Source organism: Arachis hypogaea, chromosome 7, assembly GCF_003086295.3.
Source record: "Arachis hypogaea cultivar Tifrunner chromosome 7, arahy.Tifrunner.gnm2.J5K5, whole genome shotgun sequence".
NCBI classification, from domain to species: domain Eukaryota; kingdom Viridiplantae; phylum Streptophyta; class Magnoliopsida; order Fabales; family Fabaceae; genus Arachis; species Arachis hypogaea.
In genome coordinates, this window is record NC_092042.1 from 68218472 (window position 1) to 68290560 (window position 72089).

Here is a 72089-nt window from a genome sequence, read left to right on the forward strand (position 1 = left end):
ATATGTTGATCTTTCAAGAGTAGATATCAGTGTGGTTCTCCCTAATCACCTTAATTATATTCATATTTCATCAATACTTGACTCTTCACTTAACAATATTGGTTACCTAAGTAAATAAATTCATATTTAACTAACATAATTGACTCTTGACTTTCTATATTGGCCAAGAGGCCATGCAAGTTTGATTTGTGATCATCATCATTATATCTCAGTCTATATATATATTTGCCTAATTCCATTTTACCTGCACACTTCCATATCCCTTTTTTGTATCTCTACCAAAGATCGGTGATATGGATAATTTAAAGGCATATCTTTCCTTTGTTTTCCTTTGGGTTTTCTTCTTGTCTTCTCATGTTCTAGCTCATCATGAATTGCCCCAAGGTGAGTCTACTCTCATAAAAATATGATTATGCACGTAACTAGTAGTTATCCAAACAATTTTAACATTACAACTGATACCCCTGCTTATGAATAAAGTCTTTGGTTCATGGCGGTGTTGTAAATCAAAATTGGATTTTTAAGTTTTATTCTTCATGATCTTTAATTTTGATATTATATAATAAAAAGTTGCTCTTATCATGGCATATGTTATAAAAGTACGTTGTATATATTATATATTTCACCATTTGATTATAACATGATTTTGCATTATATTTTCTTGATTCATTAAAAGAGAGAAAAACAGAGTATAATTTGAAAGTTCAAAAGATAAAAGATTCAATAAATGACTGGGTTTATCCTTCTATTGGTTACAATCCTACTACAACGACAACAACCCCGCCCCCAGAAGCCGCCATTGATGGCTGGTCTAAATATATCGGTAAAGCACCTTTCTACTTTTTTTTTTCCCTGATTAGTCAGATAATCATGCATATAATAAAATGCTAAAGTGTAACTATTTTCACAAAAATAATTTAATGGTTTCGTAATTATTGTTCAAGCTCTCTATTAAGAATCCAACTCCAATTCAATATTATTGAAATGAAGGATTACATAAACATACAGAGATTATATTTTCTTTTTGTCTATTTATTAACGTATAACTTAACAAGAATTATAGATCTACACTAAAATTAACATTAGTATAAAATATATTGAAATACAAAATATACATTAAGAATAAATTAAATTATAGATATATTTATACACAAATATATAATAATTAATTTAGTAAATATTTTTTGATGTGTAAATATGTAACATTTTTAAAGAACTATATATTTATAGAGCCCCCCTTTTCTTCTTCCCAAAGAAATATGTTATTAGGTAATATAAGAGAGACTTAAAATTATTTTATTTAATTTAATATTTATAATTTTATAAATATAATATTTATAATTAATAAATATTACATGTAAAATTATGCTTAATTATCCTAATAATAATTAAAAATATAAAATTATTTTTAACTAATTTTTTATTGTCTTTCTAAGATTTTTTTGTTATTAACGAAAGAAAATTATCATCACAAAATTATTCTTATAAAGCTAATAAAAAATAGTTTATACATTAAAATTAGCTACTAAAATTAGTTATTATTTATTTATATATAAATATATGTATTATTTAATTTATTTTTGTGTATTTTATATTTTAGTATAAAGTGATAAATAAATCCTTGAAAATTACTATAAAAAATTCTTGAAGATTTTTATTTTAGACATATTAATTCCTAAAAAATTATTAATAAAAATTTTTAAGATAATAGATATGGATATACTACTTCTAAATTAACTCTTGTAATTAGGATATAAGGTCTTAATTTAAACTAACTTATCTAAGTTTGTTATCGTGAAAATTTTTATTGATATTTTTTAGGAATTAATATGTTCAAAATATAAATTTTTAAGAATTATTTATCATTTCACTCTATATTTTAATATATATTTTAAACGATGATGTTATGTGCATACTAAAATTGGTCAAAATATAAAATATATATTGAAATATAATACACATTAAAATTAAATTAAATCATATGTGTATTATTTATACACAAATATATTAGTAATTAATTTTAGTGACTGATTTTAATGTATAAATAACATTTTTGTATTTTAAATTAGTGGCTATTTTGTTATAAGCTTAGCATGGTTGAAAGCTAACTATATGGTAGTAACTAATAAGCCTTCAAAATATACAGAAATGGAGAAGAATGATGAGGATGCAAGTGTAGTACTCTGGCATCGCAAAATGATGAAGCCTTCAAAAACAGAAACCAAATCTTTCAAAGTTTCCCGTGCCGAACCTCCTATTATTGATCCACGCGGTGCCAAAGAAGGTTCTTATTATGGCCATGTCCTTAGAGCAGAACCTCCTGAAGATGATGGCGAAGGAGTACATAGTTCCAAAGCCGGTGGTTATTACGGCAATCTCTTCCGAGCAGAACCTCCTGATGAAGATGACGGCGAAGAAGACTTGAAGCTAGGTCATGTCCATGGCTCTTCAGCTGAACCTCTTGTTGTTGATCCACGCGGTGCCAAAGAAGGTAATTATGGCAATCTCTTTGGAGCAGAACCTCCTGATGATGAGGATCAACGTGATGCTAAAGAAAGAAGAGTAAAAGGCAAATCTGTTGTTTATTCGCGTGGCCATGATGATGATGAGGGAGAAGTCACTTATGCCTATTCTACTGCCCGAGCAGATTCTCCACCCGATGAAGATCCAAGAGATAGCAAAGTAGGTTATGGTGTGCTCAATATGAATGACAAGGTTGATAAGGAGACAATAAAGAACTAATAATGCAAACTAAAAACACTGCTATATGTTATATGTCCTAAATTAAATAACACCATCTGCCATGATGGTTTTATGGATATAATTTGTTCCCGTGTGCCAAGTCTTATTTTCTTGTTAAGTTATATAATATATTACTTCCTTCTCTAGTTTGGTCATATTGTAAGTTCGTTATTATCACTTCCCTTTGTAATTGAAAATTATGAAATAAAAGAATATTTGATATGTTAATTCAATTTTATGTTTTTGCTCATTGATATATAAGAGTAATATAATGACGTTCTCTTTTCAATTTTCTAGTATGTGTGATCACAAAATATATAATAGGTAGGTAAGTTCTCTGGTGGCATAGGTATTGGTGATTAAGTATGATTATAATTTGACTGGTTAATAATATTTTTATATGAGGGTAAGGAAAAGTATAGATAATTAATAACATTTTTGAATAATGTGTGAACAATGTGAATTAATAGAATTAAAAAAAAGTAAATTATTTTTAAATTTAATTAATAATATTAAATTAAAATGTAGTGTATTAATAACATTAAATTAAAATATAATATATTTTTATTTAATTAATGGTTATTATATTATTTAAAATGGTCATTGTTTACTTAGTATTTTTCGATAAGGTAATTATTACTGGAAGCGTTAATTATTTGGTTGAGTGAGTGTGAACATTATTGTGATGTTAATAAAATAAAATTGTCTATCAAAAAATAATATTTGTGATGTGTCATTGGACTTACTTATCAAAAGAGAATTTTGTATTATCATTTCATTTTTATTGTTGTTATTATTATTATTATTATTATTATTATTATTATTATTATTATTATTATTATTATTATTATTATTATTATTATTATTTAGTAATCAAAGTAAATAATTATTATGTTAAAAAATAATCCAATCATTCATATTCAACTCACTTATTTATATTATTCTTTTTTTAAAATAATTCAAATATTTTGCATTAAGTTAAATATGTTTCTAGAATTATTTATTTGATTTTAAGTTTTATAAATTTAATTTAATATTGTATTGATTAAACTATCACTAATTCTTTCCTATGCTAAAACTATGAGATTAAAATGGATGTATTTTATTGTATATATATGAAAAAAAATTAACTCTTAATCGTATATCATTATATCTTTTTTTTTTGTGTGAGGTATTCTTAATTGCTTAATTCTTACTATAATATATATGTCATATTATATATAAGAATGTGATATACATCATAGTACTTCAATTAATAATAATTCATTTAAATTATAAAATCTAAAAAACATATGTATGATATAAAATAGGTGAATTTATGTATGTTAACTTTAATATAAAAATAAATTTGTCTAATAAAATAAAGTATTAAAAATTAATTTAATAATTAAATTAATTTAAAGATGAAAGTGTTTTAAAAAATAAAGACGAAAAGATGAAAGTGTTTTAAAAAATAAAGACGAAAAACATAATATAAATAGAAAAATAAAAAATAAAAAAATAAACAAAAGTATAGATTGTGCATATTTTAAACTAAAATGAATGAAAGCCAAAAGATATGAAAATTTAGAATAATAATTAATATTAGTTTTGAAAATCAAACTAATAAAATTAGAAGTTTAATGATTTAAAGATTTAATTGAGATTCAACTGGATTTGAACCGGATATAATAAAATAGTATATTTATATATAAAACATATAATAAAAATTATATTCAACAATTTACTGTTTAAAATTTAAAAGAGAAGAATTATCAATTCAATTGTAACTTTAATTATTTATTGTTAAAAAAATTTAAAATAAAATAAAAAATATTTTTAATTAAAAATAAAAATTATATTAAAAATATATTTTATGTATATTATTGGTGATTATTAATTATTTTGGAAATGAAAATTATAAAATTAAATAAAAAAATTTGAAAGAAGAAAAGACATAGAAGAAAGATGATTTAATATAAGAATTGATGTATTATCATCGTCTAATCTACTTAATATACAACTGGGTTTTTCCTCAACTACTAAAGGTGACGTGTCGATCTCTCATGCCTCCATTTTCCCTCCAAAACGAATAAAATTTTTTTTCTATTCTAAATTATTTTATTGTAATTATATTATAATTAATACTAAATGAATAATATATAATTATACTAATTTAGCAACATATCTTCATTATAATTATATCAAATCAATATTTATGCACTATTAAACTATTTATCAATTATCAATTAAAAATACTTTTAATAATTTTAATGATAATAATAATATCAATAATAGTAATAATAATAATAAAAAATCTTTGTTACCCGATTCACGTATATCAAATAATTTTTTTAAATTATTTTATAAAAAATATCTTTAATATAATTATATTGTAATTAATATTTAATAAATAATATTAATTATACTAATTTAGAAACATATCTTCATTATAATTGTATCAAATCAAAATTTAATGCACTATTAAACTACTTATCAATTATCAATTAAAAATATTTTTATTCATTTTAATGATACTAATAATATCAGTAATAGTAATACTAATAATAAAAAATCTTTGTTACCCGTGATATGATGAAATTAATATATAATTATACTAATTTAGGAACATATATTCATTATAATTGTATTAAATCAATATTTAATGCATTATTAAAAAATTACCTTAATAATAGGTAATTTACATATTTATTTTTGTTTTACTAAAGTCTATATATAATGTTTTCCTGTGGTATATGAATCTAAATTTGAGAGTCAATTCATAATTTTATATTTAGTATTTTTTCTTTTTTACTACTTCATAGAATAAGAATGTATTCTTCGTTTTTTATTGAAGTTGATCCTTTTAAGGTACAATTTATAATTTTTTATAATATTTTTCATATACTCATTCTATTATATTATTCTTTTAATAATTTTTTATTTGTTGTTACTCTAAGTTATTCTTATCGTCTAATATTCCAGTTCGATTGTCTTTTGCCACAATCATTTACAATGCATCACATCCATGAAATACCTCATCGAGTTGTCTTCACTGAAACTGGGTTTTTTCCCGACTAATAAAAGTGAGGTGTCACTTTCTCGTGAACCCATTTTCCCTCCAAAATGAATGCATTTAATGAATAATGCATAATTATACTAATTTAGGAAAATATCTTTATTTTAATTATATAAAATCAATATTTAATTTATTATTAAACTACTTATCAATTATTAATTAGAAATATTTTTTATTATTTTAATGAATAATACATAATTATACTCATTTAAGAAAATATCTTTATTATAATTATATAAAATTAATATTTAATGCATCGTTAAACTAATTATTAATCAAAAATATTTTTAAATATTTTAATTATATTCATATCCTTCTAATTCTTATTCATTATCCAATGATTTTATTAGTGGCAAGTTGTTAACCCATTTATATTGATAATAATAATAATTTTATTAGGATAAATATCAAATTCTATTCCTAATATAAAAATATAAAATTTGATTCCTTTCATTTTTATTTTACCACTATAAAAGACCATGTATGCTAGAAGAAAATATCATTCGTTTATCAATTACTCTTTCATTTGATAGCTTTTACAACAATTCTTTTTCTTCCTATGAGGCATCGTTGCAAGAAGACAACTATCGTGGATACAAACTACACACTCTCCAACTTTTGTGCTTATCATTCGGAGCTCTATAAGATATGTTATCTATGAAGTATTTATAGATCATGTATGTATAAATAAAAATTATTTTGTATTTAAATTTAAGTCATTTACCTTTTTGTGATATATTGTAGTGTGAAATTACTTTCAATATGTGTTATGTAATGATATTATGTTCTAATTTAAGCTTTTACTTTAGAACTGTATTATGATTTTATCTCATCATTTTTCTTAGATATCAAGTTGACGTATTTTTATTTATTATTATTATTATTGAAACGAATGTGATATGAAATGTACCAAAAAACTCTCACATTTAATTTATTTTATTGTAGTCTTCTATCTATTCTATTTATTTTTATTTTCTTCTTATTCATTTTATTTTCTTTTCAAATGTTATGTAATCTATCATAATTTATACCAATCTACTTCTATTTATATACTAAAATTGTGTTTTTCTCAAACTAATGAAAGTGAGGTGTCACTTTCTTGTGAACCCATTTTTCTTCCAAAATGATTGCACTATTTCTCTCTTTTAATTTTATTTTTAAAAATTATCTTTAATTGATATAATTATATTATAATTAGTATATAATGAATGATACATAATTATACTAATTTAAGATAATCTCTTTATTATAATTATACTAATCTCTTTTAAATTTATTTCAGAAAATTATCTTAATTATAATTATATAACAATATTATACTTAGCATTTAATGAATAATTCATAATTATATTAATTTAAAAAATATCTCTATTATAATTATATAAAATCAATAATTAATGCATTATTAACCTAATTATCAATCAAAAATATTTTTAACTATTTTAATTATATTGATTTTAATTATATTAATATAATTCTATTTTTTATTCATTATCCTAAAATTTTATTAGTGACAAGTTATTATTTTAATGGTGACCTATATAATAATAATAATAATAATAATAATAATAATAATAATAATAATAATAATAATAATAATAATAATAATAATAATAATAATATAGAAAATTATATTTTAGAAAAATATAAATTGATTATTAATAATTAGTTATTAATAATAATGATAATTATATGATTAATTTTTAGTAATCATTAAATATATTTAATATAAATAACCAAGTTTAATTAATTAACAAATGAAAGAAAATATTATTCGACGATTGTAGAAGTAACAATATATATATATATATATATTAATAACTAATTTAATATTAATAACGATAATTATTGTTATTATTCAATAATAATAATAATAATAATAATAATAATAATAATCTTTTCTTTTATTAAAATACTCATCTAATTGAATTAATATAAATATTTAATGAAAATAAAGAATAGATTTTTTGGTAAATTTGTTAGTTGCTCAACCGATTCATCTTATTTATTGTGATTGAGATTGATATATAATCATAAAAAATTTTTTTCCTCCATTAATTTTAGTAAAGAAATCCATGACGTAAAATAAAATAAAATAAAGTCAGTATCTACTTTTTTCTCAATATTTTTTATATTTACGGTAAATATTAAATGTAAAAAAGAAAAAAATAATATTAATTATTATCACTTTTATTTGTTTACATTCATAATTAAATTTAATATAATTATAGTAAGTCTCTATAATTATAACAATTTATATCTGTTACATATATAGCAATTATATTATATATAATTATATATCTCCTCTTTTATATATACTTATTAGCAAGTATTTCTATTTATATAATCTACTTAATATATTAAAATTGGATCTTTTTCAACTAATGAGTGAGGTGTGAATTCCTCATGAATTCATTTTCCCTCCAAAATGAATGCATTTAATGAATAATGCATAATTATATAAAATTCATATTTAATACATTATTAAACTACTTATCAATTATCAATCAAAAATATTTTTAATGATAATAATAATAATAATAATAATAATAATAATAATAATAATAATATACTTCTACTTAATATACTAAAATTATATTTTTCTCTAATAATTGAAGTGATGTGTCAATTTTTCATAAATTCATTTTTCTTCTAAAATGAAAGCACTATTCTCTGTTCTAAATTTATTTTACAAAAATATCTTTATTATATTTATATTACAATTAACATTTAATGAATAATGTATGATTATACTAATTTAGGAAAATATATTTATTATAATTATATAAAATTAATATTTAATACATTATCAACTAATGAAAGCAAGGTATCAATTCTTTATAAATTTATTTTTTCTCCAAAATGAAAGTACTATTCTCTCTTTTAAATTTATTTTAGAAAAAATAAAATTCCATGCTGAATATAGGTGGCAAGTAAAAAAAAATAAGCAAGTTCATGGAATCAAATCATATTTCTATAACATATATAAGAATGTATATTTTTATTATATAAAAATTGAATTTCTGTACTTCATGATGGGCGTGACATACTTCCTAGCGTGTTTCTTAATTTATTTTTTATAACTCATTGAATACAATTTATTATAGCAAATTAATTATATCAACTAATTGATTTGATTATGTATTTAAATATCACACTATTTATTATAATTTATATCAATCAAATAATTGTAATTTATTATATCAATTATTTTAATTCATAAATTTATAAGGTACATAATAACATAGATGATTTATTACTTATAATGATTAAATACAATAAATACATATTAATTTAGTTAAAAAAATCATTGTCTCCTATGTTTTCCTATTTATTTTTTCTAATTCATTAAATCCAATCAATTATAATAAATTAATTATATCAACTAATTAATTCAATCAATTATTTTTTAATTTATTTTTTGAATTCAATAAATCAAATAAAATTAATTATACTAATTATTTGTATTGACTAATTAATTTGATTAATTCTTACAAATATTTTTGTTTAACTTATTTTATTTATTTAAATATAACTAATTTATTATTTAATTTTATTAGGATAAATATCAAATTCTATTTCTAATATAAAAATACAAAATTTCATTCATTTCATTTTTATTTTACCACTATAAAAAATCATATATGTTAGAAGAAAACATCATTCATTTACCAATTACTCTTTTATTGGGTAGCTTTTACAACAATTCTTTTTCTTCCTATGAGACGTCGTCACAAGAAGGTAACTATCATGGATACAAATCAGCACACACTCTTCAACTCCCGTGCTCATCATTTAGAGCAATATATGATATGTTATCCATTAAGCATTTATAGACTATGGTGTTATCATGTTTGCATAAATAAATAAAAAATTCGTAATTAAGTTTAAGTCATTTACCTATTTGTGTGGCATATTGTAGTGTGAAATTACTTTTAATTTGTGTTGTACAATGATATTATGGTTTAATTTAAGCTTTTATTTTAGAATTGTGTTATGATTTTATCTCATCATTTTTCTTAGATATTAAGTTAATGTATTTTTATTTATTATTATTGAAGCAGATGTAATATAAAATTTGTAAAAAAAAAAATTTTCATTCAATTTATTTTATTATAGTCTTCTATTCTTCTATTTTTTTATTTTTTATTCATTTTATTTTCTTTTTAAATATCATATAATTTATTATAATTTATACCAATTAATTAATTATAATTTATTATATCAGTTAGTTTAATTCATTAATGTATAATATACATGATAAAATAGATCATTTGTTATTTATACGTTTATTTTTTTTAAATCTAAATCTGAATAATTATATTTTCATTTTTTGTTATGAACAAAATATTATTAATAAAAATTATAAAAATCAAATTAAAATTAGAATATTAAATGCTGAATTTGAAACACAAAATCATTAAAATAGAATTTAAAATCAGAATCATAAACAAAATTTCAAACACAAAATATCAAAAATTCAAAATAAAATTAAAAAAATCATAAATCAAAATAAAATTAAAAAAAACTCTAAATAAAAATAGAATTAAAAAAACCTAAAATCAAAATAGAATTACAAAATCATAAAAATAGAATTAAAATTAGAACAATAAACACAGAATTTAAAACACAAAATCATCAAAATAGAATTTAAAATCAGAATCATAAACAAAATTTTAAATACAGAATCATTAAAATAGAATTAAAAAAACTCCTAAATCAAAATAGATTAAAAAATTCTAAATCAAAACAGAATTAAAAAAATTCTAAATCGAATCCGTCTAGTGTGTTGTTGCTGTGCGTGGAGGACTATGGTGGTTGTTACTGCGTGGAGGACTATGGTGGTTGTTACTGCGTGAAGGACGACGGTAGCTGCTGGTGCATGGCGATGTGGTGGAAGACAGAGAGAGAAGCGCTTCAAAGATGGGACGGAGATCAGAAGAAAGTGTCACGCTGCCGCGGGACGCTAGTCAGGGTGCTATGGGACGGTGTCGACGGCAGAGAAGAAGGAGGAGCTACGTCGCTGTGAGAGACTGAGAGAGAGAGGGAATTCAGCGCTGGAAGAGTGGGAGTGGAGTGTTTCGGCGTTGTGAAGAGTGAGACTGAAGAGTAGATCCTTTGGAGGCTGTTTGTGACACCGGCGTTGGCAGAAGGGGTTGTCGCCGGAGGTGATTTGCAGGAGAGAGATGTATAAAGAGAGAGAGAGTGGTCTTTCAAAATGAGGGGAGAGGACGCGCGATTCAAATTTATGGTAAAATTACCGTCCGACGATAATGCATTACACGTGACCAAAACGCAGCATTTCATTAATTGAATTTTACTGGCAGATAAATTTGCCAATGAGAATAATAATCGTGTCAATTAATATTTTTTTCCTCTAAATATTATCATTTAATTTACCGTTAAAAAATCGAATTTCACGATAACTTTTTAATCCAATAAATTTATTATGAAATTTATCAATAAATTTAATACTAATGTCCGACACTAAATCTAATAGTATTCAATATTTTTCTAATACTATTTTAGCATTGAAAAATGAAATCAGGCCAATTAAACCTCTCATTCTATTTCTACCATTGAGTTATTTGTACATCAATAACAATGAAAAATAAAATTAGACCAATGAAATTAGAGTAATGCACTTAAAGTTCAAAGAATTGTTACATTGAGGTCAATAATCACTAATCACATTAATATTAGGAACAGTTCAAACTTAATATAAATACAATGCGTCATCCACCTCCATCACGTGTACGCTGTCTCCCATTCTTCTTATACTAATAAATAAATAAAATGAGTTCTTGGGATGCATAATGCGTCAAGTTAAAAACAAAACCAACAAGTTTAAGATTATCATTTACTCACCGGAAGACAATAAATGCTTTTCAAAGCAAAAATACTTACATCAAGAGTAAAATAACAAAGAAGCCTAAAACGCTTGATTCCTTAAAGATATGAGTACAAGAGCAGACATGTATATTAACAGAATGCTTATTTCCTAAAACGCTAACACGAGTAATACATAACAAAGAAGCCTAAAAAAGATGTTAGACAGAGACAACACAATATTGTTAGGTCAAGCAACTATAACAAGAGAACAACATTAACCACCAAAGATTAAAAGATAAAGCTAGATATTTGTATCTAGAAGTCCTACTAGAAGCTCTCTAACAAATGGCATAAATCTTAATAAGCCTTTCAATTAAGCAACTAACAAATAGCAGCCAGTACATCATTTGTTCATAAAACCATTAAACCTTATCTTAAAGGGTCAGATTCAAGGATATCCTCCAATTATTTACTGCACCTACTCAAGCCAAATGTGAAACAAAAAAATAAAAAAGAGGAGGAGGATTAATTCCCAAGTTAATTTCAGTAAACCATAGTAAACATACCTCAAGAGTATTCTTAAAATAGTGCTTTTAAAATGTTTAAACGTTATACACATGAAGTGGCCTTTGAAAAATAAATATGAAAGAGAGTTTTAATACTGTCCTCCAGGTCACTCTTAAGTTATCTTTCTTAATTGAAAATTTATTTGGGTGACCATATTTCTATTCTGTGTTAGTGTTCTTTAATATATAGAAAAAAAATGTGATTGGTGTGACTATGTTTTTTACATATTATTATTTGAATTATTATATTGTCATTAGAAATTATCAACGAATATTGTGACGGTGCTAAGAATGAAAGTTCTCGTTTTAGATCTCCTTCTATGGGTAGTTTTTCTTTAGATAACAGAAATCATATTCATGTTGGTAATCTTACATGAGGTGTTGACCATTTAGCATTTGAGAACTTGTTTCGTGAACAAGAAAAAGTTTTGGAGGCCAAGGTAATCTATAACAAGAAAAGTGGAAGATCAAGAGGCTCTGGATTTGTGACTTACACAGCCCTGAAGATGTCAACAGTGCTATTGAGTCTTTAAATGGTGCGGCAAGTGTAACACTCTACCACACAGAGCTTTATGCTTAAATTGTAAAATAGAAGTGGTGTGGTATTACGACTTCTAAAATAAAATATATAATAATAATAATAATAATAATAATAATAATAATAATAATAATAATAATAATAAGGAGATATATATTAGGAGCCTTGAAAAATGGTAAAACAAAATCGCAAAATAAAAAACGCAACGCTCAGAAAATGAGATTACTTGCGTGTAAAGAAAACTAGAGATCATAGGTATAAATAAACAGAAAATGAGAATAGAGGGCCAAAAGTACAAATAACAAGCTCCTAACTCAACTTGCGAAGCTAAGGCTGGCCATAGAATATATATATATATATATATATATATATATATATATATATATATATTCAGAAGTCCAGACGCCTAGCGGGGTGCCTCTTGACCTGCATATGAAAAACAACAACATAGTATGGGGTGAGAACCGGAGGTTCTCAGCATGATAAAGGTACCACGCACATAAGATATAAGGTCCTAGGAATGCCAGAGGCAATCTTAGAACGCCGACACTCGAATTATAAAGCTTGAAGCACTAAACAGAAGCCATAGAAAGGGTAGTTATCTAGGAAAATCTAAACTCAGCTTAAACTCAATCTTAACATTAAACATGTCTACCTTTCCTCCGTTCCTCCATCTCTGGTGAGTATGCAAAGACAGTCAAACAAACAATTACAAGCACAGGTACGAGACAAGTAATGCAAGTAGCAAATATAGCAAATAACATAATATATTTAGTTAGGCATTTCCAAGTAACGCATAGCAAACAAACAAACAAAATGCACATGATGTATGCCTATCCTATGACTGATGAGACTCATCTGTCGGTTATCAAGCCAATCCGACAAGTCTGGTTTGCTAAACCATGGACTGTCCCTCGATGCGCATCCCATGAGTCTATGCATAGCTTTTTCTCATATTTATAAATTGCTCAATAGGGGTCTACCTTCCCGAGAATTTAGAGTGCCCGATTACATGTTACGTCGTAGGGTCAATAGAGTATCGAGTCTCGACTTAGAATACATGGTGGCAAGCCACGGTACTTTACCCAAGGAAACTCGTATCTCAGATAATTGAGTGCATAAGCCAAATAATATTCATAATCATCTATAAACATTTCATATTCATGTCATATATATAATAGCACCACACTTGCACTTCACCTATTCACCTTTCATTCATATCTAATTAATTTTCAACCTTACTTCAACTCCAAGTTACCTTTATTTTCTAGCTTCAACTTATTACTAGGCTACTAATAAGTTCTAGGTCAAAAGGAATGATAATTGAGGTTTAGAAGTTTGAGATTTAACTTTAAAACACCAGAACTTATTTTTACTGAAAACAGGGCTCGCGTACGCATGGAACTGACTCTCCATTGCTCGTGTACGCATCCTCTTCCTCGCATACTCGAGATGCCCAACCCATAGGGATTGGTCGCGTCCGTGCAGGTGGTCGTGTATGCAACCCCTCAATTCATCGTTCGCGTACACACGCACTTAGCTCGCGTACGCGAGATGCTCAATCCGTAAGGATTGGTTGCGTCGCGTGCAGGTGGTCGCGTACGCACGCACATTTGCTCGCGTACGCATGCACCACCCTGCGTACGCGAAACGTCCAACCTAAATGGAATGGCCGCGTCACGTGTGGTGGTCGTGTACGCGAGTTATGCAGAATCCAGAAAAATGTTTAAGTTGCAGAATTTAAGTTTTTAATACCAAACTTTGACCCGCATAACTTTTTCGTTTTAAATCATTTTTTTCGTTCTTCGAACAGCGTAAACTTCACGAACCCAATTTTTTTATGAAACAAGTTTGAAACCACTTAGGGGTTCAGAAGCCAAGTTATGACTCGGCAAAGTTCGACAAATAATCAGTTTTATACAAAACCTCAAAACCTTATCTTTCTTAAAAACTCAACTTCAATCCAACTTACCATACCCGTAAATCATTAACACAACACATCTTCCTCAACATCACAACAACCACCATGTCTTACCATACATCAATTCAACAATTTCATGCATCAATCAATTAAATACATCAACAAAATTATAATTCACCTATCCTAGACATGTCCATTCATATCATTAAGTCAATATTCATCAACTCATCAATTTACATCCTAATATTATCATCAGTAGCAGTCACCGAGTCAAATACACAACTCATATCACAAATCATCACAAGGATACTAAGCATTAAACATTCATTTACGTTCAAACTTATCCTATGGTCGACTAGCCTAAGTTTTCACAAAATAGTATATATTAGATACGTGAAACGTAAATCATACCTTGGTTGCTTTTCACGTATTTCCCGAGACAACCTACTAGTGCACCGAACACAGCCCCAAGATGTCCAAAATCACCAAGGCACAAGTACCTAACCTCCACCAAGTTCCAAAGCTCACAATTCAAGGTCCAACATATACATATATATACACCTAATTTCACATATATCACATATACATACCCAATACACAAATTCAAGGAATTGATTAAAGTTCTAGTATTCTCACCTTACCCAAGCATCATATGAGAAAGAGTGAATATTTTTCTCAAGCTAATCGGATCCTAATACATCAAAGAGGCAAAAACTCAACACCACTTACATAATTTTTGAGAAATTGGGGGAAGGAGAGGCTGAGACTGATAGAGTAGCTTACTTATGAAATTATTTTAATGGATTGGTAAAGCTCGACGCGGTAGTCGTATGGCCATAAACAGTGCGACAATCGGAGCTCGGAGTGAGAAGATATAGCAATTTGAGTGTTTGAATGAGGGTTTGAAAGTTTACATGTTCTTCCCCTTCATGCTGAGCTTCTCAGCGTGTTGCATGCCAAATGGGGAGGAGAGTGAGCTTCAACTCATTTAATTGATGGATTGGTTGGGCCCACAGACCCAGTTTAGGTCCCGGTTCAGTCCGTTCGACTCAATTATGGGCCAAATTCTTTGAAATTAGTGTCAAAATTTTCGTTTTTATAAGTTCTATCTTGATTTAATATAAAATTTACATTTCTAATTTTCCTTATTAAAATTTAATTTATTGACTAATTATTTACTAATTTAACGGAGTTTACATCCTACCCACCTAATTAAGAATTTTGCCCTCAAAATTCAGATTTAGTTACCTGAAAATAGGTGTGGGTAGTCCTTCTGCATATCTGATTCGAGCTTCCAAGTATGTTCTTCAATACCAGCCCAACTCCAAGCTACTTTCACTAAAAAAAAACCTCCTTTCTGCGCAAACGTTTGATGCTGGTGTCATCGATTCTAACTGGGATTACTGGAAGCGTCAAATCTTCCCTTACTTGGACTGATTCCGGCTCTAGAACATGGCTTGCATCAGGAGTATATCTATGAAGCTGCGACATGTGAAACCATCATGAATAGCTCGACGATCATATTGCCAAGGACGTCTTAACAGTAAGTGACACGCGTCCATCAGAATAACGTTACACCACACTTATCTTTGTATTTACTTCCCATAGAAAATTGGACTAAACATCGCTTTGTGACTTTAACTTCATTCTCCTTTTTTAACCAATGCAACTTGTAAGGATGATGATGTAACTCAGTTGGAAGCTTCAATTTGTCTACCATATAATTTGAGACAACATTTTCACAATTTTCACTATCTATGATGATCTTGCAAACTTTCTTTTCAACAGTACATCTTGTATGGAAGATGTTGTGGCACCACCAACTCTCGTCTTTTATTACCCTTGCAGTATTCAAGCTTCGACAATCTACTAAAACTTCTCCACAATCAGCTGGAACTTCTTCAATAGCATAGTCAACCTCACCTTCCTCCTCTTGCTCCTAAATTGGCTCTTCATTAACCTCTTTCTCGACAAGAGTGATAACCCTTTTGTTTGGACAATCAGTAGCAATATGCCCAAAACCTTGACATTTGAAGCATTTCTTACCTGATAATCCATACTCCTTGTTGCTTCTATAAGATTCTGTTTTCATTTCTTGTTGAACATCAAGGATGATTTCTTTATCCTTTGGTGATCGAGTGTTATTCTTTTGTGTTTTTTGCTTTTCAATCTTTAATGATAGCCTAATGACATCATCCATGGTCCAATATGGTTGCAGCTGAACGACATCAGAAATTTTTGTGTTTAGTCCTCCAAGATAACGAGTAATTGTTTATTATTCAGGCTCTTGAATGTCACACTTCATAAGCAACTCTTCGAAGTCCATTGTATATTCTTCTATAGATAATGACTTTTGCCTCAAATTATGAAATTTGATGAAGGTATCTTGCCTGTAATGTTCAATAAGGAACTTGCGCTTGAGCTCATGATGCATTTTATCCCATGTCTTGATCTTTCTTCTTCCTTCTCTTTCTCACTGACACTTGAGATTCTCCCACCATACTGACGCATGCTTCTTCAACTTGATTGCTACAAGTTTCACACACTTATCATCTGGAATGTCTTTTAACCCGAACACTCTTTCCACTGTGCAAAGCCAGTCGATGAAATCATCAGGTTGGAGTCTCCCTTCAAACTCAGGAATATCAATTTTGATTCCTAAGTCTTTAGCTTTTGTGTTGTTATGTCGTGCTCTTCGTATGGACAAATCTTCAGACGAAGAAAAATAATGAAATGGATTTCCATTATCATCTTCGCTAGAAGAACTGACATTATTCTGCTTACCACGATTATTTTAAGCAGCTTCATATTTTGCAAGTTGCTCTTGCAACTCCTTAACTTGACAGCGCAACTCCTCCATTTTAATCTCTTGAGTAGTTTTACGCTTTGGAGCCATCTCTTATTACTATACAATGAGGTTGATGCTTGGGTATCGATGTTATGATGATGATGCACAATGATGATGAGAATGCACCAATGATGATAATGATGAGAATGAACGAAGATAACCACCAAAAGAAAAGTCACCAAAAGAAGAGAAAAGAACGATATTACCTAAAACTTCGCAGCAAACAATCCGTACTAACAACGACTCGTACCAACAACGAGAGAACCGCACTAAAGACCACACCCACGAACCAAAAATATTTTACTAGAGCAAGTCAAGGACCAACCTTGCTCTGATAGCAAATTGACGCCGGGACATGGGATCACCAATCTTGGCGAGATTAACAATTCCATTATAGTGAAAATAGTCAAGAATCCTCCTTGGTTGGCTAAGCCAAAGATATACCTCTTACTCTCAAAGAGTCTAGAAAAAAATAAACACACAACTTATTTAAACATATAACTCAATCAATTCAACACATAAACAAAAGAGGTACATATACATATTTATACTAGTAGAGAATATAGAATCTTCATAATTCAGACTATGTGGGACTAACTCATAATATAATAATAATATATATTAAATTAGATTATTTTAGCTAATAACACAAATATAAAGATACATGCTCCTACATTACCGATGAAAAGGTTTATGATATATGATAGATGTTCCAAATCACGGTTGATTTCAACGATCGAAGAATATGGTTCCCTTCAATAATTTAGAGGTTGGTGAACATTAAAAGGTTATGGATCGGACGTGCAAAGGAATAATGTGGAATTTGTTATGCTTACGCAACTTAAAAGAAAGTTTAAAGTTTAAACTATTGCGTACAGGTGCATCCACGCTATCTCGTCTATATTGTCTATTGCTTTCCTAGGTTCCTTGAATTGTAGCTCATCCCAAGCGCGCCAAGCCAGGCTCGGAGGATTTATTCCTTTATTTATTTCAATTATTTATTTTTAAATAATCTTTGAGATACATTCGTTTATTTCAATTATTTTAAAAAGAAATGAAATATTGCATCAAATCATGCAAAGTAATAATAAGCTAAGAAAAGTAGAAAACTGAAGCTTCGATTTTAGAAAGATAAGATTTAAAGAGATCATCATATATATATATTATTTGTTCAAGAAAAAGTATCATGCATGCATGCATGTTTTGATTTTTAGAAAGATGATATTACGTTGCTTAACTTTTATTTTTTTACCTTCCCTGTTTTTATTATAATTTAGAAAAGGTTATTCCCTTTTGTTATATATATATATATATATATATATATATATATATATATATATATATATATATATATATAATTCTAGTATGACTATATATGTCACAATAATTATAAAAGTTATAGTATTTTAAAAAGTATTGTTAAAATTTAAGTAATATTTTTTATTATTAAATAATATTTTTTAAAAAACATTACATAAAAAATATTATTAAAATATAAAAAATATAAATTTAATTTTTAATAATATTTATATAATTACGTAGCTATTATAACATAGCCATATTAAAATTTTTTGTAGAGATCAGAGAGTATTTATATATTATTCTGAAAAGCAAAAAGTAAATAAATAGCTGAGTATTGTGTATTAGTTAGTTAAAAAAACAAATTAAAGTAGCAATTGATATGTAAATCACTTAACTTACAATATAATATTGTCCATAATGATAAACAAATCAAGGAAAGAAGAGGAAAGAAGTGAGTAGGTATTTATTTCAAGAAGGGAAGATGCTCAAAATTATCTTCATATGAAAATTCAGTCTCAAATATTGAGATATGTTATCTGTAGCGGGCTTAATCCAAAAAAAATATCCAATTATTTTTACAAATAATTAGCAGTCGAGGTTTTTTTTCATCTTAATTCAACTAAATCACTATTTAAACGAGATTTAATTATTTTATTAATTCTTATATTTTTATTAATTTTTTAATTAAATTTTTATATTTTTAATTAAATTTTTAAATCATTTATCTTTTTTAATTAGATTCTCAACGTGACAAAAATATTAACCGAATATTCCATCACAAATTAAATATATCTTTTTTTTAATTTTTATTTGTCTCTTGCGTTTTTATTTTTATAAAGATAAAATTAATTTTCTCATTCTTTCTCTTCACGCTTAGACGAAAACATTTTTTCACGTTTTCTTTCGTCTCTTCATTGTATAGTTTATTCATATATATTTTACCAAATTAACCCAATAACCAAAAAATAAAGAGTAAATATTCTATCCGATCCGTAATTTTTTTTTTGGTGAGACATAGCGCACTTTAATCATTTTTAAACCTCAACCAAAGCCCATCTATTAAGGAAAATGGACAAATCGACTCCTACTACCGGATAATAAACGGTTGCCTGCTAACATGTCAGGTAACAGTGTTAAGTGTCACCTCCAAAAGGTTACACGGACTAAAAACTCCCTCTCTGTCTCTTCTTCTCATTCCTTCTTCCTTTCTTTATCAATGGCAAATTCCACTGCCACTCCTTACACAACTACTAAACCTCATTCCCCATTCACCTTAAGAATCTACTATCCAAACCCTTCCAACCCCTTACACAACCTCCTCTTTACATTTTCTTCTTCTTCAATATACTTTCTTTCAACACACACAGAAACGATCTCAACCTATAATTTTTTTTCTTTTTTTCTTCTCATGTGAGGTGCTTCACCGCTGCCTGATGCCATCGCTCTTTGTCATATTTGCCACCATTTCTTTCTCTCTCCATCGCCGATAGCTCTCTGCTCTCCACCACCTACAGAGCTCTGCTGCCACCTGAAGCTTTTCGCATTCTGCCGTCTGCATCCTCTTGTCCGCCACCACTTTTTCCATAATATTCTCTCCCACCAACAAAACCCTAACACTATCAAGGTCAAGTGCGTGATCATCCTAATTGATTTAATCTTTCACAATTTTTTTTATTTTTTCTTTAGTTTCATCCAGTTGGTTGATGCTATTTGAAGTTATGGTTTGGCTTACAAAGTCAAGGGCTAGTGAAGGAAAGAGTGGGAGAGCAACGTGAAACAGTGATTGTGTAATGGATTGGAAGAGTTTTGGATAGTAAGGGTTAAAAAGGTTTTGGATAGTAAATCCTTGAGATGAATGGGGAATGAGGTTTAGTGGTTATTATGTAAGGGATGGCAGTGAAATTCGCCATTGATAAAGGAAGGAAAGAGGAAGAAGAATAATAGATAAAGACAGGGTTTTTAGTCCCTACAACTTTTTAGAGGTGACACTTGGAACTATTACCTGACATGTCAGTGGACAACCGATTGTCATCCGGTAACAAGAGTCTATTTGTCTATTTTTCTTAATGGGTGAGAATTTGGTTGAGATTTAAGATAGATTAAAATACGCCATGTCTCACAAAAAAAAAGTCAGGAGTCAAATAGAGTATTTACTTAAAAACAAATAACTAAAAATCCAATGTTACAACTCTCATATGTTTAATGCAATCGAACTCAGCTCATGGGCATTTTATAAAAGAGGTAAAGCTCATCTTTTTAATTTATTTTTGCAAGTGTTACCATCATAGAATGAATTGAAGCAGTGAGATCGCAGTTGAAAAGACATAGCCAAATCCCACCAATTCACCATTAGATGGAGTCACCAATGTCACACACTCAACTAAATTGTCTATCCCAAAACTTTCATCATCACCACCATCAGCAGCAAGAACATGATAAGATTTTCAGAAGACAAAGACAATAACAACACTGTAGGAGAGAGCAATGTGAAACTTGTGAGTGTCAAGAAAGAGAGGCTAATTCTCTGCCACGTGGCTTGGAAACTTATGAAAAAAGTGGTGGCACGTGTCGTAGAAATCATGGAGGTGGAGAGGGTCGACGTGGTAGGGATTGGTGAAAATGTAAATTAAGAAGATGAGTGATCAAAGAGAAGATTTTTGTTGGTGGTTGATTTTGTTGTTGATGTAATTTTGAGCCATGTGAATTTTATGGTGAAATTTTTGGAGGTGGAACACTCAATAGTCATTAACTTGAATCAATGAGTGTTCATAAAGCATGAGAAGTGAACAAATGAGAAAAAAATGAGAGAGAAGCAAGGAAAGTTAGAATCAGATTGAGTATGGGAGATTTGTAAAGAGTAAACAATAGGTATAAGGTGCGTTCTGTGGTACCCATTATGTTACCATGGCTATGGTGACTACAAGCAACCTACCAATTAAATGTGAACATCTGACTCCTTTTTTTTTTCAATTTAAAAGCGTATTACTAAAAGTGTTGTTTAAAGAGAAAGTGTTACCCTTAATCGTTAACTTGGCTCTGATACCAAATTTTTTACTTTTAACTTTGAATAAAAATAATTTGTAAATTCTAAAGTATTGACCATTTCTACTATTTCTCTAGTCTTTGATGTATATTTATAATTTTGATTTATAACTTTTTAATCTTGTTTTAGTTTATAATATTCTTTTTTGCATGGATTACTGTATATAAAATTTTTTATCTGTTTGTCTTTTTCTTTAATATAATTTCTCAAATCCTCAATAACTTCTTTTATTTCTATACTTTCTCTTGTTTCTAAATATCTGTTTAATTTTTCAATTTCATTCTCCATTTTTTCTTTCAGCAGCTTTAATTCTTTTAAGTCATAATATGATTTTTCATGCATTTATAAATTTTTTAAGCTTAATTTCAACTTGTTTATATTTATTTTTATTTCTATCCTTTTTATTATAAGATCATTAATGTCAATCTGAAGATTATTTAATTCCCTTTTATACTTCTTTATTTTACTTTTTAATTTTCTCGTTCTATTTTTTTTTATTTTATTTTCTGGTTTTTCAATCTTTTTATGCTTCATTATTTAAAATTTCCGCAAACTCTATCATCGATTCATCACTGTTTTCTAGAGATTCTATTAATTTTTCTAGCTCTTCAACTTCTTTTTTCAACTTGTCATAGATTATTTTTAGGGCTTCAAATGCTCTTTGATTTATTTCAGAAAACTGTAAATAATTTAAACGATTTTCTCTTTCAAAGAGCTCTTGTTTCTTGTCTTGATAAGTTACATATATTTCTTCTTTATTTATTGTCATAGTTTAGTGTTTAGGGTCTCATTTAATTTTTTGACCTTTTTTGTTAGTTCTTTTATTTCAGAACTTTCTTCTTTAATTTTTAACTTAGATAAACTTAAAGGGCTATTAATTTTAGATTCTCTTATTTGAAAATTCGATGAAACTAATTTTCCTGATGGTTCTTTTAGTAATAAGATTGGGTTTTCAATAGCTTTATATTTTGGTATGTCTGTTTTTACAATTTTCTGAAATAATTCATCAACATAAATCCTTTCTCTGTTTTTAAATATTATACTATGATGGCTATTTGTTAAAGCGTAATTTATTGCATATGTAATTGAGAATGGTTCATCATCTTGTTCCATTAGATTCTTTCTGTGAAATTTATAAGCTAAACTTATAGATCTTCCAAGATTTTCAGTTGATAAAGGTATAGCATATCCAAGATGGGCATTGAATTTAACATTTACGTTTGCCAAGTTTCCATGAACAATTCCAATTATTTGATCTATTGGGTCATCAGTAATTCTTTTATCACAGATTGCTTAAGCTTATTGGTGAATTAATTCCTTTCATATATGTAGATTTGATCAAGACTTGTATAGTACTAATATGAATCTATCCAATTTTAGATCTTTTTTGTTGATCCTTAATTTTCTCAATCTGTTTACTCAATTCTTCATCATTTATCAAAGCTATTTCAAGTTCTCCATTGGCAGATTTTATCTTTATAGGGGCTTCAAGTTGAATTTTTCCATAGTGTATTATATTTTTTCTATTAAAAACTTCTTTTAAAAGATTTTGTTTAAAATTTTCATTTGATTTGAGATTTAATTCTGTTTTTAGAACAGCCTGTTTTTCATTATCTAATAAGGCAGATAGTCTATAATAATCAGATTCTTCCGTTAATTCTAAACTTTCTAAATAATTCATAACTAATAGATTAGGATAAAGGCGTACCTTTCTGGAGAAAAACTTCCTTTATTTAGAATATTTTACATAAGATGTTTTTATCTCCAGAGGGGAGATTATAGATACTAACTCCAGAGGGGAGTTTAGAATTGGTTTTTCCTAAGGGAATTCTTCTTCAGACTATAGAATCGCCTTGGCAACTTCCTCCTTGCTCTCCTAGCATATGAGTACTCTTAGCCTCCTGCTTTCTACTGTCTGATGCCTTCTACAATTGCCTAAGCAATATATTTATAATGGTTGGGTCTGATGGACAATTCCCATCCTTACCCTTCTTATGACGTCATTGCTTACGTCATTGTTTATTATCTTGCACCAGCTACATTGTTGGTGCTCTATGACCTAAGCGCTTACGTCATTATGCAATAATGTCGAGGGATGCTTCAGATGCGTTGTCCTCTTCTTTTATGTGGGTGGATGCGCTGTCTTCTTCTTTTATCATGTGGGTGGATCCCATTTCATTATTACTTTCTTCAGATATTTCTGAGACACACAGCTGGCACTTGTGGTCTTCTCTGTCTTTTATCAAATAGCAGAGATTCCTCTTTATCTCTTCGGGGAGCTTTTCTAAGAGTCCAAATAAGTTGTAGAATGCTGATTCAAATTCCACTAAGAGTCTCATCTCTCTTTCTTCAATTTCATTTCTTTTACTGGACACAAGCAGAGTATTTCTGCTTTTATAATTGATTCTTGTGTGAGATTCCCTTGTTATCTTTTGAGTTCTTTCGAAGACCCTTGCTAGTGTGCTGGCTAGTCTACCTTCATGACTGTAGATTGTTAAATCTTGAACTTGATCAATTGGTTGAAAATTTCCTGGGAAGAAGGACATGAATATTACTTGATGTGCTGGAACCAAGCATTCTTCTTCTTCATTAAAAATAGGTTGACTGTTTGTAAATTTTAGGGATATATCCCTTGGATTTACGTTGTCAATCATATTTTTAAATCTCTTTACTACATCAACAAATCCTGCAGGAAACTCACTAATAATTTTCAAATCATTAAAAATTAAAATTGTATCAATTAATCCATACTGGAAAAACTGATAGGTGTCAGATGGGGAAGCCTCTGGAAATATAACCAGCTTTGTTAGCTGTTCTTTGGCAATAGGATAATATCCCAAGATTGCCCTCTTTTCTTCAGTCTAATTCAGGACTATGTTAAGGGTTTCTCTGAGATTTGATCTACAGACCCTTTTCTTTTCCTTGATTTCAGCCCTTGTAGGAATGTTTCTTATTATCCCTGTTCTCTGGGTTTGAATTGGAGCTTTATCTGCTCTTTTTAGGGTTTGCTCTGGATGAAGAATTTCATATTCTCTGAAGGATTCCTTTGCTTCTTCCAGTGTTAAAAACCCTCCTTTATGAATTATCCTTGATTGATGTGTAAATGGTGCTGCTTTTTCCCAGGCATCATATACTCCTTTCATGGGGCCATTATAAATTACATAATATTTTTTATCTTGGGTGGATTTTTTGATAATTTCAGCAATTGTTTTATTTTCTGAAATTTTTTCCTCACCTGATTTGTCCACCACGCTTAGCTGGCTAAACTCTGATGGTTTTGGTTGTTGTGTTGATTTCATTGCTTCGATGGCCTTCTTGAGGGATTGGATCTGTGTCCTTATTTGCTGACAATGCTTGCATTTTTCGAGTTCTTGTTCGTATTTTTGAATTTCTTGATTTAATGCGTTGTAGACGAACTCCATTCTCTTGTTAATGTATCTGCAATAACATTTTTGTCACCCTTAATATATTCAATTTTTATTGGATATTGTAACAAAAATAATTGCCATCTTACCAATCGTCCATGATTATAATCAACTTTTAAATTATATCGTATGAAACCTGTTAAATAACTTGAATCTGTCCTTAATGTAAATTCTTTGGGTAGTAAATCAATTTTCCATTTCTTAAGAGATTTAATTGCTGCTAGAGTTTCCCTTTCATGAGTAGTATATCTCTGTTCTGTTGGAGTAAAAGTCCCTGAAATATACCTGCAAAGTAATTCCTTTGGGGGATATTTAGAATCTAGTGATTCTTTTTCTTGTTCCAAACTTTTTATAGCTTTCTTAGCTTTTAGACATCCTGACCAGGTTATGTCTGAAGCATCTGTTTCTACTATTAAGTAGTCATTTTCTTCTGGAATATAAAGTTCTGGAAGTTTTTCACATAATTCTTTAATTCTTTGAATTTGTATACTATCTTTTTCATCCCATTTCCATACTTTTTTAGTACTTATTTTTGGAAACAAACTTTTAGTATATTCTGTTATATTCTTTAAAAATCCCTGATCAGAAATATAATTTATACACCCTAAAAATCTTTGTAATTGTTTTCTATCTTCTATTTTATTAGGAAATAAATTTACCTTTTCTAGAACATTTGGTTGAAGTTTTAGCTTTCTTTGAGTGGATAGAATTAATCCAAGGAACTCTATTTCTTGTTTTGCTATTCTTGCTTTCTTTTTACTAAGAACTAATCCTTTTTCCTTGCATCTTTCTAAAACTATTAATAATTTTTGAATATGATCTTCTTTATCCTGTTTTGTAAAAATTAGTATATCATCAATGTATACTAAAACAAATTCATTTAACTCTGTTAGATTTTCTTCCATAAATCTTTGATAAATACCTGGGGCTTGCTTGAATCCGAATGGTAATACATTCCATTCATAAAGCAACACACTTGTTGATTCTTTTGTTGGGCAAGTAAAAGCAGTTAATTTCTTTGTTTCTTCGTCTAAACGAAGTTGCCAATATCCTGATTTTGCATCAAGAGATGAAAACCAAGTTGCTCCTTTGATTTTTTCTAAAATAGAATCTTTTCTTGGAAGTTTATGAGCATCACCAATAGTTGCTTCATTCATTTTCTTATAGTTTATTACCATTCTTCGTTTTCCCCTTTTAATTTCATTATTGTTTTCAACGTAAAAAGCTGGAGCCGCATGAGGACTTTTACTTAATCTTATAATTCCTTTTTCCAAAAGATCTTTACATTCTAATGAGAACTCTTCTCTATCTCTCGCGGAATAAGGAATTTTATTTGGAACATTTATCTCTTTTGTGGGATCTTTTAATTTAATACTTACTAATTCGTTATTTGTATTTTTAATATCTAAAGGATTTTCAGCACAAATTTCATCCAAGAGTTCTTCTATCTTTATTTCAAGATTATTTTTTGGAATATTTATCTGAAAGTATAGATTTAAATAACATGTTTCTAATATAGAAAATATTTTAAATTTTAAGATCGTATCTATAGTAGTAGTTGGTATTTTTATACGTTTTGATTTTTGATTTATTGAAGAATCGTGTGGAGCTTTTAAAACTATATATGTTAATTCTTGAATGAATGGATGATATAGCTTTAAAAAGTTATTTCCTATGATAAAATCCATTCCAGAATCTAACATATATATAGATGGAACAATGAACCTATAATTTTGAATAAAAATTTCAACCATCTCTGCTTTTTGGTCAATTTTATGTATTGATTTGTCAGCTATTCTAACTCTTAATGGTTTCTTTAATTTTTTTCCAATCAAGTTTTATATTAACTAGCAAAGCATTGTGTTGCCCCAGAATCTATGAAAGCATTTATAAACTTTTCTGTTATTTTTATAGTAATAAATGTAGCATTATTACTCAGTCTCTGAGTCTGTTTCCGAGACATATTCAAAAATATAGTCTAAGTTATCATCAGATTCTTCTAATGGTTCCATAAAACAAGACTTAGCAATTTCTATTTGTTTAGTAAGATCCTTTTTATCCTTCTTTTTCGGGCATTCATTTGCATAGTGTCCTTCTTCTTGGCAATACCAACATTTACAATTTTCTTTTTTATTTGGGCAATAGTTATTTCTTTGTCTTTTGTTTTTATTGTTATTTTCTTTTCTAAAATATCTCTTTTTTCTCCACTTTGGATAGTATTTTCTTTTTCTAAATTGATATTTTCTTTTTCTTTGAAAATTTTTATTAAGACCATATTTTTGAGGTATCTCCTCATTATCCTGACAGCAAATTCTGATTATATTTGCAAATCTTTTTTGAGTTGCTTCTTGCATACAACGTTCTTTTATTTCCTCTCTTATTGCAGAGGTTGCTCCACCAAAATTATTTTCAATTGTTCCTCTATTTATTTCTCTTATAAATCTTCCCATTATAAATTCATTAGCAGGATATGGAAGTTTTGTTATGTACATACTAAGATAATGATTTTTATCTTCTTCTTTTAATTTGTAATAATGTATTCTATATTCACATATATAAGACTCCACATTACATAAATCATATATCTGAATATTAGTTAAATGGTTTTTTGCTTCTTGATATTCTTTATTATAGACTTCTTGTCTATGATCTATAATATTTTTTCCAAAAAATTCTTTATATAGAATCATCATTATATATAATATCTTATCATAAGCTGTTGTTTTTGTTTCTAATTCTTCTATTATTTGGTTTTCTATTGATGTCATATAATCTCTTATAGTTCCTTTAGTATGAAACCCTATGTAATTCCAAATGTCCCTTCCAGACAATTCACCAAGTTTTGGATTAGTAAAGGCTTCTAATAAGAAGGAATTCAACCAATTTTCGAAAAAAAATTTTCGTTCTTTTTGCAGTCTAAATTGAGCATTCTTTCTTCTTCCATTTCCTGGATTTTAGGAACGTATTTTGATGGTATTTTTGTATATTTTGAATCTTTATTTATAAACCCTTTTTTAAAAGCATAATTATCAAAACATGTTTCCCATTTAAATTGAGATTGATTATCCTTAGATGTTCCATGTAAAACCCGATTAATTAACGGCTAATTAACCCATAAATGAGAATTTATTCTAGAAAGCCCAAAATGTGATTTTTATGGTTAAATGTGATAGAGGAGATTGAGACGAGAATTTTGGTACCAATTTTATAGAATTCGGACCAAGATTTGACCGAACGGGCCAAACCGGGCCAATTGGACCCAAAGTGGGCCCTTGGCCCAACATAACTTAACCAAAACCCTAGTTTTCAGCACTCTCTCTCCTCATTTGTTACACACACAAGCTGAAATTAGAGAGAAAGGGAGGAAGAACACTCTCTCAAGTTCTCTCCCTTGGTTGATCTTCAAACCACCATAACTTTTGATCTAGAGCTCCGATTGCCGCTCCGTTTGCGGCCACGTGTTCACCGCGAAGAGCTCTACAAAACCCATACAACCAATCTTGAGGTAAGCCACGTGTTGCTGTTCGAAATCTCAGCCCTTATTTTCGAGTTTCATGGGTGAAATGTTGAGATTTTGGATTCTTTGATGTTATAGGACCCAACTCTCTTGAAGGAGAAGGTTAATCTTGTCTCCTTGGACCTTGGGTGTGGTAAGGTTCTTAACCCTAGTGTAATTTTGTTGTTTTATGGTGTTTGGGTTTTGAGATGTTGTGTATGGGTATGATGGTTGTGGCTTAGGTTGTGTATGTGTGGATATTGGAGCTTGATTGGTGATTTTGAAAAGCTTGGAAAGGGCTTGGTGGTGAAAAATCTGTTCTTGGAGGTATTGAGGCCTTGAGAGCTTGTGGATAAGTGGTTTGGAAGTGCTTCGGGTGAGCTTGGGAAAAATCGGCTAAGGTATGGTTTCGGTTTCCCGTATCTAATATGTAATGTGGTAGGAAATACTTAGGCTAGAGGCCCTAAGATAGGCATTGAATGGTTGATGTTGTTGAATGATTGAGATATATGATGTGGTCATATATGTGATGATGATTATTGATGCCTTGGTGGTATGATGTATGAGAAATATGCATGTTGTGATATATGCTTGATGATTGGTTATGGTTGAATTGTGGGTTGAACCATGTTGATGGTGAGTATGATGTTGATTGTGTACAATAATGATTTATTGGAATTGGTGTTGTTGAGAATTGGCATGAGGGGTAGTATATGATATGTCAATATGTTTGAGTTTGAGCCACTTGGGTGAAGTGGGTTAAAATGATGAGATAGTGATTTTGTAAATTGTGGTAATGTGTCAATGTGTGAGTTGAGGAGGCTTGATGTGGAATTTGATATATTTAGATTGATTTCAAATAAAAGGGATGAAAATGGCATGTTGTGATTGATTTTGAAAAGAGTTGGAAATTGCTTGTTTTGAAAATGGCACTTTGAGGTTTTTATGAAAAACATGGTTTTTGGGCATACTTTGGCGGGACATAACTTGGACTACGGATCTCTGTTTTGTACCAAATCTTTTTAGAAATGAAATTGGATCCGGGATGTCTGTACCGTTCGAAGAACGGGTGAAAAATGATTTAAAATGAGCAAGTTATGTCCGTCGGAAGATTGGGGTCCAAATTTGTAAATTCTACAGCTTTTAACTTAGAAAAATTTTTAGCAGAATGACCCCTTGCGCGTGGGCGCACCTGGCGCGTACGCGCCGTTCTTCCCGAAAATGCCATCCACGCGTGTGCGTGATGTGCGTGGGCGCGCCGATGGTGCTGTACCCAATGCCCAGCCATTTTCCAGAGAGTCATGCCAGAACTGTGCCAGTGTTGTGCTCTTGGGGCACGAGAATACCCACGCGTACGCGTGGTTGACGCGTACGCGTCGATTGGCAAATTTTTAATCCACGCGTTAGCGTGCTTGACGTTTGCGCGTCGATGAAGTTTTTTAGGCCATCCGCGCGTGCGCGTGGAGTGCGCGTACGCGTGGCCCTGTTTTCATCCCAAAGTTGATTTTTGAGTTTTAAAAGCCAAATCTCATACTTCTAAGCCTCCGGTCTCACTAATTATATCAAAAATCATTATGATATGCCTAGCTATTAGAAAAGGGCTAGTGAATGAGGTAACTTGCGAGTGAAGCAAGGGGAAGATGAATAATCAATGAGGATCATTGATGATTATGTGAGATGTGGAGGATGGTGGTGGAAGTGCTTGTTATGCCATTGGCCGAAGGGCCGTAATTGTTTATGAATTGGCTGGTTCTGGATTGAACCGTGAGCCGGAATAGCTGTGTATGCTATGAATAGTGGCTGGTTATGGATTTAACCGTGAGCCGGATGGCTGATATGGATGTTGATCCATGGATGAGAATTCATGCATGTTTATGCTGAATTATTGATAATTGTGATTTGCACTTCCACTATCTGAGATACGAGTTTCCCTGGGTAGTAGCAGTGGCTAGCCACCACGTGCTCCAGGTTGAGACTTGATACTCTGCTGACCCTATGTCGTAAGTGTGGCCGGGCACTGTGAAAGACCCGGATGAGCTCGCCCCCGTATATATTCACCAGTGAGGGTGATGGATATAGATCATAATTATGATCAAGTTTATGACGAGTATAACTCGAGTTGGGGATGCATGACAGAGGGACAGTCCAATGGTTAGCGACCAGGACTTGTCGGGTTGGCTCTATAACCGACAAGATGATATCATCAGCCACTAGGGACAGGCATTCATCATATGCATACTATGTGAATTGTTTGAGATTGCCTATTTGACTGCATATTACTTGCTAATTGTCTAATTGCCTTATTTGTTCCTATTTGTATATTTCTTGTCTGATATAACTGTGGTTGCTACATTATACTCCTGCTGGTGGTTGGGAGGTCTGAAGGAATTGGCAAGGGAAGTATTAGTTAGATTGAAGAATCTTTAGTCAGTTGCCTTGTATGGTTTAGCTTGTTTATAAGCTTGGATATTATCTGGAGGAAGTTCTAGGATTGCCTTCGGCTTTCCTCCATTATTATGTATTATATATGTGGAAGCTGTTACCATGCTGGGGACCTCTGGTTCTCACCCATACGGATTTTGTGGTTTTCAGATGCAGGACGTGAGGTTTCCCGCTGAGGCATGCTGGAGACTTCTATACTTGCGAAGATCCTTTGTTCTCGGGGCTATGTTTTGGTTTATATGTTTTGCTTAGATACTTTTATCTCCATTAAATAATACAAACTGGGATGACTCCTCTTATGGGAGATTTTGGAGAATAGGTTTTATGTATTTGTGTCCCTTTGGGTTTCCTTTGGGATTTTCCTTATTTTATCATATGTATATATTGTTATGCTCGGACCGGTTATCTTCGCAGCCAGATCTTGAGTCTTGATATTCCTGTTTTTGACACTCCTTTGTATATATATAATCACGCGTTGGTTATCCTTGTTCATTACGTTATCGATCGGAGTGTTACGCTTTCGAGTTGCGATTTTTGTTTACCCCTTTTTTTACAAAGGCTCCTAGTTATAATCAATCATTCATACTACTATAAGTACTAAACTTTTATTTTAGAGGTCGTAATACCTTGGCATCTTTGATTTATGACTTAAGCATAAGACTCTGTATGGTAGGGTGTTACATTATGGTATCAGAGCAGTTCGTTCCTGTAGAGCCTGAGGGATGGACTGATTATGCTTCTGTGCATTCTCTGTGTGTGTGTTATGTGCTATTAGTATATCTGCTTGATATAATTGGCATAAACGTTCATGAGCATGCATTTGGGACTTTGAAGTACTAGACTTCCGATATTGAGACTGATCAACTTAATATCAATTGTTTGGTATGTATAGGAACCAGATGGCGCCTCGTGGACTCGGTAGAGGTAGTGCGAGAGGTCGTACGAATGCTCGTGCGCCGGAGAATAACCCTAATGACCCGGTGAACTTTATGACTGCGTTGGAGAACATGGCTACTGCTATGCAAGCCACTGCTGAGGCTCTTGGTCAACAGATGAACAACCATGGTAATGATGGAGGTGGAGTTCAGGGCCCGATGACACTGGCAAACTTTTTGAAGGTTAATCCACCTAAGTTCAAGGGAACTACTAGTCCGACTGAGGCTGATACATGGTTTCAAGCTATAGAGCGAGCACTGCAAGCACAAGTGGTACCTGAAGGGCAGCGTGTCGAGTTTGCTACCTATATGCTTGTCGGTGAAGCGTCGCATTGGTGGCAAGGTATCCGACGTCTTCTGCAGCAGGGTGATGACTATATCACTTGGAATGTCTTCCAAGAGGAGTTCTATAAGAAGTACTTTCCGACTTCTGCTAAGACGGCTAAGGAACTTGAATTGTTACAGCTGAAGCAGGGTACTATGTCCATATCAGAGTATACTGACAAGTTTGAGGAGCTGTTCAGGTTCTCTCGTATGTGCCAAGGGACTCCGGTGGAATATGAGGAATAGAAGTGTGTTAAGTATGAAGGAGGACTCCGGAGTGATATTTTCAGTTCAGTGGGACCAATGGAGATTAGGACCTTCTCCGAGCTGGTAAACAAGTGTAGGGTTGCTGAGGAGTGTGTGAAAAGGGCAACTGCTGAGAAAGGGATTCACAGAGGATCATTCCCACAGAACCGAGGGAAGAGTTTTGCACCTAAAGGTTCGTCCTTCAAGAGGGGAAGCTCTTTCAGGAGGCCCAACAACAACAACAATTTCCAAGGGAAGAAGTATGGGAAGCAGCCTCAGAATGATCAAGCTTGTACTAGGTGTGGAGGTCACCATCCGGGAGCACCATGCAAGACCGGATGGGGTTTGTGCTACAATTGTCCTGAGAAGCAGAAATAAGGTGCTGGGAAAGCACAACAGACTGGTCGGGTGTTCACCACTTCAGCTGTAGGAGCTGAGGGATCTGAGACACTCATTAGAGGTAACTGTGAAATAGCTGGTCAAACCTTAAATGCTTTATTTGATTCGGGAGCATCACATTCATTCATCGCATTTGAGAAAGCCCATGAGTTAGGACTGAAGATTGTAACCTTAGGTTATGATCTAAGAGTGTACAATGCTACTCATGAAGCCATGGTAACTAGGCTAGGATGCCCGGAAGTTTCCTTTAGGTTCAAGCAGCGTGATTTTTGTTCATAATTTAATCTGCTTGCCGATGATCGGTCTTGATCTTATCTTGGGATTGGATTGGTTATCTAAGAACCATGTCCTGCTTGATTGTTCTACAAAGTCGGTGTACTTTATGCCGGAAGATACAGAAGGGCCGGTCCTGGTAAATAATTATTACTTGAATTCGATGATGGTGAACTGTTCCGGAACCGAATGTCAGGGTATCCTGTTGTTAGCCGCGGGTGTTTCGAGTGATGATCAAAGGTTGGAACAGATTCTGGTTGTGTGTGAGTTTCCGGAAGTGTTTCCTGATGATATTGATGAGTTTCCACCTAACCGAGAGGTTGAGTTTGCTATTGAATTGGTGCCCGGAGCGGGACCAATCTCAAGTGCTCCTTACAGGATGTCACCGTTAGAGATGAACGAGCTAAAGTCTCAGTTAGAGGATCTGTTGGGAAAGAATTTTATACGACCAAGTGTCTCTCCGTGGGGTGCCCCAGTGTTACTGGTGAAGAAGAAGGATGGGAGTATGTGGCTCTGTGTGGATTACAGGCAGCTGAACAAGGTTACAATAAAGAATAAGTACCCATTGCCGAGAATTGATGATCTCATGGATCAGTTACAAGGAGCTGGAGTTTTCTCCAAGATCGATTTGCGATCCGGTTATCACCAGATAAGGGTGAGGGGTGAGGATATCCCTAAGACCGCTTTCAGGACTCGTTATGGTCACTACGAGTACACTGTAATGTCTTTTGGGTTGACGAATGCTCCTGCAGTGTTTATGGATTACATGAATAGAGTTTTCCGTCCGTTTTTGGATAAATTCGTTGTTGTCTTCATTGATGACATACTGATTTATTCCAAGACTGAAGAAGAGCATGCGGAACACTTGAGGACCGTGTTGCAGATTCTAAAGGAGAAGAAACTCTATGCAAAACTGTCAAAGTGTGAGTTTTGGAAGAGTGAGGTGAAGTTTTTGGGCTATATGGTGAGTAAGAAGGGAATAGCCGTAGATCCAACTAAGGTGGAGGCTGTGATGGATTGGAAGCAACCAACCACCGTGACGGAGATAAGGAGTTTTCTGGGCTTAGCTGGCTATTACCGAAGGTTTATCAAGGGCTTTTCACAGATAGCGTTGCCAATGACAAAGTTAACCCGCAAAGATACTCCGTTTGTTTGGACTCCTGAGTGCGAGGAGAGCTTTCAGACATTGAAGAAAAAGTTGACCACTGCACCTGTGTTAGTGTTACCCGAGCCGAATGAGCCATTTGAGGTGTATTGTGATGCCTCATTGAAGGGTCTAGGGTGCGTGCTAATGCAGCATCATAACGTGGTGGCGTATGCCTCACGACAGTTGAGACCTCATGAAGTTAGTTACCCTACGCACGATTTGGAACTCGCTGCAGTTGTGTTTGCCTTGAAGGTGTGGAGGCATTATCTCTATGGGGTTAAATTCCAAGTCTTCTCCGATCACAAGAGTTTGAAATATCTCTTTGATCAGAAAGAGCTTAATATGAGGCAAAGAAGGTGGATGGAATTGTTAAAGGACTATGACTTTGAGTTGCATTACCATCCGGGAAAGGCGAACGTAGTGGCAGATGCGTTAAGTCGAAAGTCATTATACGTGGCTTGGATGATGCTTCAAGAGGAGAAGTTGCTCAAGGGATTTGAGAGTCTGAAAATTGGTGCTCGAGAAGTATCCGGAACTTTGTGTTTGAGCCGATTAGAAATCTCAAGTGACTTTAAGTCCGAACTCCTAAAGGCTCATCAAAATGATGAAGCGTTATGGAAGGTGTTACCGGCTATTGAGCAAGGAAAACGGTGGAGAGTGTCGGAAGAAAAAGATGGGTTATGGAGATTCAAGGGTAGGATCATTGTGCCGGATGTTGGCACTTTGAGGCAAGATATTTTAAAGGAGGCACACAAAAGCGGATTCTCCATTCACCCGGGAAGTACTAAGATGTACCATGATTTAAAGGCGATGTTTTGGTGGCCGGGAATGAAGAATGATGTGGCGGAATATGTTTCAAAGTGCTTAACTTGTCAAAAGGTAAAGATTGAACATCAAAGACCTTCTGGGATGTTGCAACCTTTAGAGATTCCACAATGGAAGTGGGAAAGTATTGCAATGGACTTTGTGTCGGGATTGCCAAGGACTAGGGCTGGTTTTGATGCTATTTGGGTGATTGTGGACCGACTGACGAAGTCAGCTCACTTTTTACCCATTCGTATGACTTACACCCTTGAGGAGCTAGCACGGTTATACATAAAGGAGATTGTGAGACTTCATGGTGTACCTGCTACTATAATCTCTGATAGAGATCCTCGTTTCACTTCAAGGTTTTGGGGTGCATTTCAGAAAGCTTTTGGAACCCGATTAAGCTTGAGCACGGCTTACCATCCTCAAACAGATGGTCAATCTGAGAGGACGATCCAAACACTAGAAGATATGTTGAGAGCTTGTGTTTTGGACCAACCGGTGAGTTGGGATCGGTATATGCCATTAGTGGAGTTTGCATACAATAATAGTTATCATGCAAGCATCGGAATGGCTCCGTATGAGGCCTTGTATGGGAGGAAATGTCAATCTCCACTATGTTGGTATGAAGCTGGAGAGAAAAGCTTGTTGGGGCCGGAAATGATAGCTGAGACTACTGAATAAGTCAAGAAAATCCGTGATAGGATGCTTACGGCGCAGAGTCGTCAAAAGAGTTACGCCGATCAGAGGCGAAAGCCCTTAGAATTTGAGGAAGGAGAACATGTTTTCCTTAAGGTTACTCCGACTACGGGAGTAGGTAGGGCAATTAAGGCAAAGAAGTTGAATCCTCGATACATTGGTCCATTTCAAATCCTGGAGAGGATTGGACCGGTGGCGTATCGGATGGCTCTACCACCTCACCTTTCGAACCTGCACGACGTGTTTCACGTGTCACAACTTCGGAAGTACACTCCTGATGCTAGCCATGTGTTGGAACCTGAGTCGGTTCAGTTGAGGGAAGATTTGACGCTTCCAGTGGCTCCAGTCAGAATTGATGATACTAGTATCAAACGGTTGCGTGGAAAAGAGGTTTCATTAGTCAAAGTGGCATGGAGTCGAGGCGGTGTTGAGGAACACACTTGGGAACTTGAGTCGGAGATGCGAACGGATTACCCGCATTTATTCTCAGGTAATTGCATTTGAATTTTGTGGGCAAAATTCCCAATTAGGTGGGTAGAATGTAAAACCCGGTTAATTAACGGCTAATTAACCCATAAATGAGAATTTATTCTAGAAAGCCCAAAATGTGATTTTTATGGTTAAATGTGATAGAGGAGATTGAGACGAGAATTTTGGTACCAATTTTATAGAATTCGGACCAAGATTTGACCGAACGGGCCAAACCGGGCCAATTGGACCCAAAGTGGGCCCTTGGCCCAACATAACTTAACCAAAACCCTAGTTTTCAGCACTCTCTCTCCTCATTTGTTACACACACAAGCTGAAATTAGAGAGAAAGGGAGGAAGAACACTCTCTCAAGTTCTCTCCCTTGGTTGATCTTCAAACCACCATAACTTTTGATCTAGAGCTCCGATTGCTGCTCCTTTTGCGGCCACGCGTTCACCGCGGAGAGCTCTACAAAACCCATACAACCAATCTTGAGGTAAGCCACGTGTTGCTGTTCGAAATCTCAGCCCTTATTTTCGAGTTTCATGGGTGAAATGTTGAGATTTTGGATTCTTTGATGTTATAGGACCCAACTCTCTTGAAGGAGAAGGTTAATCTTGTCTCCTTGGACCTTGGGTGTGGTAAGGTTTCTTAACCCTAGTGTAATTTTGTTGTTTTATGGTGTTTGGGTTTTGAGATGTTGTGTATGGGTATGATGGTTGTGGCTTAGGTTGTGTATGTGTGGATATTGGAGCTTGATTGGTGATTTTGAAAAGCTTGGAAAGGGCTTGGTGGTGAAAAATCTGTTCTTTGAGGTATTGAGGCCTTGAGAGCTTGTGGATAAGTGGTTTGGAAGTGCTCCGGGTGAGCTTGGGAAAAATCGGCTAAGGTATGGTTTCGGTTTCCCGTATCTAATATGTAATGTGGTAGGAAATACTTAGGCTAGAGGCCCTAAGATAGGAATTGAATGGTTGATGTTGTTGAATGATTGAGATATATGATGTGGTCATATATGTGATGATGATTATTGATGCCTTGGTGGTATGGTGTATGAGAAATATGCATGTTGTGATATATGCTTGATGATTGGTTATGGTTGAATTGTGGGTTGAACCATGTTGATGGTGAGTATGATGTTGATTGTGTACAATAATGATTTATTGGAATTGGTGTTGTTGAGAATTGGCATGAGGGGTAGTATATGATATGTCAATATGTTTGAGTTTGAGCCACTTGGGTGAAGTGGGTTAAAATGATGAGATAGTGATTTTGTAAATTGTGGTAATGTGTCAATGTGTGAGTTGAGGAGGCTTGATGTGGAATTTGATATATTTAGATTGATTTCAAAGAAAAGGGGTGAAAATGGCATGTTTTGATTGATTTTGAAAAGAGTTGGAAATTGCTTGTTTTGAAAATGGCACTTTGAGGTTTTTATGAAAAACATGGTTTTTGGGCATACTTTGGCGGGACATAACTTGGACTACGGATCTCTGTTTTGTACCAAATCCTTTTAGAAATGAAATTGGATCCGGGATGTCCGTACCGTTCGAAGAACGGGTGAAAAATGATTTAAAATGAGCAAGTTATGTCCGTCGGAAGATTGGGGTCCAAATCTGTAATTTCTGCAGCTTTTAACTTAGAAAAATTTAGCAGAATGACCCCTTGCGCGTGGGCGCACCTGGCGCGTACGCGCCGTTCTTCCCGAAAATGCCATCCACGCGTGTGCGTGATGTGCGCGGGCGCGCCGATGGTGCTGCACCCAATGCCCAGCCATTTTCCAGAGAGTCATGCCAGAACTGTGCCAGTGTTGTGCTTGGGGCACGAGAACACCCACGCGTACGCGTGGTTGACGCGTACGCGTCGATTGGCAAATTTTTAATCCACGCGTTAGCGTGCTTGACGTTTGCGCGTCGATGAAGTTTTTTAGGCCATCCGCGCGTGCGCGTGGAGTGCGCGTACGCGTGGCCCTGTTTTCATCCCAAAGTTGATTTTTGAGTTTTAAAAGCCAAATCTCATACTTCTAAGCCTCCGGTCTCACCACTTATATCTTAAATCATTATGATATGCCTAGCTATTAGAAAAGGGCTAGTGAATGAGGTAACTTGCGAGTGAAGCAAGGGGAAGATGAATAATCAATGAGGATCATTGATGATTATGTGAGATGTGGAGGATGGTGGTGGAAGTGCTTGTTATGCCATTGGCCGAAGGGCCGTAATTGTTTATGAATTGGCTGGTTCTGGATTGAACCGTGAGCCGGAATAGCTGTGTATGCTATGAATAGTGGCTGGTTATGGATTTAACCGTGAGCCGGATGGCTGATATGGATGTTGATCCATGGATGAGAATTCATGCATGTTTATGCTGAATTATTGATAATTGTGATTTGCACTTCCACTATCTGAGATACGAGTTTCCCTGGGTAGTAGCAGTGGCTAGCCACCACGTGCTCCAGGTTGAGACTTGATACTCTGCTGACCCTATGTCGTAAGTGTGGCCGGGCACTGTGAAAGACCCGGATGAGCTCGCCCCCGTATATATTCACCAGTGAGGGTGATGGATATAGATCATGATTATGATCAAGTTTATGACGAGTATAACTCGAGTTGGGGATGCATGATAGAGGGACAGTCCAATGGTTAGCGACCAGGACTTGTCGGGTTGGCTCTATAACCGACAAGATGATATCATCAGCCACTAGGGATAGGCATTCATCATATGCATACTATGTGAATTGTTTGAGATTGCCTATTTGACTGCATATTACTTGCTAATTGTCTAATTGCCTTATTTGTTCCTATTTGTATATTTCTTGTCTGATATAACTGTGGTTGCTACATTATACTCCTGCTGGTGGTTGGGAGGTCTGAAGGAATTGGCAAGGGAAGTATTAGTTAGATTGAAGAATCTTTAGTCAGTTACCTTGTATGGTTTAGCTTGTTTATAAGCTTGGATATTATCTGGAGGAAGTTCTAGGATTGCCTTCGGCTTTCCTCCATTATTATGTATTATATATGTGGAAGCTGTTACCATGCTGGGGACCTCTGGTTCTCACCCATGCGGATTTTGTGGTTTTCAGATGCAGGACGTGAGGTTTCCCGCTGAGGCATGCTGGAGACTTCTATACTTGCGAAGATCCTTTGTTCTCGGGGCTATGTTTTGGTTTATATGTTTTGCTTAGATACTTTTATCTCCATTAAATAATACAAACTGGGATGACTCCTCTTATGGGAGATTTTGGAGAATAGGTTTTATGTATTTGTGTCCCTTTGGGTTTCCTTTGGGGTTTTCCTTATTTTATCATATGTATATATTGTTATGCTCGGACCGGTTATCTTCGCAGCCGGATCTTGAGTCTTGATATTCCTGTTTTTGACACTCCTTTGTATATATATAATCACGCGTTGGTTATCCTTGTTCATTACGTTATCGATCGGAGTGTTACGCTTTCGAGTTGCGGTTTTTGTTTACCCCTTTTTCTACAAAGGCTCCTAGTTATAATCAATCATTCATACTACTATATGTACTAAACTTTTATTTTAGAGGTCGTAATACCTTGCCATCTTTGATTTATGACTTAAGCATAAGACTCTGTATGGTAGGGTGTTACATTCCAGCTTCATTTTTTACTTGTATTGGAATAGCTGGTTCTTCGTCACTTGAATAATCTAGAATGTGTTCTTCATTTTCTATATTTTCAGAATTTACTAATTCTTCTTCTATTTGAAAACCATGTTTCATAATATTATTTTTTTGAGCCATTTTTAATTGTTTAAAAAGCATTGTAACTTCTTCTAATTTTTCTTCAATATTCATAATTTTAGTGGTGGTTTTACTTTTAAATCTGTTATGTTAATTATGTTTTGAAATTTTTCTTCCTTGGGATTCTCTTTTTTCTTATTTCTTTGAAATTTTATGGATGTTAATATTTCTTCAAGCATATCTACTATAGAATTTAATTGTGGGTTAAAAATATGATATAGATGTGGGGAATCATTTCCATGGTAACATTTTTTAGAAATTCCGTGTGAAAAATAAGTTTTTTCAGGTTTTTGAAATCCTTCAATAAAACTTATAGTAAAATAAAGATTTTGAGAAAAATCATTTTGTATTGATTTTAAGAATTCGGTGTCATTACAGTTAACATTAGTTAAAATCATTAATTTTTGATCTATTAATTTTGATAACTTAATTATTTCTTCTCTTAAATCTTCTAATTTACTTTTTTCCATTAGGTGACACTTTTCTTTGTGAAGAGTTACACTTTTAAGTTAAAAGTGTAGCTTTAGCCACCACTAATTACCATAGACATAGCCACCAGAGACTTGGCTTAGGTATAATAGTTAATTTATTCTTCTTTATATTTTCTGTAAAAAAGAATTTAATTGAAAAAAATGATTTAAGAACCAATTTAAAAAAAATCAACTAAAAATTTAGTAAAATTATAAAAAAATATAATAATTAAACCTTTAATCAACTACGTATATAACACAAGTGAATATTTAAGTTTGTATTTCTAGGCATTTTCACTTAATATTTCACCTTTTAAAAATAAAATAAAATTTAATTTTAATATATTGTTAATATAAAATAATTTTATATAATATATTTAATTATTTAATATTATTTTAATAAAAAATAATAAATATGATTGAATACGGTATAAAACGTGTTTATATTGGCATCAAAATTAAATTCCATAAAAAAATTTAAACATAAAAAACGATTAATCATTGATGTGATAGGGAATAATAAGACAACAAAATATTCGTTGTTCACGGAAGCGGCGAAACAAAACGTGTTGGCAAATGCCAAATTCCAAAACTGAAACTTTCTTTTTAATATTTATTTCTAATTAAAAAAAACCGCCAATTTTATATCTTCGTTTATTAACGGTTTTCTGCCATTGCAGCTTCCATTCTCCTCAATCTATGTAAGTGAACCATCAGCTTCTCTTTGTAAAGCTTCTTCTATGTTTGTAATATTGCGCCTTTATTTTATTTTATTTACTATATGTCTTCCTTTATTTATTATGATTTGGTGGCATGTTTTCCCTTTCATGATTCATGAACAAAGAGAACTTTGAATGTTAAACTTGTCTCGGTTGTGCATAATTTGAAACTACTTACTTCTAATTGAGAAATTAACTACTCTCTTATGTAGTTATGTGTTTAAATTTCTAGTTGGATTCTCTAATTTCAAGTGTATATTTGTAATCCATGCTGTTCTGCGCTTTCTGTTTAATGCAAACTGAAAATAACTGTTCTAGTTTCTTGAATTTGCAGCACAGAAAACCTAATCTTCATGAATTTGGGAAATTTTGCTGCATCTGCTGTTTCCTGTGAACCGGGAAGCAACAACAATTTCTTCTTCTGGATTTTGGTTTGCTTGCTACCAAGTTCTCTAGGAGCTCCTAAATTATATGTTCATTATTTTTCCAATTTTTAACTTCAGTTGTTGGAATCTCATCTTGTTCTTGCATTTGTGATCTTCAATTGTTGATAAGCCATGGTTTTCGCTCGACACAAGCCATTCGTGAACCATTTGGAATTGAAACTACCAAATGGACCACCTGATCTATTTACTTGTGAATCTGATTATGTGGATTCATTTTCTGATGTGTTTGGTCCTGCTCCCATTGAAGCTTCAATTGGGAATTTGGTAGTTGCAACAAGTTCAAGTGGAAAGGTTTGCAATGATTATCCTTCTGTCATTCATATCCGCTCACATTCATTACATTCAAGTGGAGCATATATTGATCCATCCTCAGTGCGTAGCAAACTCACTTTACACGAGACAGGTGATGAGTTGGAACTTCTTGCAGAGAAGGAGTATAGAGAAGCAAAGGAAGAACTTGAAGAGTATTCAATTAATGATGATGCTGTAAAGGAAAATAATTTAGAATCTAATGATTGTTGCATGCATTATCAGAGTATTGGAGTTGAGGATTTTGAAGTTTTGAAGGTTGTTGGTCAAGGTGCTTTTGGTAAGGTGTACCAAGTAAGGAGGACTGGTACTTCGGAAATATATGCGATGAAGGTGATGCGCAAGGATAAGATTGTACAAAAAAATCATGCAGAATATATAAAATCTGAAAGAGATATATTGACAAAGGTGGTACACCCTTTTATTGTGCGGCTCAGATACGCATTCCAAGTAATTCTTTTGCCTAAATAAAGTTAATTGCCATATCTTGTGTTTCATATTATCTGGGTCTTAAACACTTTCCATTATATGTGAAAGCTACGTAAATTGTACAATACTTTCATATTTACATAATTACAAGCTTACAACCTATTTGGGATTTGCAGACAAAATATAGGCTATACTTGGTGCTTGATTTTGTCAATGGTGGTCATGTTTTCTTTCATCTCTATCGCCAAGGCCTATTCAGGTGCGTGGCAAGCTATATTTTGTGACTACACTATGAAATGCTAATATATCTTACACAAGATGCAACTTCTTTCAGGGAGGATTTGGCACGCTTCTATGCTGGAGAGATTGTTTGTGCTGTTTCTCATCTTCATGCAAATGGTATAATGCACAGGGATCTTAAACCTGAAAATATTCTTCTCGATGCAGATGGTCATGTAAGATCCCATGACCATATCTGTCTGTAATTTTGCAGTAGGATTTTCACACTTCTTTGTTTCATAAGGGATTTAAGAATTGTATTTGATTCATGTCTTGCTGTATTATGACTTTGGTCCTGTGCTTTTTACCAGCTAGTGTTAACGGATTTTGGCCTGGCTAAGGAATTCACGGAGATCGCAAGGTCAAATTCTATGTGCGGAACTTTAGAGTACATAGCTCCTGAAATCTTTATAGGGAAGGGTCATGATAAGGCAGCAGATTGGTGGAGTGTGGGGATTTTGCTATTTGAAATGCTTACAGGGAAAGTTAGTATCCTTGGTGTGTTTGCATCATCTATTAGTAAGAAATAGGGGTTACCTAATTATTTTTATTTTCCATATCAATTGGTCATGTTCCTTTCAGAATACGCTGCTTAAGATAGAGCTTGAATTTCTTTGAACTTGATTTACTAACTTGATGATTATGTTAGAGGAAGTTCACTATTTTCAATCTTGGCTAAAAGAATTACTTTGAATTGATGACTTGGGAAATTAGAAGTTTTCATGCTAAGCCTGGATTTTTATTTGTTTCTGCATCAAGTAATAGAAATTAATATGAAATTTTATGTGAACAAGGAAAACTGGTTGATGATATCTACATCCAACTGAGTTCATCTAAGATTATGGCGGATGATTTCTATTTGCTAGATAATGGTCTACAGTAACAATCAGCCTTACAACTTAAGAAGTCTATCTCAAATAATGTTTTATTGATATGAATAATAGCATATCCTGATTTTAAGCAATCATTATCAGTTGATATGACTAATGAGTAATATCAATTTATTGGGCCTTATTTCTTTGGTTAGATTATGTAGTGCTTTGTGAAAATAGTGTGCAAAATCTCAGCCAAAACTAAAGGATGTCCTCTACTAGCAATTTTCTTAACTATTCATTGTAATTTCTTGGTCTGCAAAGATTTGCCTCTATAATTTGGTGGGATTCAGTTCTAAACAGGTCCAAATCTTGAATCACCTAGATTTATTAATTGTTTATTGCCTATACACTTATTTGTTGATCTTTTCATAAGTTGCTGTAACTTGCATTATAGATTCCCTCAACTAAATCTTATTGTTTAATTGCAGCCTCCTTTTACGGGTGGAAATAGACAGAAGATTCAGCAGAAGATAATAAAAGACAAACTGAAGCTCCCGGCTTTCTTGTCAAGCGAAGCACATTCACTGCTAAAAGGGGTACAAAATTTTCACCCTCACTCTCTTATAGTTAGCTGTCTAAGCACATGCTTTGCTTATTGTACTCATGCAAAAATCTTGTTTTTTCCTAATGGTCTGAAAAAATCCACTGCTTTTATGCTACTGAAACATTCCCTTAAAGAACCAAATCTTTTAGAGAGAAGTACCAATATTACCATGAAAGATCATGTCACCAACAAAATTACCACCTTTCCTTAGTAGATTGTGAAACAAACCAAGCCTTTTGTGTATACTAGGTGAATTTTCATCCTTCACTTGGTCATTTTGTCAGCAACATGATCTTTCTTAGATAATTTTGGTATTTCACTCTTTTGTTGTATTTCTTGTCTCTGCAACTGTCATATATTGGACAGCAGCAGTTTAATGAAGTTTCCCTCTACAGCTTTTGCAGAAAGATGCCAGGAAGCGCCTCGGCAGCGGGGCAAGAGGCAGCGAGGAGATAAAAAGCCACAAATGGTTTAAATCAGTCAACTGGAAGAAGCTGGAAGCTCGAGAAATAAGGCCGAGTTTTGTTCCCGAAGTTTCCGGAAAGCACTGTGTTGCGAACTTCGAGGAGCGGTGGACTAACATGCCATTGCTGGATTCTCCAGCTGCTAGTCCCAAAAAGGATGACAATACCTTCAAGAAGTTCTCCTTTATTGGTACTCCCAGTCTGTGCCTTGTGGGAGATGCTTGAATTCTACAAAAGGTTCAGTTAGAGAATCCAACTCTTGTAATTCATATGATGGCTGAGAAAATTGTAACAGTTCCATACGTCCTCTGTGTATGCTTTTTGGTAATTATACAAGCAAGTAGTACATTGTTATGTTTAATGTGTTCTTCTGCAGTTCTGCTGTGCTTTAGTTGAATTTTGATATAATTATGAAATTTTAAAAACACTTAAAAAAAATTAACTAAAATTAAAACCACACTTCTTTACTTTTCTCTTTTTTTTTTTGGTGACTTTTACAATTCTAAACATATGCCAATATTTTTAAATTTGAAAAAAAGAAAATAAAAAGTGCTGTCAAATAGTGAGAAGATATAACCATAATTTTAATTAGGTAGAGTCTATTATGCCTATGGTTACGGTGATTACACAAGTGTTGTTAAAATTAATTTTTTTTTTTTATATTTTGGTAATATTTTTTTTTAATTTTTAAATTAAAAATGTTGTTAAATAGTAAAAAAATGTTACTTTAACTTTAGCAATACTTTTTAAGCAATCATAATCTGTATAACATAAGTACAGTGGTATGCACCTTTTAGTTATTCTTTTTAAGTGATGTCAAATTTTTATAACCGTTATATCAACCGAAATAATAGGCATCATAGAAGCCACATTTCTTTTATTGCAAGTAAAAAAAAAAATGTTTTTCACTCTGAAGCGTATCATTTTTCACAGAAGTATCAATGACATGATTTTGTATCGAATAAACCAAGTCGATATTATCTCTTGGTTGCTGTCTTGACTTGCCTTTGTGTGTTGTGTGCTTTTTGATGAATAGTATCACATGGGATGGGCCTTATCTTCTCTAGAGAATGTGCAAAAAAGAGAGAAATGACTTAAATAAATACACATATATACATATAAATATATAATGAAGAACTGAAGAAGCACTTATGGTGGAAAATTTACAAACTAAGCATTAAAGTGAACATCTGAATATATACATAAAACAGAAGCATTTATTCATAATAAAGGTTACAGCAAGAAGCATTATTTCTTTTGAGTACTTTAGAGGTGCTAGAATAAAATGACAGAGCTTGAATACACAGTAACAGACACCAGATAATTGCTTATTCTAGCAGCTCTAGAAAACAGACATTAATTATTCTTTTGGTTCTTTTTAGTATTGGCTAGGACAGAAATTGAGAACTACACTTTGTGCAAACATGGAAGCACTTATTCTATTCATTACCAATGCACTCTTATTTCTTTCTTTTTCCTTTTCTTTTTCTTTTTTTTTTCCCCTCACTTGATGATGCTTCTGGGTTGCCAAGGAGTTAAACTGTTAGGGTTCCTGAAGAATCATCAACACTGGCATTTCTTTCTTCCTTTGTTTCATCATCTGTTTTCATATCTGGATCATCTACAATAACACTATGGAATTCTTTATCCTCACCGGAAATTTCTTCAAGCGATCTACCTCGTGTTTCCGGAACCAAGAAAGTGCAAAAGAATCCAATCAAATTGACAACTGAAAGTCCCAGGATTGCTTTCTTCATTCTCTCTGTTTTGTTATCTGCATTATCAATATAACCCTGGACCATAAAAGCACCAATTATAGCTCCAGATTTTCCAGCTGCGGCCGATAAACCATGGCAGGTCGATCGGAATCTAGCAGGGAACAGCTCCGCCGGCACTATAAAAGTTGTACTATTGGGTCCAAAGTTAGCAAAGAACAAGGTAACTCCATAAAGTAGAGCAAACATGTGAGGCTTGCCGTTACAGTAATCGGTCGTTACGGCCGGGCTGCAGTTAGATTGTCCCCTGTATTCTCCATAATTGTGTCCAAGAAACCACATAGAAACAGACATTGCAAGGAAGCCAACAAGCTGGATTGTGTACCTTCCAATCTTGTCAATGAAGAATACAGTGCACCAGTATCCGGGCACGGTGGCGAGCAGGGCGACGACAGACATTGCTCTAGAGAGTTCATAAACCTCTCTTATGGCATTCATTTTGGAAGCCTTGTGTACTAGTCCAATCACAGGGTAGATATCTTTCTGTGCAAGTTGAAGGCTATAGAATGCAATATCCAACAAGAACCATGTGCTGGTTGTTCCAAGAAGGTGTAAACCATGCCTGCTTAGAAACTCTGATGAGAATAGTCCATAAGAGGTGCTAGGCGCAGCGTCGTCAAGCCGGTATTTCGATTCTTCTGAAGGTATGTCCTTATCTAGAACTTTCTCCATATCTTGGACAGCTTTCTTGTGATCTCCTTCCACCAAGGCCGTGTATCGCGCAGTTTCTGGCATTTTCATTCTCCAATAATATGTTAATGCTGCTGGAAATGCACCAAACATTAGCACAATTCGCCACAGAAAGTCTCCTTCAGGCTGAGTAGACGCAGCCGGATCGGCTGCGAAATCATGAGCCGGATATGCTGATAAGAAAAGACGGGAGACAAACATGGCTACGCCTCCAGCCACCAGTATTCCAACTCCCTGCATTGCAAAGACGGCTGCAATGAAGCCGCCTCGAGTCTTCTTGTTCGCATATTCGGACATTATCACGGCCGAAAGAGGGTAGTCTCCTCCAATGCCGAATCCTAGCCAGAATCTAAAGAAGCATAGACTTCCCACCACACTTTTTGATGTGGAACCAAAGGAAAGGCCTGATGCTAAAGCACAACCAACCATGGTAACAAGAGTTATTCCATAAACCTTTTTCCTACCAAGCTTGTCTCCAAGCCAGCCAAAGAAGAGTTGTCCTGCAAGCGTTCCGCACAGCGCCACGCCTGTTATTGCGTTGTTCACATTCTTTGGTAGCTTTCCAGGGTCATGACTAGTAGGATCATAGTAGTAAAGGCGGCCCATAAGCTTCGCCACGGCCGTGATGCAGAAGAGATCATAGGCATCAGTAAAGAATCCCATTCCAGCAATTACAATTGCTTTGTAATGGTATCTTTGTGTCTTAGCTTTGTCAAGTGCTGAGAAAACATTTTTGCTTGTCGGTGTTGCCATGGTGATGATCAAAGGATGGTTTTCAACCAGGGAAGGTAGGCGAAAGGACAGAGTAATGGCATGCTTAGTTTATATAAATCAGGTTCAGGTATGTTTCTTACTCACTTTGGATTTATTAGCTGCAAAAATTTGTCATAGTTAACGAATATATCTAGAAAAAAAAAACGTTGGTATTAAAGAAAATCACATTGTTTGATGTTAAAAGGTTGAAAAAATAAATCATTCTCTTGTGTGTAATTTTGTATACGTGGTTAAGCTGCAATCAGTTAGCCCCTAAGATTGAGGCATTGGCTTTGTTCTTATCTTGTTTGATATTGCTGCTTCCATTTAAAAATTTAAACCCTTTTTGTCTCTTTATCAGCGATCATTTTCCTAGGTTTTGTTTGGAGTATTGTAGGATGTACAAGAAGATTTGATGAAATCCATGCAAACGTTTCTTACCAAGATAAGCCTTTGAAATTGTTATTTTATTATTCTCATTTTACCCACAATTGCATATGCACATTGTTATAAACAAATTCTAATAGCGGATGTGAAAGCCGATTCTTGGTTAACTAGGTCAATCTGATAACTTCCGTTCAATTTTCAAAACCATGAACAAATTACTATAGTGAATTCGAGGGAGGAAAGTGTAAATTTGTTATCCTTTTTGTAATGTCTTTACATAAAGGCTAAAGTACTAAATTAGTCTCCTCGTTTGGACGTAATCTTGTTTTGGTCCTTAAAGTTTAAAGTGTCTTATTTGAATCTAAAAAAGTTTCATTTAACTTCAATGTAACCCCACCGTGAGTTCAAAGTTAAATAATTAATAGAATGTCCTATATGACAGAAGTACAAGAACAAGTTCAATAATCTAAAAAACAAGTATAAGTTCTAAAGACACAAAATTAACTATAGATACATCAATACATTTATTTATCATTTTGTAAATTTGCTATCTTTTTTGTAGTGTCTTTAAATAAAATAGCTATCTGGAAATTGTCACAAAACATAAATCACTACTCGCTATTTATAAAGGCATCATGTAAATCTCGTTCCAATTTTTTTTTAGTGCATCGATCCACCCTTGTACAAAATAATTAGTGACATATTTTTTATATGGAGGATTTGAAGGATTGGCCACTCAAGTCTTCTCTCTCTTTAGACATCCAATGCATTACAAAAAGCAAAGTGAAAAAATGAACCACTAAATAGAACAATAACTTCCGGTGCAAGTTAGTGTACTTAGCGAATTGATCCAAGAATGATTAATTCCTCGCTATATCATTTTACTCAAGTTCTCGTTTTAGAGAAGTATTAATGGAGTATGCAAAGTTAGTTTACGATGATGTGTCATTTGCGAGATTTGGTAACTAAATCAGCGGCAAAAGCTGTCTTCTTCTTAAGCTCTACCTTGTCAGCACCAACTAGTTTTTCTACTTGATTCCCTTCTTTCAGAAAATAAAATGTTGGAGTTGCATTGGCACTCCATGAAGTACTTAACTCCTGCATTTAACCAACACAATAAATCTTATTGAATAAATACAATAGTCCAAAAATAACCAAGGCCAGAGAGAAAAAGAAAGGAGGGGGGGGGGTTGGTTTAGGAAATAAATTTAAGAGCTGAACACAACTTCAAACCAAATAAGATATAAGAGAAAAAGAGAATGAACTACTAAAAATATCCCTTTTCTAAGGATTGTAAGGTGAAGGATATTTTGTTTTCTATGTTGGAAAAACAAAGATTTTATAATTTAACTTTTTGTATGATTAACAAATTTTAATACAGTATTTTTTATATTCGATAAAAAAATACTTTTAAAACTTAAAAAAATATTTTATTGCACTAACTATATTATATGAAACAAAGTATTGGATAATAAAGAATAAACCATAAACATAAGTTAAGTGTGAAAGTGACAAGGACGTTGAGATGAATGAGTGAAGATACAAATGAACAAAATAAGAAACAAAAATAGAGAAAGTTAGCATAGTGCTTATTGCAGAAAAGATGGTAGAATCTCGTTTCAGATGATTTAGACGTATGAGAAGAAAATCGTTGGTTAGGAGGGTGAATGAGATGGAAGTTAGAAAGGGGACAAAAGAAATTTACGCGCAAACAGTTGCACTATAGACATGATACATGATAGAATATAATAGTGTCAGTTCCAACCTCACCTAATGAAATAAGATTTTGTTGTTATTATTACAAATTTTAAAACAAAATATCAGTTTATTCTTTTTTGTGAAGTTTTCGATAAAAATATAAAAAATCAGAATCTATTAAAACTAATTTTTTAGATAAAAATATATAAATATTTTTTTATAAAATAAATTGAGACTAGCAAACACTAAATCTAAAATATAATATTCAAAATAAAAGAAAAAAAGACAGAATGATAAATTTAGAGTTAATATTTAATTTAATCTTTCGATTTATATGTGGATCTTAATTTAGTTCCTCAAGTTTTAATTTTTCTGTTTTGAGTTTTTAAAATTTGCAAACAGGTGACTCACATTGATCCCTGGTAGAGATGGATCTATATGTAGTTGTGTGAGAGCAATTGGCCCAATTAAATTTTTAAAAAATCAATAACAAGTATATATGTATAGATAATTGCTTCTGTTGTAATAATTTATTTATCCCCACACTTAAAAAAAATCACGTTTAAAATATATTTATGCTATTAGATATTAATACAATAATAAAAATTTATTATATTATATAAATTTAAAATAAATAATAACAATAACTAACAATAATCTAATTATTTAATTACTTCAAGTTAAGCTTAACTTTTTAAATATAAATGAGATTACTAATATTTAATATTTTTATAATATATATCATTTATTTACTTTTTATTGTTTTGTTTAATTTAATTTTGTTTATACATATAATATTATTTTCGTTACAAAAACATTTAGCATAATATTATAAAATGTCAACATTTTAATTAAATATAAAAAAAATTATTTAAACATTTTTTAAATAAAAAATATTATTTTATCTATATTTATATATAATGAGAATTGTGGTTATTTGATTTAAATTTTTTTTCATAAATTTTTTTTGTCCTTCTCACATAATTTTAGGAAAAAATCTAGACACCAAAAAAAAATGGTGAAAATTTTAAATTAGTTGATTCGAATTATACTCTTTATAAAATTTGTAGCTACTGAGTTATTTTTTGTATCATATAAAAAATAATCAATAAAAATATAACTTAATGAATATTAAATGCTTGACTAGTTACTAGTATTAATAATAAATATATTACTTATGCAGTATTACTAAAATATTGAAATAAAAAATTTTAAATTAATATATTTTTAGATGTATTAATTATATTTATTTATTAAAAACTTGAATAACTAATATTCAAAGTTTAAATATTTAAATATATTAATGTTAATATTTTTTTATTAATTTGTTATATTATTTTGTTTCCACTTCTAAAATTTTTTAGATTCGTCATTAGTTTTTGGGACAATTTTTTACACAATAACGTTAATAAAATGCTAACATAAACAACTAAATATCATGCTAGAACTTATAAAACGCACGGTTTTGATCTTAGCGTTTAAATAATTCAAAAACGATGCCGAATCACTTATTTTAGGAAAAAAAAATTTAATAAACACTATTTAGGATGTTTTTTTAATTATTGGAGTGCCAAAATAAAAATAATGTTGTTTTACAAAGTTCAATATGGTATTTGGCTATCTGTCTCAATGTTCCGTTAATATTTGTGTGTTAAAAAATTAGTTTAAGGACTACCGTAAATTATATTAGCAAAATTTGAGTATTAAATAAAGATAATTAAAATTTTAGAAATTAGATTCATACTTGTGTCTAAATTAAGAGATCAAATTGAATATTATTCCATAAATTTATATAGTTATATATATTGATGGTATATGTATATATGACTTACAGCAAGCTGATCAGCATCCACAGTGAGAAACAAAAGGGAAGAAGAATATGTGTCCGCAAGATGACAGTAGCTTGGCATTATTTCTTTGCAAGGAAGAGACCAAGATGCAACAAAATTTGCAACCACCTAACAATATTAGTAAGTGTTAATATTAATAACCCAAGTTAATTTGTTAAATAATCATTAATATATGTAAAGGACTGAAGAAGCTAAAAAGCTTTATTATTTAAGATATACCTTTTTCTTTCTTTCGATTTTAATTAAAGGTCTAATTTTGACTTTTTTTTAATAATTGACTATTTAAATAAATCAATTTAACATTAGTTCTCATTTTTCATCAGTCATACCCCTTTAATAAGTAAATGAGAGAAAAAATAAGTGGGTAAAGTAATTATCAGTATCAAAAGTAATTTTATAAATAAGTTTTTTTTTAAATGAAAAATACTAGACTAATAAGTGTATTGATAACCAAGTTCCAAACAAATATATAATAAATAAAAAAATGAAAAACAAAATATTTAAATAAAAACACAAAAATTCTATATAAATAATATGAATCTGTGTCGTTGCGTATATATATCTTTTGTCTCTGTCATTATTCTAAGACAGTAAAAGATACAACTTTAAAATATTTTACTGAAAATTTGGTCCCATAATAACTTATTAATGTAGTACTACCCTTGTCTATATCTATATCTATCTATTCTATATATATAGTGAACAGTAATAGTATCGAGTATCATAACACGATTTATTCACATGTCAGTTATGCATCATTTGTCATAATATAATTTGTTCATGTGTCATTAATATGTTATTCTTTTAATTAATTTAAATATATATCTAAATTTTTATTCATGACTCATTTTAATCTTTAAAATTAGAGATCGTGAATCAAATTAAATTTGGCTCTCAAATAATTTCTCTCATTTTTATTTCATACATTTAAAATTAATTATTAAATTTATTAATTTCTATTTTATTTTTTTCATATTACATAAATATAAAATTTTTTATAAATATTTAAATAATTTTTATTTTGATCATATATAATTTTTATAATAATTTAATATTAATAAATTTTATAACATATAATTATATTATTTTAATAAAATAAATATATAATTGACTAAAATATGTATTATTTTATTTTAGTCTAAATTATGCATGTTATCATTAACACTAATTAATTAATAAAAAGAATACTTATATAAAAATTATCACAATATAATTTGTTTGAAAAATATATAATGATTAAATTTATCATTTATATAAACATTAATAACCTTCTGTTTTTTTTTTCTTTATTTTTCCTCTTTCTCAAATTCATTATCAAAATCAAACCCTCACGAGGCTTTGTCAATAAATTAAACCACATATATCATTGGAATTGAAAACTGATTAATGGCCTGATCGACTAATTAAGAAAACAAACAAACGAAACAAAAAAATAATTTGTCTTTCATCGCCAGCTCCTAGTTTCATATTTAATTTTAAGTTTCTTAATTTTTTTTTTATTATGTAACAAGAATTTTATTTAATTTACATGTAAAAAAAATAGACAAAAACGATATTAATACCTTTGAATTTATGAACTAAAAAAATGAGAAAAATTATTTTATGGACTAATTTGATTCGTATTCTTTTAATTTTATAGATTAAAATGAGTCATAAATAAAAATTTAAAGAGCCAACTTTAATTTCTTAAAATTATACATATTAAGAACTACGGTTTATATTATGAGTCACGAGTAATGAACAAACTATGTTATGATACATGGTATTAGTATTTATATCAGCATGGCACGTATCATCACTAACAGTAGACAGATTATCTCTTTATTCTACATAGTTGCATTGAATGTTGTTCTAATACATGATGTTGACTATTTATGTAAGCATGTCATGTCAACATGGTGTTAATAAAAATGATTTGAGGAGCTAATGTGAATTAGAATGAATTTAAAGTCCATATTAAAACACTTTAAATTTTAAGAGTCAATTTAAGTTTGGGAGTATATTTCAGAAGTCAATTTAAATATTAATTTTACTTTTATATAAATTGCGTCAATAATAATATTTTTAATGAGAAATACTTAAAAGTCATTAAAATTTATTATTTTTTGTTATTATTTTTAATTATTAATCTAATTTTTTTAGTTTAATAATCTAACAATATATTTTTAATTATATTTTTAAATATTAATAATTAAATACTATCTAAAATTAATAAATTCTGATTTTTTTTAGCATTTTTCATTGTTAATTATTCCATACGGATATATATAAAGACTTACAATCTTGCCGTCTGTGCTGGCCTGAGCTAGCATTGTTTCCCAAATTTGCATGGAAGTTACGTGATGCACGTTTTTGGAGGAAACCTCTCCAGGATGGCTCTCACCACCATCACCTTCAGATACCTGCACAATTAAATCGACTAATTAATAACAAAGGACAGAAGATACAGAATGGAAATAAAATGAACATTGTAATTTGTATGTTAGATAATATTTAATTTGGTCCCTCAACTTACATGTGAGCCTCAATTTAATTCTTAAAATTTCAATTGTTTTTATTTAGTCTTTAAATTTTGTGAACATAATTTATGTTAGTTCTTGAAACAATTTTCAACCTACAAATGTTAACGGAATACTGTCATGGACCGTAGGATGTCATACTAAACTTTATAAAATGATGTTTTTTAATTTTGACACTCAAATAACTCAAAAACAATCTCATAAATGGCATTTATTAAAATTTTACCTAACAAAATAAGTGATACGACGCTGTTTTTGAGCTATTTGAATGCCAAAATTAAAATTGCACCATTTTATAAATTTAAACGTGACATCCGACTGTCTATATCAGCACTCCGTTAATGTTTTGTATTGAAAATCGTCTTAAAAACTAATGTAAAATACATTTATAAAGTTTGAGAACTAAATATAGACAATTAAAATTTCAAGAACTAAATTAAAATTTGTACCAAATTGAATATTAATTCATTTGTAAGCGTACAACTCTCACATCTCATCTCAAAATTAAAATAACAAGTCTGATGAAATTAACTGAAAATTTTGGTATGATGGGAATTACTATGGATCAGTTTGATAAGTAATAACATTCATGAAAATTTTTATTCTATAAGCTTTATGAAAAGTTTCGCCTCGGTTTTACTCTTTAACCAATATATCTTAATGGAAGAAATAATAGTAAGAATTGAATAATCACTGAATTGAAAAAGATATATATCATTAACGAGAAACAAGCTTTTAAAATCGTGCATATATACTGTGATATACAGTAAAAATGCGTAGAGAATACAGAAAGAGAGTAAGGGTGAATAACATGCAACCTGAGTCCTCTACCACTTGAAAATGTTTAAATAAAAGGGTGAATATTCAATTCGTCCTTCACAATTACTTGAAAAAGACTATCACACTCTCAGATAAAAAAAAAAAGACATTTAGATAAAGATGTCTAAATCATTTTTTTAAAGTATTTTTTAATAATTAAAATTTAATATATATAATCGATTAAATTGTATTATTTCTGTTATAATTAGATTGGACAAATCGATTTGGTCAAAAAATTTATAAATTAAATTTTAAATCGGTCTAAATTAATATTTTTTTATAAAAAATGACTATAATATTTCTATTATAGAAAATTATTAAAATACTCATTATATATATATTAATTTTGAAATCCCTAAATCTTAATTCCATGATCAACAGTGAGAGAAGAGAAAGGTTATTATTTAGAGTTCTCAAAATTAATATTAATATATAAAATAAGAATATTTTAATCATTTTTTATAATAAAAATATTGTAGTTATTTTTTATAAAAATATTAACTTAGATAGATTTAATATTTAGTTCATCGATTTTTTAGCCAAATCAATTTGTATGATTTAATTTTGAAAAAAATAACACGCTTTAATTAATTATATGTATGAATTTTAATTATTAAAAAATAATCTTTAAAAAAAGATGTTTTAAACGTCTTTATCTGAGTGAGTCCTATAAAAAATACCTAACCCAACTCATGATCTTTATTTTTATGGGACTGATTAGTCTTTGTGTAAAAAAAAAATAGTGACACAGGGACTAATCAGTCCCACAAAAATAAAGTTCAGAGATCAAGTTGAGTATTTTTTTTGTTAAAGATCTCGTTGTCTTCGAAATAATTGTAAGAAATCGTTTATAATTTTTCTCTAAATAGGATATAAGGCTAATTCTACAATATTTATTATTTATTGTTGAATTTTTGTCAAACTTATATTTTATAGTAAATTTTAATATTTAAAATTTATTAATTTTTATATTAATAAGATTTAAATTATAATTTTTTTTTTTGCAATGCTAGATTTAAAAGTGTACATGTTCGAGTAGTGGATTATCGAAATTGAACATGGTTATTAATTCCATCCTATTTCTAAGTGCCAACGGTTGGAAGCAGTAGATTATCCTTTTTAAATTAGATTAACACTAAATCAAATTAAATTAGATATATAATAATTGTTCAAAATTGAAATATAACAATCGTTTAAAATAAATTTAACTAGATTCAAAATTAAAACTAGACTGATATAATTTAATCATTATAAATTATATCAATTTTATTTTTTTAAATTGATCCAAATCGTATTATAAGCACTATTTTTTTTTTCTCATTTATACCGTATACATATATCATTTACAGATACATATATACAATTACACATACGGGATATATTTTGTTGTGAACTCTTCATATATATCTCGTCTGCAAATGAAATCTAGTTAATTAAAATATTACTTATTCTGTTTACGCTATAATATAATTTAAAAATATAAATATTCTCAAAATTATATATATTGATAAATAAAATATTTAATTTATTTATTTATATAAAAAATTTTAACCTTTAAAATAATAAAAAGATGCCAAAAAGAAGTGTATAAAGTGAAAGTAAAAGCATATAAATACCAGAGTCTAATTAATAGTTTGTGAATTTAATTTGGTGTTCTAAACACGTAGAATTTTTCTATACCAAAAGAGCTAAAGTGTTTATGCAAGTTTAAAATCTGAAACAAAAGAAAACCATACCAAAATCCAAATTAAAGAGAAATTTACCGTACAGCACAGAAAACATGATGGACAAGCAAACTTGAAGCTTGGGAACTTGGAGCTTGGCAACTTGGAGTAAAAGGAGCCCATTAAGAAATTATAAGCTTATTGCAGGCTCCTAAGAAATTAAAAAAGAAAAAAAAACATGCAAGGAGCTCTATTAGATTAGACTCATAAAAATCCAAAAAGGTGAACATTCTTTAAACATGTTTATATTAATGAAATTTTAGTATTTATACGTTCCATATAAAATCCTTATTAATTGTGAATAGAAATAATAACATGTATGCAAAGGAGAGATATATACCTATGAAGCATTATTGTTGTTTCTATCTGCTGCCTTGTTCTAAATAAAGCAGCTTGATGCTAGAATATACTTTCTTCTTGTTTCATATATATGTAAAGAGAAACAAATAAACAAGAGTTCATCTCAGTGAAACAGATTAAAAGAAATATTGTTTCTTACATCATGAAATTGTATGTGATAAATTACTACTCTAATCTAATCTCCTTAGGCAATATTACAAGTAAAATATTTCTCTCTTAATTTACAAAAATTAAACTAACATTCTCTAACATAATATGATAATGATGATCAAAGAAAGGGTACAAGATATTATGTGAAGTTTGCAACGAACAATGTAATGTATCCTATTTGCAAGGCATGACATCTCATGTTAAATCAGATATTCAGAACAAAATACAAAAAAAATAGGGGACATAAGGGCAAAAAAAATTAAGTGGAAATTAGAAAGGTAAAAGAAGAAATTATATGGATCAATATGATTACAACGTAACGAAAAGGGTTTAAACCTTTATTTGATCATGTGAATGAATTAAAGTCGTCAATGACCCCTTCATATTCACAATTTCTTGTCGAATTCCATGATTCAGCTCAAATAATTTGACAAAGTTTTAATTTCTTCAAACACATAACAATAATCTGCATAGAATCCTAAGAAACAAATAGAATTGAGAAAATTGATGATACTGTTATTGAATGCAAAAAGGGGATCTTCTTGTCATTCCTGGACCTTGGAAGGGGTCAATGGCAGAAAGAAGAGAACCCCTTTTTTATGTAGCACCTTTTTTTCTTTCATATTTATCATTTCACATGATTTTCTAAATTATCATAAAGATTGAGAAATAGTAATAATATATTACTTCTTATTATCTTGAGCTTTATTTGTTGGTCTGATTGAAATAAAACAATAATCTTTTATAATATATTTAATTAAAAAATAAATCGTTTTACCCTCTTCTTTTAAAAACAAAAAGAAAAAAAATAAGCAAAATAAAATAAAATAAAATAAAACAAATAAGTTTTACACTTATCTCTTGGCATTTGACATGTATGCCTACCCACGGACCACGGTGCCACATCAAACACTTTTAGGAAATGGCATAGCTTCTTGTTGTTAGTTTTTTCTTGTTAAAACAATAAAAGCATTCTTGCATCTTCTAAACCCATATAGCTTTCTTTTATATTACTACAAGATTTAGTAGCACCGTTAAAATGGGCTAAATTTATCGGTCAGTCCATTTATCTATTTAAATGAGCATATTTTTCTTCTAAAATTAAACCTGTTTAAATTTTGGATTAAACAAGTTGAGTTTGATTAATCCAAAAAAAAAAGACGAGTTAAACAAATTAATCCGCAGATTAAATGGGTAGTCTGTTTTTTTATTTTTTTTAAAAAAAATAGCACTTTTAGTTGACATTTCTCCTGATTCGATCCGAAAATCTAATTCATCAACTAAAAAATATTATTTTTTAAAGATTTTTGACCTAAAAGTGATATTTTTTATTAAAATATTTTTTAAAAAATAAAATAAAAAGATAAATGGACTGACCCGTTTAATCTATCGAGCTGACCATAAACGGTCTGGGCTGAAAAATTATGGCCCGTAAATAAAGCGGGCTTAAAAGGTCCAGCCCATTTAATCCACAAACTTAACAGACCGGACCTAAATGGGCTGGACTAGCCCATTTGACAGCTCTAAGATTTAGATCGCGCTAGACTAAAATAATATAGCTTTTATATAAGAAATAATCATTTAATAAAAAATTAAAAATAATTTAGATTTTGTTTTTGTTAAGTTATTTAAAATTATTGTTTGATTAGAACCATTTGTATATATTAATTAATTGTTTACATTTATAAGTCAAAAATAATCTTTTACAATATTGTTCCTTTGTATCTTATTAATGTTAAATCCGTGCGATGCACAATTTTACATTTAAATTTGATATAGTTGGTAAAACAACATTTTATAATCATAAATTTTTCGAGTTTAGTATAACACTATCGCTGTAACAAACATACTGAATATGTTATTTTATTCTTATTCAAAGTAAAATGCAAATGGAACAGTTTGAAGTATATAATATTCTTGAACCATAAGGAAGGAGACTTGGTGTAACACCCTACCACACCGAGCTTTATACTTAGGGGGTGTGTGGTTGGGGGAATTATAAATAATTCCTAGGAATTTTAAGATGGAAATATCATATGTCCATGTTTGGTTCAAAGTTTGAAAAGCTATTTTCAAACAAGTTTGATTCCAGGGAATCAAAATACCATCATTTCAATTTTCACTTTCCCCTCGGGTATATTTGATTCCAATGGGAATGAAATCTTTATAACAAAGTAATACTTGAACCACACACACCCTTAAGTCATAAAATCGAGGTGGCGAGGTATTACGACCTCTAAGAGTAAAATATATACGTAAAGCAAAAATCGCAAAAAAAAAAAAGCGCATTACACTCGTAAATGTAAAACCGGAGAAAGGATAAGGGTAAGAGGTGAGTATATACAAAGAGTTGAGTACCACAATCCAGAATATCAAGCTGCGGATGCAACTTGCAAAACTAAAGTTGGCCAGAGTATAAATACATATATAAGCATAAGTATATATCCCAAGATAACCCACGTGCATAAAGAAAACACCTAATTCTCCAAAAAGCCTCTAAGAGGATTAAACATCATTTATCTATATATATACATAGGAGAATCTATGAACAGAAAATACATAACAAACAATTCCAAAATATAACTACGCAACTTCACTTGTCAGAGAAGCCTCTAGATGCTCATCGAAGCACAACTCAACCTACATCTGAAAAAAACAACATAGATATAGAATGAGAATCGGAGGTTCTCAGCATGGTAATGGTGCTCACATACATAATATATAAGGTCCCAGAAAAGCCAGACGCGATCTTAGAACTTCGATACTCAGATTTAAATCTTAAAGTTTATAAATGGAAAACCATAAATAGGGTAGGTTATCTAAGGTTCTTATTTCTAATTCCTTTCTAACTTAAGCCTTAATTTCCGCCTTACTCCAATCCTCCAAAATTCCGGTGCATAGACAAGCAATACAGACAAAGCAAACACAAGTAGGATACAGATACAATAGATAGCAAATATAGCAGGTAAGCATAATAACCACATAGGCAAGTCCAATTAATGCACAATCAAATAAAACACACATATGCATATGATGAATGTTTGCCATATGGCTGATGAGTCTCATCTGTCAGTTATACAGCCAACCTGACATATTTGGTAGCTAACCCGGGCATCATCCTCTTGAAAACTGATGAGCAGTACAGTACCACGATCCTCACCTGGTGAGCGGTCCACCTCGATCCCCACCATCTGTGGGCGGTAAACCACCTCGATTCCTACAGACGTTTTCAATTGGAAAACATCACACACGTGGGCGGTAAATAATCACGATCCCCACAAAATATATTGATTTAAAAAAACTGGTGGGCAGTAAATAACCACGATCCCCACAAAATATATTCATATCAAATTCATCCTCATCGTTATTTAATTCTTTCAACAATTACCATCATCACACCTCTCATTCTGTTCATCAATAATTCACACTCAACACAGAATTCTCTTCTTAACTAAGTAAAACTCAAAACATAATACTTTTCTTGATAAATTTAAACTCCAACATAATACTTTTCTCAATAAGTCAAGTTACAAAACATAATGCATTCCTTTTCTTTATAAATCAAAGTCAAATAATATAATTCTTTTATCCATACTTGTCTAAATAATACTTCAAACCAAATCTGTAATTTTTATAAAAATTTCGACATCATCTTCTTTAAAATTCAGACTTTGTCATCCTTCTCAGGTCCCACACACACACACACACACACACACACACACACACACACACACACACACACACACACACACACACACACACACACAAAACTTAACCAATCCTCAATCTTTCATCATCAATACTCACATTCATCAACCCTATCAATAACATTAATTAACACAATTCCTACAACCAACTCAACAAAATCATTATTCATCAATTCAATCCTCAATCTTTCATCATCAATACTCACATTCATCAATAATCATTCATCAACCCCCATCAACAACATTAATCAACACAATTCCTATAACCAACTCAACAAAATCATTATTCATAAACTCATTCACAATATAATTCCACATTTCTATCAAGGTTACTAGCATTAACATATTCCCACATCCTACCAAAAATTAATTTATTAGCTAATTATTTATTAATTTCTCAGAGTTTACATCCTACCTACCTAATTAAGAATTTTGTCCCCAAAATTTAGATTTAGTTACTTGATAATAGGTGTGGGAGTCACTTCCCATTCCGGATTTCAAGCTCTCAAGTGTGTTCCTCAATTCCAACTCGACTCCAAGAAGCCTTTACTAATGGTACTACTCTTCCGCATAGTCGCTTAACACTAGTATCGTTCATTCTAACCGGAAGTACTTGAAATGTTAAATCTTCTTCTAATTTAACTAATACGGTAGTAAAATTATTTGATACATCGCCGGCCACCAATCCATCTTAATACTTCAAACGGCTCAATACACCTCAGTTTCATCCCCTTAGTCTTGATTACCCCTCAATTCCAGCCTATTGAAGCAACCTCAAAGATCGCATAACTTCTTTCCTTAAACTATCTAGGTTTTCTCTCCCAGTCTGCATAACTTTTCTATCGACTTTGCTCAGTCAAAATCTCAACTTGAATTTGCTTAGTTTTTCTCCATTGTCTTGGCTTTCGACTTGGGACCTAGGACGCCTAAGCTTCCAAGAAATAGTCTTCTCTATAACCTGTCAAACAGAGTTATATGCACTGTTACTTCATCTTTTATGATATATCTTAGTAACTTTAAGGTGAATCAAAGGTTCGCTCATGTGTGCTTCAGACAATAGTTTGCGTGTCTACTTTCGACATTCGACACACTAAGTCTTTTCTTATACATTTAAATTCCATTCCTGTTTTGCATTGATCTCTTCTTGATTCCCTTGCTCAACAAGCTTAGATATTCTTGGTAGTTCCTTATGCTCTTACTGCGCTCTCCGAATTTCCAGCCTCACAATTATTTAACATTTGCAGTTGATCCAGTTGATGAACGGATTTTTTGACGGCTTAGAAATTCACTAATGAATTCTCGTTACAAGTATAGTTTCTAAACCAACAATAATCCTTTCATACAAAAGATTGTTTGTCACAAGTAACAAACCCCTAAAATTAATAACCGAAGTATTCAAACATCGGGTCGTTCTCCCTAGGAATTACAATAAAGTGTCTTGTTATTGGTTTGAGTTGTTTTGGGGTTTTGATAAGAGGCATGAAAGTAAATGGCAATAAAAATAAACTAACAACTATACAAGGCTCTTGGCAAGGTATGAAAATTAGAAGTCCTATCCTAGTTATCCTTCTCAATTGTGATGAGAATTGTTCATTGCTACCACTTAGTTAACCCTTACTAAATAAAGGAAAGTCAAGTGGATGAATTGACTTGAGCCACAAGTTCTAGCCAACTCCCAAGGAAATACTAGCTTTAGTGTACTCCAAACCAATTAGCAATCTCTCCAATTATCAATCAACAAAGGAATTAGATAACTCAAGTGTCACTAATTACTCTACCTAGGCCAATAGGAACAAAATCTACACTAAAACTAAAAGAGACATTTCAACAAACACATAAAGTGCAATAGAAGTAAACATTATTAAATGCAAGAATTAAAGGAATCTATAACTACAAAAAAAAGAGATCAACAATAGAAGAGCAAAGAAGACACATTTATTATGAATTACCTCTTATTGAATTGGAAGAATGTAGAAGGAACAATACTAGATCTACAAGAAAATATAAGAAAAACATAAAGGAAATTACAACAAAAGAATAGAAGAAGATGAATGTAGCAACAAAGAATTGAGAAGATAGAAGTAGAAGAAGATGAATTAAACTCTAGATCTAAGAACTAAACCTAATCCTAATCCTAGAGAGAAGTGAGAGCTTCTCTCTCTAGAAACTACTTCTAAAACTAAACTATGACTAATGGTAACTAACATATTCAATACTTGTGTTTCCCCTTCAGTCCTTGGGTTAAATAGAATTAGAAATGAGTTGGATTGGGCCCACAAGGCTTTAGAATTCGCTGGCCACGTTTTGCTTTAAGTGAACCAGGTGGCAGCAACGGCACGTGCGCGTACTATGCGCGTGCGCGCCACCATACGTGTAGCAACTATGGCAAATCTTATATCGTTTCGAAGCCCTGGATGTTAGCTTTCTAACCCAACTAGAACCGCATCATTTGAATCTCTATAGCTCAAGTTATGGTCATTTAAGTGCGAAGAGGTCGGCTTGACAGCTTTCCGGTTCTTTCATTTCTTCATGAGTTCTCCAACTTTTCATGCTTCTTTCTTCATTCCCTTGATCCAATCTTTGCCTCCTAAACCTTAAATCACTTAACAAACATATCAAGGCATCTAATGGAATCAAGGTAAATTAAATTTATTTATTTTAAGTCCTAAAAAGCATGTTTTCACTCTTAAGCACAATTAAAGGAGAAGTTATAAAACCATGCTATTTCAATGGATAAATGTGGGTAAAAAATTATAAAATCCCCTAAAATCAATACAAGATAAACCCTACAAATGGGGTTTATCACCAGTCTGACACCTCCATCCACTTTCTCATCTTCCAACTTAATATTCCAAACTTACTTAACGGTTCATTCTCCTTCATTGTCCTTCAAATAATACCCAGAAATTTCTTGCTCAAGGCATCCAGCAATAGATCATAATATTGTATCAGCACGTCTCCTAAGCCCTTTCGTAATGTATCGTAGTGAGTCATAAATGGTTCGCCAGGTTTAAGTAATCGTGAGTATTGGCATTGTAGTTAATTTCTTTCTTTCAAGGTTTGAAAGGTTCATTCACATTCAGGAATCCATATAAACAGTGTATCCTTATGGTTCAATTTGTAGAAATTAAACTTCACAACTCCTTATGATCCTGCACACGCTCAAGCTTCATCTTCTGCATCCACCAATCATATTCTAAGGAACTAACGCTCTGAGGGTTATATCTAAGAATTGTGTGTGATACAAAATCAAGCTCGAGTTGATTTCCGAAAAGATTCTAAGCTCAAAAGATGAACGAATAACCCAATCGGTGTTTGCAAGAAATCAGAAGGATGTCTTGTGGTTCTAATTAATAAAGTTGTAGAAAATTTTACAAAATACACAGGGTTAGAATTAAGATGTATCTCATGGAGCAAAGCCAAATCAAACACTCTGATTAGAAATAAGCAAGGCTTATTGAATTAAGTAAGTCTCCGTCGATTTTTGAAGAAACACAAGTTCATAGAGAAAAGCAATTCGACTGCTAGTTTTCAAAGATTCAAGAATCGCTCGGTTATATCAAAAGAAAATTAGGTTTACCTCAGAGAGTACAAAGTTTATGCATGATTACGTGCGAGTAAGAAATAGAATTGGGGAGACAATTAAATCTTTTACAAATAAAGAATCCGAGACAAAACCTCGAGCAAGTTATAAGGGAAAAAGAATCGATCGGGTCATGAAGGTCCATAGATACTAAGACTATCGCACAATCAATCTCTCTCCATTATAGCTCACCGTCATAGAATTCAAACACTACCCCTCGTGACCATCAGCTTTTTCAGACCCTTTGGACATAAATCGATTTGTATATTCAAAGCAATCTAGCAACACATGGTGCATTGATAACCAGTCCAATCCTATCAGCGGCAAGCAAGAAGGAACCTCAAGTCTAGGTATTATAAGTTGAGAATTTGGTATATGCACACTAAAGTCACAACTAAGTTTTAACACTTTCAGCTCTAAATCCTCACCTTCGTCATACACTATGTCTAAACGTGGCATTTCCAATATCATATAATGCAATTAGAATTCTATTAACATTTTTCAGGATTATCTCTGCCACCTTGTGGTCATGATTGATCAGTGTCTTCAGCCTTTCTGCGAGAGAAATTTCTGGAGATATGACCTGGTGCCCCGCACCTATAACACAGACCTAAACCCTTTCAGCATGGCCTATTCGGATGAAAATTTTCGCACCTTTGGCACCTCACATCCTCTGGGTAAGGCATCACTTACTTCCCTTTATCACTCTCCTAGCGACTGCCACTCCTCTTGAACTCTTGGACCTTCAGTGTAAAATTCTGGTTGTGGTCCCTTTAGCAGAACTCCCGGCTTTCACCCCTTGCCACAATAGCCTTCTTTAAACATTCTTCCACGACCTTGCTCTTGTTAACCAAGTCTAAGAAAACTCAATATATCACTCCAAAGTCCTCCTTCATATTTGATGCACTTCCACTCCTCAAAGTCTTCTGGCGTTTCCTGACAAATCCTAGAGAATCGGCACAATTTCTCAAACTTGTTCGTGTATTCGGTGATCGACATCTGACCCTGTTTCAATTGCAGCAATTCAAGCTCCTTAGCCATTTTGATCGAGTTGGGAAAGTATTTCTTGTAAAACTCAGTTTGGAATGCATCCCAGGGTATAGCAACATCACCCTACTGCAAAAGGCATTGCGTCCCTTGCCACCAATATTGGGCTTCACCCGCTAACTGATAAGTTGCAAACTCAACACGTTGATTGATGAGCGGATAATTTATACACTTTTTGGCATTATTTTTAGGTAGTTTTTAGTAGGATCTAGCTACTTTTAGGGATGTTTTTATTAGTTTTTATGCAAAATTCACATTTCTAGAATTTACTATAAGTTTGTGTGTTTTTTTTGTGATTTCAGGTATTTTTTGGCTGAAATTGAGGGACCTGGGCAAAAATCTGAAAAAGGACTGCTGATGCTGTTGGATTCTGACCTCCCTGCACTCGAAATGGATTTTTTGGAGCTACAGAACTTCAAATGGCGCGCTCTCAACTGTGTTGGAAAGTAGACATCCAGGACTTTCCAGCAATATATAATATTCCATACTTTATTCGAGCTTAGACGACGTAAACTGGCGTTCAACGCCAGTTCCATGCTGCATTCTGGAGTAAAATGCCAGAAACACGTCACAAACCAGAGTTAATCGCCAAAAACACGTTACAACTTGGCGTTTAACTCCAAGAGAAGCCTCTGCACGTGTAAAGTTCAAGCTCAGCCCAAGCACACACCAAAATGGGCCCCGGAAGTGGATTTCTGCATTTAGACTTATTCCTGTAAACCCTAGTAACTAGTTTAGTATAAATAAGACTTTTTACTATTGTAGTCTAGTTTTTTGATGGATCTTTAATCAGTGCATGCGATTTTAGACCTTCATGGGGGCTGGCCATTTGGCCATGCCTGGACCATCACTTATGTATTTTCAACGGTGGAGTTTCTACACAACATAGATTAAGGTGTGGAGCTCTGCTGTTCCTCGAATATTAATGCAATTACTATTATTCTATTCAATTCAGCTTATTCTTATTCTAAGATACTCGCTACACTTTAACATGATGAATGTGATGATCTGTGACACTCATCATCATTCTCACCTATGAACGCGTGCCTGACAACCACTTCCATTCTACCTTAGATCGAGCGCGTATCTCTTAGCCTCCATTCCGAAAGATCGGAGTCTTCGTGGTATAAGCTAGAATTATTGGCGGCCATTCCTAAGATCTGGAAAGTCTAAACCTTGTCTGTGGTATTTCGAGTAGGATCTGAGATGGGATGACTGTGACGAGTTTCAAACTCGTGAGTGTTGGGCGTAGTGACAGACGCAAAAGAATCACTGAATTCTATTCTGACATGATCGAGAACTGACAGATGATTAGACGTGCTGTGACAGAGCATTTGGACCATTTTCACTGAGAGCTCCAAAGTTGTGACAACCCAGTGCACTTGCTGGTTAGTTGTGCGAAGTTGTGACAAAGTGTGATTCATGTTTGAGAGCTCCAAGTCTTTGGCACCATTGTTGATGATCACAATTTCGTGCACCAAGTTTTTGGCGCCGCTGCCGGGGATTGTTTGAGTTTGGACAACTGACGGTTCATCTTGTTGCTCAGATTAGGTAATTTTCTTTTCAAAAAGTCCTCAAAAATCTTTCAAAATTTTTTTTTCTTCTTTTTCCTTTTTCCACAATTAATTTTTGAAAAATCCAAAAAAATTATAAAATCATAAAAATAAAAAAATATTTTGTGTTTTTTGTTTGAGTCTTGAGTCAATTTTTAAGTTTGGTGTCAATTGCATGTTTTTTTTTTAATTTATACATTTTTTCGAAAAATTCATGCATGGTATTCTTCATGATCTTCAAGTTGTTCTTGATAAGTCTTCTTGTTTGATCTTCATATTTTCTTGTTTTGTGTCTTTTGTTGTTTTTCATATGCATTTTTGCATTCATAGTGTCTAAACATGAAAAATTTCTAAGTTTGGTGTCTTGCATGTTTTCCTTTCTTGAAAATTTTTCAAAAATAAGTCTTGATGTTCATCTTGATCTTCAAAGTGTTCTTGGTGTTCATCTTGACATTCATAGTGTTCTTGCATGCATCATGTGTTTTGATCCATAATTTTTATGTTTTGGGTCAGGTTTGTGTTTTTCTCTCGCATCATTGAAAATTCAAAAATCAAAAAAATATCCTTTCCTTATTTCTCTCATAAATTTTGAAATCTTTGGGTTGACTTAGTCAAAAAATTTTATAATTAGTTGTTTCTTGTTAATCAAGTCAAGATTTCAATTTTAAAAATCTTATCTTTTCAAAAATAAAATCTTTTTCATTTTTCTTTTATATTTTTGAAAATATTTTTAAAAAAATTTGATTTTCAAAATCTTTTTCTTAATTTTATTTCATAATTTTCAAAAACTTTACTAACAATTAATGTGATTGATTCAAAAATTTGAAGTTTGTTACTTTCTTGTTAAGAAAGGTTCAATCTTTAAATTCTAGAATCATATCTTTTAGTTTTTTGTTAGTCAAGTAATCAATTTTAATTTTAAAAATCAAATCTTTTTCAATCATATCTTTTCAATCATATCTTTTTCAAAATCAATTTCAAAATCTTTTCTAACTTCTTATCTTTTCAAAATTGATTTTCAAATCTTTTTCAACTAACTAATTGACTTTTTGTTTGTTTTACTATTTCTTATCTTTTTTCAAAACCACCTAACTACTTTTCTCTCTCTAATTTTCGAAAATTTCTCACTCTTTTTCAAAACTCTTTTAATTAACTAATTATTTCAAATTTTAATATTAATTTTATTTCTTCTCTCAATTTTCGAAAATCACTAACTATTTTTCAAAAACAATTTTTGAAATTCTCTCCCTCTCATCTCTTTCTATTTATTTATTCATTTACTAATTCTTCTTTTCATCTAAAAATTCGAACTCTCTCTTCTCCTCTATGTTCGAATTTTTCTCATCCTTCTTCTATTCTTTTCTGCTTCTACTCACATAAAGGAATCTCTATACTGTGACATAGAGGATTCCTCTTCCTTTTCTGTTCTCTTTTTTTCATATGAGCAGGAGCAAGGACAAGGACATTCTTGTTGAAGCAGATCCTGAACCTAAAAGGACTTTGAAGAAGAAGCTAAGAGAAGCTGAAGAACAACAATCCAGAGAAAACCTTACAGAGAATCTCGAAAAAGAAAGAGACATGGCCGAACCCAATAACAATGGTGGAGGCGCAAGGAGGATGCTTGGTGATTATACTACACCTACTTCTAATTTTTATGGAAGAAGCATCTCAATCCCTGCCATTGGAGCAAACAAATTTGAGCTAAAACCTCAACTAGTTGCTCTAATGCAACAGAACTGCAAGTTTTATGGGCTTTCATCAGAAGATCCCTATCAGTTTTTAACTGAATTCTTGCAGATCTGTGATACTGTTAAGGCTAATGGAGTAGATCCTGAAGTCTACAGGCTCATGCTTTTCCCTTTTGCTGTAAGAGACAGGGCTAGAACATGGTTGGACTCACAACCTAAAGATAGCCTGGACTCTTGGGATAAGCTGGTCACGGCCTTCTTGGCCAAGTTCTTTCCTCCTCAAAAGCTGAGTAAGCTTAGAGTGGATGTTCAGACCTTCAAGCAGAAAGATAGTGAATCCCTCTATGAAGCTTGGGAAAGATACAAGCAGTTGACCAAAAAGTGTCATTCTGACATGCTTTCAGAGTGGACCATTCTGGATATATTCTATGATGGTCTATCTGAGTTCTCTAAAATGTCACTGGACCATTCTGCAGGTGGATCCATTCACCTAAAGAAAACACCTGCAGAAGCTCAAGAACTCATTGAAATGGTTGCAAATAACCAATTCATGTACACCTCTGAGAGGAATCCTGTGAGTAATGGGACGCCTCAGAAAATGGGAGTTCTTGAAATTGATGCTCTGAATGTCATATTGGCTCAGAATAAAATATTGACCCAACAAGTCAACATGATTTCTCAGAGTCTGAATGGATGGCAAAATACATCCAATAGTACTAAAGAGGCATCTTCTGAAGAAGAAGCTTATGATCCTGAGAACCCTGCAATAGCAGAGGTAAATTACATGGGTGAACCCTATGGAAACACTTATAATTCCTCATAGAGAAATCATCCAAATTTCTCATGGAAGGATCAACAAAAGCCTCAACAAGGCTTTAATAATGGTGGAAGGAACATGCTTAGCAATAGCAAGCCTTTTCCATCATCTTCTCAGCAACAGACAGAGAATGCTGAGCAGAACCGCTCTAGCCTAGCAAACATAGTCTCTGATCTATCTAAGGCCACTGTAAGTTTCATGAGTGAAACAAGGTCCTCCATTAGAAATTTGGAGGCACAAGTAGATTAGCTGAGTAAGAAAATCACTGAAACCCCTCCTAGTACTCTCCCAAGCAATACAAAAGAGAATATAAAAAGAGAGTGCAAGGCCATTGATATAATCAATATGGTCGAATGCACAAAGGAGGAGAAGAACGTGAATCCCAGTGAGGAAGACCTCCTGGGACGTCCTCTGAACAAAAAGGAGTTCCAAATTGAGGAACCTAAGGAATCTGAGGCTCACCTAGAGACCATAGAGATTCCATTGAACCTCCTTTTACCATTCATGAGCTTTGAGAACTATTCTTCCTCTGAGAAGGATGAAGATGTAACTGAAGAGCAAGTTGCTCAATATCTAGGAGCCATCATGAAGCTGAATGCCAAGTTGTTTGGTAATGAGACTTGGGAAGGTGAATCTCCCTTGCTCATTAGTGAACTAGATACATGGGTTCAGCAAACTCTACCTCAAAAGAAACAAGATCCTGGTAAATTCTTAATATCCTGTACCATAGGCACCATAACCTTTGAGAAGGCTCTATGTGACCTGGGGTCAGGTATAAATCTTATGCCATTCTCTGTAATGGAGAAGATGGGGATCTTTGAGGTACAAGCTGCAAGAATCTCATTAGAGATGGCAGACAAGTCAATAAAACAAGCTTATAGATTGGTAGAGGACGTGTTAGTAAAGGTTAAAGGCCTTTACATCCCTGCTGATTTCATAATCTTAGACACTAGGAAGGATGAGAATAAATCCATCATTCTTGGAGACCCTTCCTAGCCACAGCAAAAGTTGTGGTTGATGTTGACAGAGGTGAACTAGTCCTTCTATTGAATGGGGACTACCTTGTGTTTAAAGCTCAAGGTTATTCCTCTGCAACCATGGAAAAGTGGCACGATAAGCTTCTCTCAATACAGAGTCAAACAAATCCCCCACAATCAAACTCTAAGTTTGGTGTTGGGAGGCCACAACTAAACTCTATGTTTTGTGTTGACCCCCACATTCAAACTCTAAGTTTGGTGTTGGGAGGTCCAACAATGCTCTGAACCTCCGTGAAGCTCCATCAGAGCTCACTGTCAAGCTATTGACATTAAAGAAGTGCTTATTGGGAGGCAACCCAATTTTTATTTATCTATATTTCTATTGTTCTTTTATGTTTTATTATGTTTATAATCATGTGGAGTCACAAAACAATTGCAAAAATTAAAAACAGAATAAAAAATAGCAGAAGAAAAAGCACACCCTGGAGGAAGAGCTTACTGGCATTTAAACGACAGTAAGGAGCATCTGGCTGGTGTTTAACGCCAGAACAGAGCATGAAGCTGGCGTTTAACGCCAGAAACAAGCAGCAGTCTGGCGTTTGAATGCCAGGATTGCACCCTAAGGAAAGTTGGCATTAAACGCCAGAAACAAGCATAGAGCTGGCGTTCAACGCCAGAAACAAGCATCAGTCTAGTGTTAAATGCCAGGATTGCATACAGAGGGCATTTTACACACCTAAATAGTGCAGGGATTAGAAATCCTTGACACCTCAGGATCTGTGGACGCCACAGGATCACCTCAGGATCTGTGGACCCCACAGGATCCCCACCTACCTTCTCCCTCTCTCTCACACCTTTTCATAACACTCTTCCCCAGACATCATTCACCAATCACCTCAATCACTCTTCCCCATCACCTCTTCAACACTCACATTCACCCACTTTTCTCCATAAATCCCACCTACCTTCAAATTCAAAATCTCTTTCCCACCCAAACCCACCCTAAATGACCGAACCCTTACCCCTCTCCCTCCACTATATAAACCCCACATCCTTCTTCATTATCACACAACATCACCCTCTCTTCTCCCTTTTGGCCGAAACCTACAACACTCTCCCTCTCCTCTATCTCTTCTTCTTCTTCATCTATTCTTTCTTCTTTTGCTCGAGGATGAATAACATTCTA

General features: G+C 32.1%; 4 protein-coding genes and 1 non-coding gene across 10 annotated transcripts; 2 read left to right on the plus strand and 3 right to left on the minus strand.

Annotated features, from left to right (window-relative positions):
• The first annotated feature begins 225 nt into the window (after positions 1 to 225).
• LOC112703338 (uncharacterized) lies at positions 226 to 2970 on the plus strand. 3 transcript variants are annotated; one of them, XM_025754745.2, is made up of 3 exons: positions 229 to 384; positions 677 to 823; positions 2147 to 2970. In XM_025754745.2, exons 1-3 carry the CDS (start codon positions 294 to 296, stop codon positions 2740 to 2742), a joined length of 834 nt encoding a protein of 277 aa, XP_025610530.1. In that variant the 5' UTR covers positions 229 to 293; the 3' UTR covers positions 2743 to 2970. The 3 variants fall into 3 exon arrangements, with proteins under 3 accessions (XP_025610532.1, XP_025610530.1, XP_025610531.1); XM_025754746.2 differs by having other exon boundaries at positions 231 to 384; positions 791 to 823; XM_025754747.2 differs by lacking the exon at positions 677 to 823 and having other exon boundaries at positions 226 to 384.
• Positions 2971 to 41301: 38331 nt separating this feature from the next.
• Positions 41302 to 45167, plus strand: LOC112703339 (serine/threonine-protein kinase AtPK2/AtPK19). 3 transcript variants are annotated; one of them, XM_025754749.3, is made up of 7 exons: positions 41302 to 41442; positions 41795 to 42665; positions 42821 to 42903; positions 42979 to 43099; positions 43235 to 43408; positions 44227 to 44334; positions 44738 to 45167. In XM_025754749.3, the coding sequence occupies exons 2-7, from the start codon at positions 42018 to 42020 to the stop codon at positions 45029 to 45031; spliced, it is 1428 nt and encodes a 475-aa protein (XP_025610534.1). In that variant the 5' UTR covers positions 41302 to 41442; positions 41795 to 42017; the 3' UTR covers positions 45032 to 45167. The 3 variants fall into 3 exon arrangements, with proteins under 3 accessions (XP_025610534.1, XP_072055648.1, XP_025610536.1); XM_072199547.1 differs by having other exon boundaries at positions 41436 to 41487; XM_025754751.2 differs by having other exon boundaries at positions 41436 to 41467.
• Positions 45168 to 46023: 856 nt separating this feature from the next.
• On the minus strand, positions 46024 to 48460 carry LOC112703340 (low affinity inorganic phosphate transporter 8-like). The gene has a single exon (XM_025754754.3). The coding sequence runs from the start codon at positions 48022 to 48024 to the stop codon at positions 46342 to 46344; it is 1683 nt and encodes a 560-aa protein (XP_025610539.1). The 5' UTR covers positions 48025 to 48460; the 3' UTR covers positions 46024 to 46341.
• A 542-nt stretch (positions 48461 to 49002) lies between these two features.
• On the minus strand, positions 49003 to 58143 carry LOC112704121 (thioredoxin H9-like). 2 transcript variants are annotated; one of them, XM_072198637.1, is made up of 6 exons: positions 57868 to 58143; positions 57362 to 57437; positions 57061 to 57172; positions 54239 to 54361; positions 51942 to 52067; positions 49003 to 49509 (listed from the first exon to the last, which is right to left on the minus strand). In XM_072198637.1, exons 3-6 carry the CDS (start codon positions 57142 to 57144, stop codon positions 49357 to 49359), a joined length of 486 nt encoding a protein of 161 aa, XP_072054738.1. In that variant the 5' UTR covers positions 57145 to 57172; positions 57362 to 57437; positions 57868 to 58143; the 3' UTR covers positions 49003 to 49356. The 2 variants fall into 2 exon arrangements, with proteins under 2 accessions (XP_072054738.1, XP_025611449.1); XM_025755664.3 differs by having other exon boundaries at positions 57362 to 57434; positions 57868 to 58142.
• An 11258-nt stretch (positions 58144 to 69401) lies between these two features.
• Positions 69402 to 69505, minus strand: LOC112704262 (small nucleolar RNA R71). The gene has a single exon (XR_003154897.1). It is a non-coding gene; the product is annotated as a small nucleolar RNA R71 (small nucleolar RNA).
• Between the last annotated feature and the right edge of the window lie 2584 nt (positions 69506 to 72089).

Bases quoted from the DNA above. Each gene is read 5' to 3' on its own strand.
- LOC112703339 (XM_025754749.3), top strand. From the start codon at position 42,018: ATGGTTTTCGCTCGACACAAGCCATTCGTGAACCATTTGGAATTGAAA. The intron at 42,666-42,820 runs GTAATTCTTTTG...TGGGATTTGCAG, and splicing joins GGCTCAGATACGCATTCCAA to ACAAAATATAGGCTATACTT. The intron at 42,904-42,978 runs GTGCGTGGCAAG...AACTTCTTTCAG, and splicing joins TATCGCCAAGGCCTATTCAG to GGAGGATTTGGCACGCTTCT.
- LOC112704121 (XM_072198637.1), bottom strand. From the start codon at position 57,144: ATGGGCTCCTTTTACTCCAAGTTGCCAAGCTCCAAGTTCCCAAGCTTC. The intron at 54,362-57,060 runs GTAAATTTCTCT...TTAATTGTGCAG, and splicing joins CATGTTTTCTGTGCTGTACG to GTATCTGAAGGTGATGGTGG. The intron at 52,068-54,238 runs GTAAGTCTTTAT...TAATATTGTTAG, and splicing joins CCAGCACAGACGGCAAGATT to GTGGTTGCAAATTTTGTTGC.
- LOC112703340 (XM_025754754.3), bottom strand. From the start codon at position 48,024: ATGGCAACACCGACAAGCAAAAATGTTTTCTCAGCACTTGACAAAGCT.
- LOC112703338 (XM_025754745.2), top strand. From the start codon at position 294: ATGGATAATTTAAAGGCATATCTTTCCTTTGTTTTCCTTTGGGTTTTC. The intron at 385-676 runs GTGAGTCTACTC...ATTCATTAAAAG, and splicing joins TCATCATGAATTGCCCCAAG to AGAGAAAAACAGAGTATAAT. The intron at 824-2,146 runs GTAAAGCACCTT...CAAAATATACAG, and splicing joins TGGCTGGTCTAAATATATCG to AAATGGAGAAGAATGATGAG.